We start from the raw sequence: 60540 nt of genomic DNA on the forward strand, positions 1-60540 counted from the left end.
TGTTCTCTCTGTCTCTCTGTCTCTGTCTCTGTCTCTGTCTCTCTCTCTCTCTCTCTCTGTCTGTCTCTCTCTCTCTCTGTGTCTTTGCTGTTGTAACTGAGAACTCCATACTGTAACTTTGCTGTTGTAACTGAGAACTCCATACTGTAACTCAGACGCAGTGCTGTGCGGGCTTACATTACTGCAACTGAGATAAATCAACCATTTAAAAAGGAAATGTTTATTTTGACTTAGGGGTTTGGAGATTCCAGTCCGTGGTTGGTTGCTGTATCATTTGGGGCTTTTGATGGCACAGCACATCATGGAAAGAGCACATGGTGGCACAAATAGCTGTCCTTGTGGCAGAAAAGTGAAAGTGAAAACACAGCCGGGGTCTTCCGAGCTATCTCCTTTAGGCATGGCTACTCATTTAGGATGGCGTGATCTGCTTCCTGTGCCTTTCTTTGGCAGACATTCCACGTTCCTGACATTTTTGACTTCCCGGGGCCTCCATTGCAGCAAGGTTTCGCTGTCAAAGCTTTGTGCATTATCCTTTCAAGGTTTTCTTGCAGGGACACTGACCTTACTACACAGTGCTTGGTTTCCCACACTTCCCTTTCCAGTCTAGGTGGAAACCATGAGGTCACCACAACTCTTGCTTTGTGCGTTCTCATAAAACCAGCATCACATGGGTGACGCCAGCTCAAGCCATAACTGCATCTTCTTGGATCATGGGTGTAGTGACCTGTGAGTATCTGAATGGCTGGACGAGAGAAAAGAATCATGGGACAACAACCTCCTAAGCATTTCTGAACCATCAGAGCGCCCCAGAGGCACTAGCCTCTAAAGGAAATTTACATGTTTACCCTTGAGCCTGGGATAGAAGGTGTTTTGCTGATTCTCAACGCATCCTTCTTACTGTCCCAGTACAAGGCACTTGTCTTCTTTCTAAAGAATTGTGTTACTCTCTTTAATATCCATATCTGCCTTGGCCTCAACTTTAAACACACTTTTCTAGAAAAAGCTGTGAGTTCTTCAAAACTTTCTGCTCTGCTTTTTGTTTCAGATACTCACAGCATATTTGCGAAAAGTGGCCAGTAAAACCCACGCGACAGCCTGTATGCTTCACTCTTTTAAAAATGCCCTCTACCAGGTTAATCAATTAGTGCATCACCTTCAGCAAGTCTCAGGGCATGGACAGATGGATACAAGCTCTTTCCCAGAATTCAGCATCTGTGCCTCTGCTTCAGTTCTCAGTAACGTCCTCTATTCTTTCTGAAACCTCAGGGCAGTCTTTACTGTCTCCACTCCTGTTAGCAGTGTGGTCTTCTGTGCTCACAACCCAGCCACTCTGTAAGCTCTGCCAATAGGACTCTAAGCTTTTGCTCGCTTACTTCTCTAGACTTTTCCAGTTTCTTCTGGAAACCAGTTCCAAAGGCTTCTGGTGGTCAGGCATGTTCATAGCAACAACTCAGTTCCTGGGACTGGTTTTCTATGTTAGTCGGGTTCCCTTCCTTCCTTCCTTCCTTCCTTCCTTCCTTCCTTCCTTCCTTCCTTCCTTCCTTCCTTCCTCCCTCTCTCCCTCTCTCCCTCCCTTCCTTCCTCCCTCTCTTCCCTTTCCTTTCCTTCCCTTCTCCTCCCTCCCTTGCTTCCTTCCCTCCCCCTCTCTTTCTTCTTTCTTTTCTGTGACAAACACCTGAGAAAAATGATTTAATAGCGAGGACTCATTTGGGGTCACTGCTTCAGTTTATGGTCAGGGGCTCCACCTTTTGGACTTGTTGTGAAGCAGACTATCATAGTGGCTGGAGCATAGCAGAGGAGGCTGTTTTTCTGGCAGTCATGAAGTAAGCAGATAGAGAAGGTTCCGGGGACAAGATCCGCCTTTACAAATATTGCATCAGGGATTTACCTGTCCATCTCCTAATAAGCCATTGAACTCATCAGTGGATTAGTACATTGATGACGTCAGCCCCATCATAATCCAGTCGTATCCCACTACCACAGAAACTGGGTACTAAGTCTGCAACATACGTACCTTTCAGGGGCACACTAGGCATTCCAACCATGATGCTTCTTTTTGGGGTCCCATGCATATTCTATCATATTTTATTCTTTTGTTTGTTTTGTTTTTTGAGACAGGGTTTCTTTGTAGCTTTGGAGCCTGTCCTGGAACTCATTCTTGTATACCAGGCTGGGCTGGAATTCACAGAGATTCGCCTGCCTCTGCCTCCCGAGTGCTGGGATTAAAGGTGTGCACCACCACTGCCCGGCCATATCCTAGTCTTAAAACTTGAAATATTTTATTTCATCCTTTGAATATTAATCAGTTGGGAATTGGGTTTTTTATGCAGAATGAAGAAAAGATACATTTTATTTTCTTTTAACACATGAAAAGTTATTTGTCCTGACAGCCCTTATTGGATAGTTTATAGTGTTCTGACTGAATTATCATAATATATATATATATATGTATGTATGAGTGTAACATATATGTATGTATGGGTTCTTTTCTGTTGCAATGATAAAATAGCATGACCAAGGCACCTTACTGAAAGAAAGGCTTATGGTTCCAGAACAACAGGAGTCTGTCATGGTGGGACTCTTGGCAGCAGGTAGGCCCTATCAGAGCTCCAGGAAGGCTGAACCTCCCCCATACTCTCTCCAACCAGCTCCACTAACTAGAGACCCATGGTTCAAATGTCTGAGCATCTATCTCAAGTATGTATCACATGTGTACTTCTGGAATCTTTTATGTCCCCCTTGTCTGTTTATCCAACACCACACTGTTTTCATTTGTCATATTTTCTGGCTTTGATGTCTGAAAGAGAAAATTCCCCTGGTTCCTCCTTCTTAAAATAGATGTTGGTTAATTAACCACCTCTAATTTATATTCAATTTTAGAAATGATTTGTAAAATTCTTAAAATTGTTTTCAGATTTTTACTAGAAAGATATAGAACTTACAAATTTAATGAGAATAATCATTGCTCATACTGAGTGCTCTCTAAGAACAAGACACATTTTTGGAATTAATTTGTCTTTAAAAAATTATTTCACGAACTGCTTAAGATTTTAATCAAGATATTCTACATACTCGTTATTTTTTTTAGTTACCTCTAGGTTGTCTTCTATTGTAAATGTCTATTTTAAAATATCTTCTAATATACTTTGTTGGCATATATAAACTATAGCCACATTACTATATTGATCTTGTTCTAGCAATCTCTCTTGTCAGGTTTATATCAAACATACAGATTCATTTTGTTCTTCTGTATGGATAGTCATGAAACTGTACTAACATTTCCATTCTTCCTCTCCAGGGTCTTTACTACTTCTCATTTGCTGCTATCCAATAGGATGCTAAATAAGAGTGAAAACAGTACACACACGTGTTCTAAAATTTCTTTCTCTGGATTATACCACCTTTGGACTTTGTTACGTCCAGTAATTAGGTTCCCAAACCCCTGCTGACTCAGACCTTCCCGGTCATGTTCAAAACCCATACCAACCTCATTCAGACAATTCCACTAATGAAGGTGTTTAACCTACAGGACTTTTATTTTGACAATCCACTGTTCTGTCTAGGGCAGTACAGTGTTATTCTTTCTGTGTGTGTGTGTGTAGCCTTTACAGATGACACTACTTACCCAGAACCAACAGGCAGACACCTATACTTCTTTCTTGGTATACATATTGATTGATCTTATCAGTTCTGCCTTCTATTATCTGCCAAAGTATTCTCTCACCTTCGTTTTAAAGAGCAAAGACTGGCTTAGGGCTTCAGTGTTTCCTTCAGTATTTCCCATCTTAACTACAACACCAGTTTCCTGATTGGTCTCCTTATTTTAGGTGGCAGCTCTCACCTGCCTACCCACTGTTGTTCTCCTTACTGCCAAGTTTCTCTTCCTAAAATACACCCCTGACCATGCCTCGCCCAACTTAAAACACTATGCTCATTGTCTATGATATAAAGCCATGATTCTTTAGCCACCCAAACAAGGCCTTTTATGCAATATGATTGGCTTTCTAACATGTTAGCCTAGCAAAACTGGAGTGCTCAGAGTTCAGCGTTGCTGTTTCCTCATGCCAAGAATTCTGTACATTCTGGTATCTCTGGTTGTGTGACTCCGGCAATGGTTTAGCTATTCAATCCCAGCTCAGATGTCACTTCCTCCAGGACCTGCCGAGAGAACCAAGCAAATATTTGCTAAGTACTCTCTTTCTGGCAGGTACTGTCCTACATCTAGCTTAGCTCTATAAAATGCAGAAGGCACAGTCTGTCTTCTAGTATTTGATTAACTACTTTTTATTTCCTTCCTTTAGCTCCAAGCATCTGGAATGTGATTTTACTCACCTGATTCTATTTTAAAATGTGGATTGGGTAATTTTTATTCTTGATAAATAAACTAAAAAATAAATGCTGCATTGTTTTCCGTATGGAGGTACATGCACAGTGTTCAGGAAACACACGGTATTCAGAATGATGTATGGACAAAGTTTCAAATAAAGATGATTATGAACGATGAGATCACGACTCAGAACTTGGTAGTTAGACCACGGCTCAGTCAACCCCCTCCCACTCATTATGTATCTACTAAAATCCTATGGAACAAACATGGAGAAGTGATTGCTTATATGAAAACTAAAGCAATCTGCTTACCAAGGTGGGGCAGAGGGATTTGGGAGGTAAGTGAGAACGGAGGAGAGCTCGTGTCCTTTAGAATAGGGTTGCAAATTCGCTGAGGACAATGCCAAACCCCCCAACCACACAAATTCCTCTGTACCACAGACATCTGACATGACCAGTGGTCATATGGAGGATCTCCGGAGAGGATGGAGTCTTCACCTTACACAACTGCCTCCTCCTGCTGCCATGATGCTCTCCACCCTGAAAGATCTAAGAGCTCCTACACATGCTTCACCATCTGCCTTTGGCCGCATACTTCCTGAATCTACTTCCTATTTTCTGGAAGAGAAGAGACTACAAGAAAAAACATTTAAAGTAAAGAGGCCCACCGAGGGGACCAGAGGGCTAACGCAGGAGTGTGTGTGTGTGTGTGTGAGTGTGTGTGTGTGTGTTGTTCTGACCTAAAATTAGATCCAGGGCAAGCATGCTTCTTTGGGTGAGGATGAGATGAAGGACCCTAGTAGCACCAATGAAAAAAATGCCCTTGAAAAGGAAGCAGGACAGGAACAGTGCTTATGAGAAGTGACTATATCCAGTCAGTGACAGGGTGGGAGCCGCCTGAACTTTAATGGCACTTCATAATCTATCCTAGAAGGGAGGAAAACAAAACCAACGAAAATCCCTGGCAAGAGAAGGTGTGTAAAATGCCTTGCTATCTATTTACATTGCCCAGAACATATGTAACTCTCTGCATTAACATCTTGTTTGGTTCCAGAAAGCCAGTGTGCCCTCCTCTCCTTTGCCTTAGTAGTGCCACATTCCCACGTCCCCTCTCCCTTCTACTTGTCATCACAAGGTCAAAGGTCTAAACTGTGGTCTTGGGCTGACTGAGATCTGGCATAGTTGCTGACCTACGAGGAAATGTGGGTGGGGAACCTATGAAGAAACACACCAACATTAACTGCGTCTATATCACACGAGAGGGATTTTTCTTTTTCCATTATACTTTTTCTGTTTTCCTATGAGCACCAATTAATTTTACAAGTGTGGAAAAATAAATTTATGGTCTCTGGTTTATGCTCTATGTTTTAGAATAACATACAAAACAAAACAAAAACCTGAGCAGACATTATGTGTAAACATCAGAAATTTCTCTCTCTCTCTCTCTCTCTCTCTCTCTCTCTCTCTCTCTCTCTCTCTCTCTCTCTCTCTCTCTCTCTCTCTCTCCCCCTCTTCCCTCCCTCCCTCCCTTTCCTCGTGTGTGTGTGTGTGTGTGTGTGTGTGTGTGTGTGTGTGTTGGGTGGTACACCAGGGGAAATACTCGGTAAGAGTTATATACACATAGTTCTAGAACTAGAGAGGAAGACTTGCAAGGGGTGAGAGTGACTTCAAATTTTGGGAAGCAGGTGGCAAGTTTCTCTGCGCGCAGGCAGGCCGAGTGGCTAGAGGCTACGTTTCCTGCGGAGGTGGATCACCTTGCAGGCAGCCTGCGACAGGTAGGCGGAGGCTTGCGGTCCCCAAGCCTGGGCGGAGCAGGAAATCGCGACCGCCCAGGGCTGGGGCGGAGCCCCGAGAGCCTCAGGTGCAAGTGGGCTGGGCGGTACCTGTGGGGACCCTAGGGTCCCGCTGCGCTGCAAGACCCGCGGGCTCTTTGGAGATGCGCGTCCCGGGCCCGTGACTGAAGAAGAAAGACGCGGCTCCCCGAGACCCTTGAGCCTCAGCGGCTAGAGAGGGACCAGCATGGGCCGTAGGCTGCACGCACCTTGCCTGCTCCTCTTCACCTGGCTCCCAGCAGGTGAGCCCTGAAAAAAAAAAAAAAGGGGTCCTTTTCTGGGCCGCGCGAGGCAGGAAGCCATTATTGCCTGGCTAGCAGAGCTGGTCACCCACAGGGCGGTGGAATCCTGGGGCCCCAGCTTTGGTAGCGCTTGGCATGGGCACCAGGAGGTGCAGGATCCGGATCGAGTATCTGCCCGGGGGAACCTGTTGTTTTCCTCCTTTAGTAGCCCAGGGCCGTCCGAGACAGATAATACAGAAAATAAACCTCCGTCTTTGGATTTCTCCTCCTACAGGTGTTAAACGCTTGAGGCTAAAACTGAATCGATTGAGGCAAAATCCTCATTCTTGAACTTCCTAACACCACATTCCCCCCATCCCCTCTATCCCCATTCCCAACCTCACGCTGAACCCTGACCACCGGCTCAGTGTCCTACTTACTTTAAGGGTGTAGATACGGGACAACCATATTGGCCTAGAGTGCGTTTATTTATTTATTTGTTTGTTTGTTTGTTTGTTTGTTTGTTTCTGGTCAAGTTAGATTGCTTCGCTAGTGTGTGAAGGGGTTTGGCATAATTTCGAGTTTCTTTCACAGACACCCACACACACTACGATCGCCTGTCATTTTTCTACTTTTTGTGTCCACCTTTCTCCTCACTCTCCCCTCCCTTCAGGTGCCCAGTCACCTGCTGTCCCAGCATCACCCTTTTGACTTCCACACTTGGGATTTGTGTGTTTTAAGGTATCTCTTGGAAACAGGACAGCAGTCCCGTGAGTGAAGCCACATTTGGAAAACAGGGTTAAGGGAAGGCTCTCCCGTCCCTGTTCACATTATCACACAGCTGTGACTCTGTAAACAAGAATTTTAATTTCCTTTGGACATCCCACCCAGTTTTATATCGACTTACTTTATCCCCTTGGGGAATAGCTGTCCCTTTCACGGGCTGTCTGTGGAAGGCCAGTTCACAGTTTAATCACAGACCAATTGGAAGCTTGTGTAACTTTTGAACGATCAGATGTATTATGAAGGCAGAGGCAGAGTTTCCTTTCTATGAGCTATTTAGAGAGTTGTTCAGATGTAACCAAATCTCACTCAAACTAGAGTCCATGAGAACTTAACCTTAATGCCAAGAATAAAAGGAGGGAGGGTGGCAAAGGGCAGGGAGCAGAGGGGGAAAGTAGCCACATTGTGGAGGCACGCTGGCCTGCAACATCTGCCAGGTGTAGGTTTATTTGTCTGACACCAGCAAGATGCCAGTGTGCACAGTGCACAAGAATCATATGAAACTTCACCTGAATTTGGGTGCACCAAACGCCACCAGAACAGTTAACCAGCTTAGACCCTCAATGCAAATTTGTAAGAATCCTGGAGTCTTCTACAGTCTTTTTTCCTGTGTGACTATTTTCTTCTCCAAGCCTGTGGTAGCTGGAGACAAAATTCCTCTTTGAGCTGCCTTAGGAAAATTGAGGTCTGCTTTTATCAGCCTCTGAGCATCCTGTTTCCCAGACAGGGACTTTTGACCTAGCAGTCTTCTGGACGGAATAGGAACACTTGTGGATGAAGAATCCATCAGTGTATACACCCCGGTCCTTAACTCCTTAAACCACCAACATGCTGTTGTTTTAAACTGTTCATTTAAAAAAAAAAATTAATGCAGACAATAGACATTTTCAAATATGGTCACTATAGCCAAATGAATCTTAGAGTACATAGTTTGCTAACTGTATACAGCTTCAGAAAGTATGGCCCCAGCTCTCTGAGTCAGCCCCACAATGTTTGTTGCTAGGACCCTGAGACAGGACAATATTACAGGGTGTGGCGCTTGCCTTGGCCTTCCTTAAGTAGAAGTTGGCCTGTGTTTTTACGAGAGTATGGAAAGTGAAGTCTTCAGTGGTTGTCAGGACTCACTTTCATTTCATACAAGAGAAGCAGAGACCTCAGCACTCTGAGGGGAAATGGCTCCTGTGACAGATACCTGCTCCTACAAATGCAGAGGGCCATGGGCAATACCGCAACCACTGTCTCCAGTGGGTTTGTATAGGTGACATCTGTTGGGTTTGAATGGCTGATGTTTGTGTGACTGAGGTGTTTAAGGCCTGCAGTAAACAGGGATAATAATGTACATTTCATAAGGCTTTTTTGTATAATCAAAATGAAGGTTTTGAAGTACTTTATATACTGCTTGTACAAAATGAAGGAGGGCTTACTAAATACTGGCCATGGTGATAATGCTAGCTATGATTTGGACCCAAGCAGAACTGTTTAAAGTGAAGCTTAAAGACACTGACTCCTCCTCCCCCTCCGCCTAAGAAACTGAAGGTTACTGTAACAAAATAACTGAGGTAATCAAGTTGAAAAGAGGCTCATCTTGCCCACAGTCTTGGAGTTTTCGGTCCATGGTTGGTTGGCTTTGGTGCTTTTGGGTCTGTGCATTAAAGTGGAAGCATGAGGCGGAAGAAGCTGCCTGCCTCCAGGTGGCTGGGAATAGAGGCAGAGAACCTGCATAGGGCCAGGGTCTCAGTATTCCCCCTCCAGGGCACTTTTCCAATAACCTTCTGGTAGGCCCTGCCTATTAAAGATTCTGCCACCTCCAAATGGTGCCAAACTGGAATCAGGTTTTTACCCTTGGTCCTTTGGGTGACACTCTTAGACCAAACTAGAGCAGAGACTATGAGATTAGAATCCAGACTCCGCCTCTTAATAACTTTGGGTGAATTACTTCAGTTATTTTCATCTAGAAAACAGGCGAATTAAATCCTTCCCACTACTGCTGCCCACACACGCAGCCAGAGCATCTCTTTTGGGTGCTTTACATTCATGCACAGTGGCCCTAGTGTGGTATTCACTTCCCCAAGTCTTTACCTTTTCCTTATTTTTAAACCAAACATCACAAAGTGTCTCTTCAGATGCCATATTTTACAAAACAATGCTTATCAAAAACCCTCCCACAACTTGCGGTTTCAGGACGTACATACGTTACACAGGTAGCAACAGCACAGCAATGTGTGCACACATGCAAGGCTTATAACGTAGGGACCAAAGGTTTGCAAAATCTGTTACTGCATCAGATCAATGATAATTAGCATGAAGTGTTATTGCTATCAAAACTCAGGCACGACAATCCCCACATTCACACTAGGATTAGGAAACTCTGTTAAGTCTCTTTTCTGAAGACCATTCCAAATGGCGGTGCCTTTGTTGGAAAACCCTGTACTTGAGTGTGCTCCTTTGTGGTCTCTCAACTTGTTCCATTTTGGCTGTTTAGAAGAATCAGCCCAACTGCCTGGTTAGCATCTGACTTTCCACAGATGAGAAGGGTGGGCCAGTGATAGAATTGTGAAGTCCCAGAGGAAGGCGCTGAGGTCAGGGAGTCTTGAGAAGTTCCCATTGCTGTGCTCTGAGTCTGGTAAAGATCATTTGCCAGCTGTGGGTTGCTTTGCTATTCTTTAAAGTCTTTCGTGTGTGTGTGTGTGTGTGTGTGTGTGTGTGTGTGAGAGAGAGAGAGAGAGAGAGAGAGAGAGAGAGAGAGAAAGAGAGAGATTTTCATCATATAAATAATATCTGAATTCTTGTTCCTTGTTGCAAAATATTAAGTAAGGCTAAAATAAGCACTTTAGCATCTGGTATTATTGGCTCCTAGCTTTGCTAGCTTTTGCCCCCTTTCAGAGTTTATTTCTGGAGTGAAAGTAACTTCCTTCCGATTCTAAAGGGGGAGTGTCCTTTGTGCTTTTGTAAAAGTTGTTTCAAGATAGGGTCTCTCTATGCAGCCCTGACTGTCCTGAAACGCTACACAAACTGGTCTACCCTCAGGTTCACAGAGCTTCACCTGCCTCTGCCTCCAGAGTGCCGGGATTAAAGGCACGCTCCATCACTAGGCCCCGTCTGTAGAGGACTCATATTACTTTACAGAAGCCACCAGCTATCCAGCCATATTCTTATGCTCTGGAAAATCCGACGGCTGACGCATAAGGGACACAATCCTTAGACAAAGCAGCAATGATTTCCCCTCGGTGCTGGGGGTGGAGAGAGGGACATACTTAGAGCTAGTGAGATCTTAGAAACTCTCCAATATGGTGGATAGTGACATGGGGCCTCTCGGGGTGAGATGGTTGTGTGTGGTGGTTAACTGCCTGCTTGGAACCTCCCGGTCCCCTTGAGGACTCCTGAAACTCCTTCCAGAATTTCCAGGCCCTGTTGTACACAAGGAGAAACCATTTCACCCCGGTCTAACCTCACTCCTCCCCGCCATGCACCCCCCCCCACCCCCGCATTAGCACAGATGAGACTGCAGGCATGGGAACCGGCAGGACTACTCCTTCCCCCTTCCCCGTCCATGCGGTGAAGCAGGTTGGTTTGGTTTAGCTGAATGCTGAAACAGAACTGAGCACATGACTAGCCCTCGGTGTCCGAATAGATGCCAATCAAACATCTAGCCCCAAACGCCATGCGACGGGGTGGAATGTTGGGCGATCGGTGTCCTTTCTACCTGGATTCATTTTGGCGCCATACTTTGTTTTGTTTATGAAGTCCTTGGGAGAAATGAAATTGTGTCTTTTCAGAATTACGAAGATTCTCGCCTTTCTAGTTACTTATGGATTTTTTTTTTCAGTTTTCAAATGTTGGTGGGTAAGACAGCGTCGAAGGATGGTAGTTTTGCTATTTTATTCATTTCCCATTTTTAATCACCAGGTTCTGTTGCTTAGTTTCAGGCTTGTTTTTAATTCTACTCACACTAAGCCACTGTCAGCAGCATCTCCTTGCCTCTAGGCCTGCTATCTCCTTACCACCAGCCACCCTGCCCTCCCAGAATGACAGGCTAACCTGCCCACATTAACCCTCTTCACCTTCACTGTAACTCCACTCAAGAAGCTTCCTATAGCTCATCAACTATGTGGAACTCAAGACCCTCTAATGTCAGGGCTCACCAATTGGCAGCCTTGTCTCTCCGCTGATAAGGGTATGGCTTAGCATACCCTGTTACAGGCCATTCTTTTCTTTTGTATCAACTCTGACTTTATCTTATGAACTTTGTAGAAGTAAAATTTTAATTCTAAACTTAAAATTTATTCTGAGTAATTTAGCCTATATTGAGTTAGTTCTTTTTTTCTTTTTTCTTTTTTTTTTTTTTTAAACCAGTACATACTTAACACATCATTTTACACAGGGTTCCTATGCTGGCAAACAAAAGCAGCCATGGGCCTGGCCCCCAAGATTCTCGTGCTCTGAGGAGAATACACACGGCTGCAGAGACAGAATTGTGACTAAGGCTGTAAAGCCGGTTAAGGCACCAGGAGAGCACGTCACGGTTGGATTCTTTCCAACCAGGAGGCCCTCTCTAAAGACATGGGTGAACTGAGGAACGATTCTCTGAAACCAAGGGAATGGCATGTGCCAGATCGCCGGATAGGAGCTCCGGGGTATGAAGCAGGAAAAGAAAGTCAGTGAGGCTGAGTGGAGAGAGCTACAGGTGTGGCAAGGACAAAGAAGCGGGGAGAGTCTGATACTAATGCTGTGGGTTACGGTGGGAAGGTGTGTGTGTGTGTGTGTGTGTGTGTGTGTGTGTGTGTGTGTGTGCGTACATGTGTGTGTGTGTGCGTGCGTGTGTGAAGAGCAATGGAAAACTGTTGGAGGAACATAAGGAGCTTGAGTTGGGGGATGAACAGCACCGTGGAATCCATACACTTGGGAACCACAGAGGTTTACTGTAACAACCAAGCTAAGGCAGGCTGGAGGTGACGACAGTTTGTACCAAGAGGGTTGTGAAGAAGAATAGAGATCCCACGGGTATTTGAGAGCTAAGTAAACCCAATGTGGCCAGGTTGTATTGAATAACAAGGTAGAAAGAGACATTAAGGGTGGCTCCTGAGTTTTGGTCTTGCTCATAGGCTAAAATGGGAACATGAAAGAGGCCTAAGTTTGTACGGAAGGATGTTGATTTAGGAGTTGGGCTTGATTTAAAACTTGAAACACCAAAGAAGAGCCGAGCTGCTAGGAGCCTTTGGATACATGAATCTGCCAGTCCCTTGGTATACAGTGGTAGGGGCCTTCGGATACATGAATCTGCCAGTCCCTTGGTATACAGTGGTAGGGGTCTTTGGATACATGAATCTGCCAGTCCCTTGGTATACAGTGGTAGGGGTCTTTGGATATATGAATCTGCCAGTCCCTAGGTATGCAGTGGTAGGGCCCTTGGATACATGAATCTGCCAATCCCTTGGTATACAGTGGTAGGGCATGGCCTCAAAGTTCTCTGGTAGATTCTGAGAACCTTGCCAGACTTGTTCACAGCAGGTTATTTTATCTGTGTATTTTATTGCTTATTATTGAGTCTCCCCAAGAGGATGAATTCCAAGAGCACAGACCTTGTCTTCTGGAACAGTGTCTGGCTCAGAGTATGCATAACATAAATGCATGTGAGCATTCTGGTGGGGCCCACATTTGCATATGCTCTGAGATTAGCGTGTGGGGTCATGAATCACCAACCTGGGCAGATGACTTTGGGAAACCCCTGTTTGCCCCTCAAACAGGCCTTGTCCTTTCCCACTAGTAACCAAAGGAATGTGAAGTTCATGTTACCTGAGTGAGTACCTTTTTAAAAAAATTTTTTTCCACCTGGTAGTTTTTCATCAGTTTTTTTTTTTTTTTTTTTTTTTTAACATTTTGAGTTTCCTCTTTTGGACAGATTGTGGTAAAGTATAGTAATGTCATTTACTGTTTATGGGACTATAACTTTAATTTCTGAAATAGTTATTAAAACGTAAAAGGCTTATTCCCATTGACAGGGCTAACACTATGGAATAAAAATGTGTAGGTAAGGTAATCATTAAAATATCCATTTCAACAATTCACAACATCATTGTTTCTAACAGTGAAAAATCAAAAGCAACCCAAACTCCCAAATCAAAATTTTATTATATAAAAATTTGTAATCAATTATACTTCACAGAGTGAGTTTCATGCTGTCATTGGGAATAAATAGATCTGTATGTACTTATGTAGAATGTGTCAGTCATTGGAAGCTAAAACAAAGTTGCTAATCAGTGTACATATAATTCATCCAAGAAAGGAAGGGAAGGATGCAGAAGGATGAACACAAGACTCTCCACAGTGACAACTCCCCCGAGTGAAATTAATGACCAGCAGCAGAGAGGAACATTTTTGCTCTTACTCGTTGTATTGTTTGGAGCTCCTTGTTTATTTTATATTAATAACAAAAAAAGAAGTTTCTATGCACAATGAATAAATTTATAAACATCTTTTAAAATTCTAGAATTTTTTTTAAGTTTTAATTTTATTTGTGTGTCTGTATGTATATGCTCCCGTGTGTCTGGGTATACCAGTAGAGGCCAGAAGAGGATATCCGACCCCCCCCCCCGATCTAGAGGTACAGGTGTCATGAGTTACCCAAAGTGCATGCTGGGAACTAAACTCCGAGCCTCTGGGCAAGCTCTTTCCCTACTGAGCCACCTCTCTAGGCTGAGAGTATCACTTAAATGGTTAAATTTCAACCATTTTTGAAAACTTATCTGGAAAATGGGGTGGGGTAATAAGAACAGTGCAGAGTTTGGAATTTTAGGGGGTTTCATTGCTCAGCAGTTAAGAGCACTGCCTGCTCTTCCAAAAATGTCCTGTGTTCAATTCCCAGCAACCACATGGTGGCTCACAACCATCTGTAATGAGATCTGGAGCCCTCTTGAGGAAGAGACCTGTTTAGTCGTCCTTGTCAAGTTAGATCATGAAACCCTGATATGGGGAAGTTCAACAGAACCTTATACAGGCTGCCCATGTATGCTTCAGCATTACCAGGGCATAGATTTCATTTTCATTCATTTTAAATGTACCGCTATGGTTTACTAGCAGTATGCCAGTTTAGGTCATTCCTTGGAGGATTGTCTCCACTGAGAAACTTGAAAAACATTAAATAAAATAAAAGAACATCTATTTGTCTTATTTTTTCCTTCAAAGGTACAATGAGGTAATGTGTGATTAAACACCGTGTTTGACAATACAGGGGATTCTCTGTCTCATAGGGGGTCCTGTGCTTAGCTCTCCTCCCCCAGCCCAGCTCGCTATGCATGGGCATAATTCCGCCCCCACCCACTTTTTGCTCATCCACAGTTCTCTCCCAGTGTCCCCTGTTCCTTCTTTTCCATCGCTCATTGCTGGCCCCTTTCCTTTAACTTCTCTCATATTTGTTCTGTTATCTAAGGGAATGTAGCTACTGCTGATGGTAAATAGACTCGAGACGATAGCCTGTTCTGATACGACTGAACTTGTCTGCTTTTTGTTAACCTGCAGAGTCGAGCTGAAGTGTCTGGGTATTTGCAAACCCTCAACAGACCAAACTCCCATCACCAGGGCACCAGGCCCCTTACTCCTCAGCTGGTCTCTGTGTCTCTGTCTACCACCATGTGTGGGTCACCTTTGCTTTGCTGTAGCAAGAGAAACTCAGCTTGGGAAGGGAAAGGATTTGTCTTGACTCACAATCTTGGAGGTTTCAGTTGATGGTTGCTTTGGGCCTATGTTGAGTCTGTGGTGGAGCCGAATAACTGATCTCATGGCAATCGGGTGATTCAGAAGAGAAGAAGGCCAACTTCCCACTGCTGGTCCTCTTTGATAACATGGTACCGTAGTAGAAAACCTTACTTAGATCCCATTCTCAGAGGTTTCACCATCTTGGGACCCAGCCTTTAGCACATGGGCCCTTTGGGACATCCCAAGTAAAAACTATAGCTTAGGTCCTCTGCACAGAACTTTATATGTGACAGAAGGGGAAATACCATCTAGTTATCTCCCATACCAAAAAATAGTCTTGATTCAAATTAAAAACTGTCACCTACATCTCTATCCTGTAAGGATAGCATCGTCTAGAAACTGTAACCTCTTTTCCCAATTGACATTACACTAAAGTAAGAAATGTGCTAGGTTCTGCGTGCACTTGGGAATCTATGGCATTTGGCTGGTGAGAGACTGTGCCTTCATTGGTCTGCTTTCCTTCTACTTTACTCTAGGATGCCAGTCCCCTCTTGGCACAGCAAAATGATCTCGGAAAGTACCTGGTGGCGGGAAATGAAGAATCCCCTTCTCCTTCCCTCCTTCCCATGTGTTCTCGTAGCTCGTCTGAAGTTTCCACTCTACCCTTAAATGACAGGTCTCTCTGCTCCCTTCCTCTTTCACAGAAGAGGCAAACTCTGAATGGGTTTGGGAGCTAGAAAACCCACAGTCCCCTAACTACTTTTACAAAACAGAGGCTATCGTGATAGCTTACATTTGAACAATTTCAATTCTTTCGAGATAATTTTTTTGACATTCTGACCTTAGTTGATCTTACCCTCTTAATTTAGATGAAATACATGCAAAGGACACAGCTAATGGACAAGATTTGTTGAATGTCTACTATGTGCCGGGCTCCTTACTTATTGGGGATATTCCTTATTCTCCCTATTATGAGACAGATATTGCCATTGTCTGATTTCCCATAGCTTGGAAATCACTCAACAGGTCTTTAGGATGGGGAGAGGGTGTTAGGTTTAGAATGTAGGCCACCAGGCCCTAGACTTTAACGTTTTCAAGGGAAAATAATAGAGACAGCTTGGGCACTAGGCAATAGTCAGACTGGGCATAGGAAGGGTCACAAGATTAAAGGGAAGTCAAGAATTTGAAAACTTTTAGTGCTGAGTTTGAAAGAACAAACAGGTGCCCAGGTCATTCATAATCAAGGCATTTCGCATTTGAATGAACTTTTCTGCTCAGATTCTTCTGGCATTCAGGTCTCTTCCTAAAAACCTATGGACTGACTACCATGAATGTCCGGTGTGGTTTGTTGCACAGAGTAAAGGTAGAAGCTAAAGGGAAAAAAAAATGCATTTGAGATGGGCTAATTGCTACTTGCTTTTTCTCTCTCCCAATCTGAAAAATCCTGCTGCTTCTGAGAGTCCGGTGCCCGACGTCCACTTGTTTAGGGAGCATCACAGTTTTGAGTTTGATTGCATCGCTGACACTTAATAAATTAGATTTGTTCTGCTAGGTTCATGGGTCTTGGTTTACACCGATGAACTTTGGTCCACATGAAGGAGTAGAGCTTATTCCTATCATGGAGTAGGGTGTTAGGAGCATCACTTGGTGCATTGTAGGGTCTTAAGACCAGCAGCAAGCAGACAGAGGTCCAAAAGTGTTCGGGTACCTCCTCTCTCTGCACCTCACCACCAACCCTGGGCAGGTGTGGCAGAGCAGAGGTGATGGCGTGTGATCCATACAGGGTGCTGTGGGGTCGGTAGACCTCAGGAGGAAGCACAGATGAGAACTCAGAACCTCCAAAGAGTTGAAGATTCACATGAGGGATGAAATGACAGAGGCTGAGTCCCCAGACAGCAAAACCGGTACTGACGTTGGTAAAGGTGACTTGGTCACTCCAGCTATGACTTACTTATAATAGCGGCATTTATGTAAGAGGAGCTAGGTATGCATTTGGTAATCAAGGCCATCACCCCAGATCTCATTATCTCACCTCCGTTGGGTCAGAGTCAGCAGACTTCAAAGTTACAGAGCACCAAATTCCCTTTCCTGACCCTCAGCGATCACATTCCCCTCTCTCAAGGGCTCTATCTTTGCACAAAAGCCGACTGGGATTTCAGTAAGCTGCCCAGACCAAATCCCTCTTCAGTCAAACACAGAACACATGAGTTAGGGGTTGTCACGCCTCCTCCTCTAACTAAAGGCGAACCCGGAGGAATAGCAAGAACACAGCAGAGGGAGAGAATCGTGACCCTAAAACCATGAAGCACGTCTCCTCCCAAGATCTGGTTTATTGTTTTTTTTTTGTTTGTTTTTTTGTTGTTGTTGTTTTTTCGAGGCAGGGTTTCTCTGTAGCTTTGGTGGTTTATTGTTGAAAAGAGAATATCCGAAGGTGCCATGTGAAGCGAAGGTTTTGTTTAGAACAAAATGGTTTTTCTATATATCCCAGTCAGTGTGCGTGGTGGTTGGTATTCTGGGGTGTCTTTGAAGGTGCTGCCAGGAGGGTTTAACTGAGGAGGAAAGACCCACCCTGATCGTGGGTGGTGCCTTTTTGTGGGCTGCTGTTCCAGACAGAATACAAAGGTGAAAGTTAGGGAACACCAGCATTTACCTTTCTCTGCTTCCTGGTCTCACAGACATGTGAGGAGCACCACCCAGTGCTCCCAACCCCAGAAGCACTGTCCTCTGCCATGAGGGGACTGTGCACGCAAGCTGCGAGCTGAAATAAAGCCTTTCTTAAGCTGCATTTGTGGGGCACTTGGTCTCAGCGGTGAGAAAACACACATTGATTAACAGAAGAAGCCAGTGTTGGCCAGGGCGCTCACTGTCAACCTCTTCTCTCCTGGCCGTGTCCAAGCTGTGATAGGGAAAGCTGCAGGACAGTTTGGAGCTGTTCAGGGAGGGAAAGACAAAACAAGGAAATAAAAACTCATTACTTCTGTCCTTGCTGTGACTAAATATCTAGTAAGATATTTAGGGGGGAAATGGCTCACAGTTTAAGAATGATGGAGTGCGTCAGGATGGGCAGGCATGGAGAGGCATGTGAGGCAGCTGGCCACATTTTGTTCCCAGCCCAGAGTGGAGAGTAGGAAGGCGGTAAGGCTATACATACACCTTTAAGGCCCTCCTACTAGTAACCCACTTCCTCTAGCAAAGCTCCACCTAAGGGTTTCAGAGTCTTCCAGAACAGGACCATTCCCTGCAGACCAAGTGACGTAAACTCAGCCATGAGTACCATTGCTCTACACTGGCCCCTGCCTCCCCTGAAGAAGACCTCCTTCTTATGCAATCTAGACCTCATCCGAGCATCCCAAAATGCTGCCTGTGGATAGTTCTCTGACCATGCCACCATTTCGTCAGGTGCTTCTGTGTTGCCTAGCTCCTCATCAAAACATGGGGAGCTTGAAGTAGGCCTGATGGTTTCTGAGCTCTGAGAGGAATCATACAAAAGAAAAAAAGGGATAGCTCCTAATTCCATCAAGGCTTTCTTGGTATTTTCTGTGACCCTTGCTATCTCATTTGCTCTGTGTTGGTGCAGCTCGCTTGTGCAGCTCAATGTCCACTGCTTGTTATATCCTCAGTCATCTATCCAACTGTGGTCGTGTAACGGGCATAGTAGCCAGGGATTGTATTTGAAGAGTGGGGGGCAAATCCAGGCGTTTTCTCAGAGCCTCTATATCCAAGCAGGGAGGTGCTCTCTGCCCACAGGGCAGGGCACTTTGAGGAAGGCAGGAGAGAGACCTTCTCTCAGTCTTACTGCCTCTAAGACTTCCAAGGAGCTGCAGAATGGACAGTAGGCAACCCAAGGAAAACAGTGGAGTGGGAGCAGGTAACGTGGAGAGCAGTCCAGCCTGAGAGTGCCACAGCTCTGAAGATCTGGAGGCCGAGTAATTCCAGTTCTGAGGAATTCAGCGTGGCTGAGGCCTGTGTGAACTGGGACATGAAGTGAGAGGCAGCTGGGAAAGGCAGGTTGACCAACCTTGGGGCCAGAGGATGGAGTTTGAAATGAGAAACCATTTTTTTTCTCTCTTTTCTTTTTTCTCTCCTTCCTTCCTTCCTTCCTTCCTTCCTTCCTTCCTTCCTTCCTTCCTTCCTTCCTTCCTTCCTTTCTTTCTTCCTTTCTCTCTTCCTTCCTTCTTTCCTTTCTCCCTCCTTCCTTCCCTCCTTTCTTCCTTTTCTCCCTCTCTTCCTTTCTTCTTTTCCTAAGACAGGGTCTCACTCTTGAGACCAGGCTGGCCTCAACCTCACAAAGATCCACCTGCCTCTGCATCATGAGTGCTGGGATTTAAAGGCTGGGCTGCCTGAGCCTGGCCACTTTGAGAGGAGAAGGAAGGAACAGGGGAAAACTGGTTGTAGCAGGATCACTGCACTATAACTGCAGCCTTATTTCAATACAGTTCTTTTATTGTTGTGGGTGTGGGGTGGTTATTGCTGGACGGGTGTTGGTGTGTCAATAGACTGAATTTTGGGAGTTTTTGTCATTCTTTTCCCTTTTGCTTCCTCTGGGGTGAAGGTGGCAGGTAGAGAGGGGGGCCCTTTCCTTCTGTCCGCTGCTCAGCAGGAGCCTGTGTATTTGAGCTGCCAGGCAGAGGTGGGCAGGAGGGCAGGGGCTGTGCTTCTTTTGTTCATTTGCATGGCTTTTATTACTCAGGAACAGAAGTAGGTCACCTTTAGCATTGTCTCCGGCTCTTGCCTTCAGGGTGCCTGTCCTTGCTGGTCACAGTTCAGCACACAGAACGCTATGTCACCCTGTTTGCCTCCGTCACCCTCAAATGTGACTACACCACCTCTGCTCAGCTGCAGGACGTGGTAGTGACATGGCGCTTCAAGTCCTTCTGCAAGGACCCCATCTTCGACTACTTCTCCGCCTGTGAGTACCCCGATTCTTGTTCTGTCCGAGGTTCCCAGGCATCTGTAAGCTATCATCAGGGTTTAGGAATAGATCACAAATTGTCGGCATGAGAAGAAACTGCTACGACCTCGTCCATTTCTCAGGTAAACTGAGCCCAAGTTCCACAAGAAGTTGTTCAGGGCAAATGTTAGTTTGTTTGCCCCGCGTTGTTCTAAAAATAATTTAAATAGCTCAGACACAAAAGACCTAGCAAGTCCTTCCTTCTGAGCACTCATTCAAACCAGTCCTGAGCCCTGTGGCAGGCAGCTCAAGCCAGTGGCCATTGTTTGGAAGATCCCTGCCTTGCTGCCTCAGGTTGAGTAAGGTAGAGCTCCCTGCCTCCACACAGCCTATTCACCTCAGGCATATCTGATCACTGCGATATGCTGCGCCTTCACCTCAGCCAAGTCCTGCTTCTCAATGACAACTGGTCCATTCTTGCCACCTGCTGTGCCAGGAGCTCCTTCCCAGAGGCCCATTTGTAACTTCCCTCGAGCACCAGAGGAACCTGGAGCCCCACAGGCAGCCTGAGGTGATTAGAGCCTTAGGAAGTTTGAGAGTACCAGGGGAGACCCTGTGGGGGGAGGGGAGGAAGTGGAGATAAACAAAAGGAGGAAGGCATGGTTGCACACTTCCTGTAGCTCTGGGGCTAAGGCCTTACAGGAGGGCTGGACAGAGTCGCCAAAGCTCTCCTTGCCTCCCCATTTAGTCTGTATTGTCATCTTGTGGGTTCTTCTTAAACACTTGAGTTAAGTGACAAGGGAGAGACTAGGGTGGTAAGCAATGGTCCCCTGGAAGATTTAGCAGCTTTTGAGTTTTCTACTGTGAAGGTTGGTGACTGAACCCCCATTGGAACAGAAACCGGGGGCGGGGGGGGGGGCACGTTGTAAATGAACCAAGGAAAGTTGGAAGTTGGCAAGGAGACGACAGGCTTTGAAAATGATGACTTTCAAGGTTGTTTGGAGTCTTGTTGATGGGAGTGGAGCTCCTGTGAGTCGACTCCAGACCTGCAGAATCTGAAGGACTTGGTCCTCTCTTCTCAGCATACCAGGCCGCTTTATCCCTGGGCCAGGACCCTTCCAATGACTGTAGCGACAATCAGAGGGAAGTTCGCATCGTGGCCCAGCGGCGGGGGCAGAGTGAGCCGGTGCTGGGGGTGGATTACCGGCAGCGCAAGATCACCATCCAGAACCGTGAGTGGGGAATATGGGGGAGGAAGCAGGGGAACTAGCCCTTGAGGAGGCAGAGCCGGGCTTGGCAGGCTGAGTCAGCACGGGATTCCCCAAGATCTTCCGGGGCCTGATGACTGACTGACTTGGTCACTGGGCTGTTTGAAGCAAGTGCCAGATTCTTAGAATGTGTTCCACCATCTGAAGCTGCTTCCCTGGAACTTGGCCTGTGGACCAGAGGATGTTCCTCAGCCTTGGTTAAATAAAGGTCAGGGTGTCATTGATTCGTTTCCTGAGACTCAGACTAAGATTCACATCCGCTTCTTTGATGTTTTTTCCAAATCGTTCTCCGGGCTCACTCACACACCAGGTCCCTGAGGTCCCCTTGGCCACTCTCGATGCCTGTACCAAAAACATGAGCTTGAGGGCAAGTGGATCCTTTGAGACTGCTGTGGTCCCTGGACAGAGGAAGCAGCAGGGGCTTGGACACATGCCTGGGTAAGAGTCGCAGTGGTTCCCCTCACGAGGCTAGGTACAGGCAGCAGGTTGGCCATTTTCTCTGCCTCTTCCTTCTCATCGGAGAGAGAGCCACGCTATAGTAAATATCACATGCATTGTCTGGGAGCTGGGTCTAAAGCAGGCTCCTTCTTTGCACCCGGTACAAGAAGCAGCCCCCACAGCCCTGGGGCCACAACCAGACTCAGACATGGTGACTGCTCTGCTCTTGGAAATGAAATTGAGCAAACCCCTTCACGGTTTGGTTTGTTTTTTTGCTTCAGTTTCTATTAAGGGGGACTAACTGTAGAGTCCATATCATAGAGAATCATGACATAGTGTCTGAAATTCACCTATCCAACAGTTCCTAAGGGATGGACCGACGTCATCTAGTCAGGATGCTTTTATGTACAAAGAATTGGCTAGGGCCCCACGTTCCTAGCCTGTCATTTTGAATTACTGTGTAGTTAAAAAGACAGAACTCTGAGACTGTTTCAGTGAACTTTACATGCTGTATTTAAAAAAAAAAAAATTGGGGATGGAAAGAGAACTCAGCAGTTAAGAACACTAGCTCACAACTGTCTGTAACTCTACTTCCAGGGGATCTGATACCCTCTTCTGGCTTACTAGGTACTAGGCATGTATATGGTGCACAGACATATGTAGCAAAACACACCTATATGCATAAAAATATATTAATATACATGAAAATAAATAAACAAGCAAACATTTAAAATTTAAAAGGAAAAAGTATTTGTGGGGCTGGAGAGTTCGGTGCTTAACAGAACTTGTTGCTCTTCCAGAGAACCCAAATTTGGTTCCCAGAACTCGCTTCAAGCAGCTCACAGCCACCTTCAACTCCAGTCCCATGGGGTCCAATGCACTCTTCTGGCCTCTGTAGCACTGCACCGACATGCACAAAACCAGACACACGCATGAGCGCACACACACTCAAATAAAAATAATATAAGTAAATCTTTTTTTTAATTGCTGGCCATAAGGAATTTCTCCACTTAACCACATAAAATCAAACAGTGAGAGAATTGGTGACTGTTTTACGACCATTTAAAGGGCCAGTTTAACCTTGCTTCTAAGTTTGTAATCCTTAAATATGCAGGATCTTTTCACATGTCCTCTGATTTCCCCAAGGTAGCCTGTGACTCTTAGCCTAGGGACCACCTGCATTTGCCTTAGTCTCCATGTGTGTCCTTAGAGATTTGGCTGGCTCTCCTTTCTCAGAATTGGCTCTGCTCTGACCCCTGGTCTCACATATTTAATTAGCCGGTTTCCTTTAGCATTTCTGAAGGATGAGAAGTCCCCGTGGAGAGTCTGGAGGCTGACTCTGCTCTTCTGTGTGTGTCTAGTTCTGAGTAGTCCCTCTCACTACCTCTCCTCCCGACCACTTTCTGCTCATACGCCATCTTGATCTCACTCCTAAGGGAAAGCAGTGTTTCCCCAGGGTTTATTTCTGCCTCCAGGCTCTTCCTGACTTCGCAGAATCCTTGTTTTCTGACACTTTCTCATTTGAGTTTCCATCAGTCGAGAGGACCCTGACAGACAAGGTCATGGATTGGGTAACATATTTTTGACATATCTGAATAGCCTCTCCGTGCTGGCATTCCTCGGAAACACTTTAGGAAAGTCGGGTCAGATGAGAACTTTCATCATTCCCCCCGGTCTGGGGGTGGAGGGAAAGAGGTAGGTTTAGAAAATCATGAGGGAAAAAAGCTTCACAAGGATTGACGTAAAAGAGAAGGAAACAGAAGTCAGGGCTCGCTCCGGTCTTGCATGACCTCACGTTTTTGTTTCAGTTCCTCAGGAGGTATTTCTTGACAAACAGACAATGAAGAATTGCAGATATTATCATTGCTTGGGCAAGTCGGTTATGCTGAGGCCTGATCTCTGCAGTTTCTGAGATAAGCCGGCAGGCCATCACTTTGGGGTGCTGCTTTGGGGCTCTGATTGACTTTTAAACCTGCCAGGACAGAGGGGCTGGCTCCTCTTAAATGTTCCTACAGGTTGTAACTTAATAATTTGAGCCACAGGGTTTCAGTGAAAATTGTCATATTTGCTTAATTTTTCAGAGTATGTTAACCATTGGTTGCTCTTAATCAGGTCACTGTGGAGCATCAGGTACTCAAAGGAACACAGATTCTTTTTTGGGGGTAATACTCTGAAAATGCTGGGCATAATTTCTGTGCTCATTCAAGGTCATTGCACAAGCTGTCCCTTCAAGCACCTACTTGTTCCTCTTGGAGTGGGGAAGGGTCTAGGCTGTGAAGTTTTACAGCCATTTTGGAGAAAATATCAGGGCTCAGTGTTTCAAAGCTCCAGTCTGAGGCAGAGTTGTGGGCATGAACCTATGCCAAGCACTATCTCTGTGTGTTTGCCACTCCCTTAACCCCTCTCTACCTTCAGTTTCTTTATCTGAAATATAGCTAAGTAATCATACCCACTTCTCAGCTGGTGTTACATTTGATTGCAAATAAGTAGAAAACAGATATTAGTACTGTAAGCAAAAGGAAGCTTGTTTTGATCTCATGTATAAAATCAGAAACACACAGCCCAGACCTAGGGTGGTGGCTGCATTCCATTAAATTTTGGAGGGGCCCAAGTTCATTTGTACTGACCCAGATTGTCATCTTCTTTCTAGACGTATTGGTCCATTATTTGTTTCTAAAATGAAAGGCCCGTGCCTGGGTAATTTGCAAAGAAAAGAGGTTTATTTAGCTCATCACTCCGGGTGTTGAAAGTCCAAGAGTAGATGGTGCCACTGATTTGGCCTTGTGAAGGGGTGTGACAGGGTTACCATGCAAACAGTATTATTATAAAAGTGCTTACAAGAAGGAGAGCCCCCAGGGGGCTACAGGAGACCAGTGAGCAGAAAGGACCATTCTTGTTCTTCTGTAACAACCCGTTCTGTTGTGAACCTACTGGGGAGATGTAAGAATGACTTTAACCTTCTCTCAGAACAGCTCATCCAAGTGTCCTAATGACTGTTCTGATCTCCATCCCTTAAAGATTCCACTGCCTTCCAACAAGGCCATGCTGAGGCTAAGCTTCCTGTACATGAAGCTTTGGGACACACATTCAAACCATACCCGATCTGTAGCACCCAGGGAGCAACATAGAAGAGAGGAAAAAGAAAGGGAAGACTGTTCACATGCTATCTTAAAGAAGTTCCTGCAATTCTCCTGCATGCATTCCGTTAATCAGAATTGCATCACTTAGAAGAGGGGATGGGAAATCCTGACTTTATTCTAGGTGATCCCTGACTTAGTCTATTTTATGCTCCTATACAATGCTCTATTCTATTCTGCTCTTAGTCTATTTTATACACTATTATAAAAGAGGACATAAGACTGGGTAATTATAATCAGCGGAAATTCATTGGCTTATGTTTATAGAGGCCCAGAAGTCTGGTAAGGGTCTTATTGCTATACCATTATACAGCAATAGAAGACAGGGTTTTGTTATGTAGCTCTGGCTATCCTAGAACTTGCTATTCAGACCAGTAGATCAGGCTCATGTAGAACTCATAGAGATACACATGGCTGTGCTTCTCAAATCCTGGGATTAAAGGTGTGTGCCACCGCACCCAGTCAAGTTCACCCTTTTTAATGGCTCCAGCCTACCTACCCACCCACCCATGAGGATAGAGCCCTCATGGCTCATTCTGCTTTTCAAAAGCCCCCCCCAAAGTGTTTGATTAAACTTCCACACAGTCTACCCAGGTCCTAATCTCTTAGTACTAATAGAATCACAGTTTTAGTTGAGCAGTTTTAAAGGGAGCAAAGATACTTTTCCTTAAACTACAGCAGCCGTAGGCATACCCATCAATTCCACGATCCTGCAAGAAGGGAACAAATCAGTGGGGGGCAACTGGGAATTTCTCCCTCCCCCACATACAAGCATATGTAGTAGAAATTAAATGAGGTGATGTATCCGGATCCTTATAAACTCCTTGTGGGGTTTGATGGCGAGTTTTTCCATCATCCTCATCTTCGGGAACAAAGGAAGGCCTGAGGAAGGGTCTGGGACCTCTTTCTCATCAACCACTGGCCTTCTTAGGAATGACAGTTCTGAGGTCCCACAGCTACCATGCCCCAATAACTAGCGCTTTTCCTTTCCTTCCTACATAGGAGCGGACCTTGTGATTAATGAAGTGATGTGGTGGGATCATGGAGTATACTATTGCACCATTGAGGCTCCAGGAGACACCTCAGGAGACCCGGATAAGGAGGTGAAGCTCATTGTCCTGCGTAAGTGCTGCTGGCGTCCTCTCGGGCCACCCATCAGTGTACACCCCCGCACACCCGTGCAAAAGCACCTACCAATAGCAACAAAGCCAGAAACAAACAGGGCTGTGTTACTTTCGTTGGACTGGGAACCTCTAACCGTCTCTTACTAGAGCTAAACCTTTTTTACCGGTGTTATCACTGGAACTTAACCTCTAGGTCAGTGGCTGTATTTACTAAGGTCTAGAACATTGGTTCTCAACCTGTGGGTCACTAACCCTCTGGGGTCGAAAGGCCCTGTCATGGGGGTATCAGAAAACACCAAGAGTTACATTAGGACTCATAACAGTAGCAAAAAATTACAGTTATGAAGTAGCAACTTTATGATTAAGGGTCACCACACAGGAGGTATTAAAGGGCTGCAGCCTTGGGAAGGCTGAGAAGCACTGGTCTAGAACGTTGGAGTAGAGGCATCCCTTTGAAGATTTAGTTCAGCCCCCTTTCGGCTTCTCTCCACTGTAGATTGGCTGACAGTGATCTTCATCATCCTTGGAGCCCTCCTTCTCCTGCTGCTGATTGGTGTGTGCTGGTGCCAGTGCTGTCCTCAGTATTGCTGCTGCTACATCCGCTGCCCCTGCTGTCCTACCGTCTGTTGCTGCCCCGAGGAAGGTGAGAGAACACGTGGAGCAGTGGGTTGGGCATGACGAGACGCGTGCCCGAGGCCCCAAGCAGACAGGTTGACCTTTTTCAGGTCAAAGTTCCTGGTCGTTCCAGGATCTCCTTCATGCCTTCCTCCTTCATAGGTTCAGAAGACATGAGCATCAGCCCTGAGAATGATGCTCAGGAATGCTCTAAAGCCACAGGGACGGTGACTGATAACAGGATTTCTACCTGTGAAATTATTTTCTTAGTATGCAGATGGAGTCAGACCAACGGATTTGAATGAAAGCTTGTGTGTGTGTGTGTGTGTGTGTGTGTGTGTGTGTGTGTGTCTGTATTTGATCAAGTCAACTATTCTCTCCCAGGTCAGAAGTGGAATAGAAAGTTTCAGCACTCTAGCCATGCCTTGGTCTTTTTGGCAACCTGTCTCCATCCCAAAACTCTCCAGGGATTCTGGCCACCAGCCGTCTAATTAACACATGGAAGCTACTCGTCCATCTGGAGAGCCCAGGCATTTTAAGAGTTATATTTCAGAAACCAGGGACAGAGACCGAATGTTTCTAATTCTATTACAATCTCACAACACTACTTAGAGATGAGATAAAAAGAATAGGGAGGGAAATAGAGAAAGGTATTGAGGCATTAGCTCTTTTTTTAAATTATTTTTTTTAAAAAAAAAATCTTATTTTACGTACCAATCCCAGTTCCCTCTCCCTCCCCTCCTGCTCCCTCCATCTTCTCCCCACACCACCTCACATCCACTCTGTCACAACCCTCGAGGCAGGACCAACGCTCTCCTGCCCCCGTATCATAGGGAATGGGCTCCAAGGAGCCAGTTCATGCACTAGGGATAAATATTGGTTCCACTGCTAGTGGCCCCACAAACTGACCAAGTCACACAACTGTCCCCCACATTCTGAGGGCCTTGTTTGGTCTTATGCAGGTTCCCCATCTGTCAGTCCAGAGCCAGTGAGCACTCACTTGCTTGGGTCAGCTGTTTCTGTGGGTATCCCCATCATGATCTTGGCCTCTTTGCTCATAATATTGTTCTTCCCTCGCCATGACTGGACTTCAGGAGTTCAGCCCAGTGCTTAGCTGTGAATCTTTGCGTCTGCTTCCAGCAGTTACTGGATAAAGGTTCTGTGGTGACAATTAATGAAGTTATCAGTCTGATTATAGGGGAAGGTCAATTCAGGCACCCTCTCCACTATTGCTTTGATTCTTAGCTGAGGTCATCCTTATAGATTCCTGGGAATTTTCCTAGTTCTTGGTTTCTTGCTAATCCTATAATGGCTCCCACTTTTGAGGTATCTCTTTCCTTGCTCTCCTTCTCTGTCCTTCACCCCTCATGTTCTCCTCCCCACTCCTCTTCTCCCCTCTCCACTCCCCAATCACCCTTCCCCTCCCTCCATCCTGCCAATTTACTAAGGAGATTTGTCTACTTTCTCTTCCCAAGGGGATCCATTTATGTCTCTCTCAGTTTCTCCTTGTTTCCTGTCTTCTCTGGGGTTGTGGACTGTAGGCTGGTTATCCTTTGTTTTATGTCTAATATCCACTTATGAGTAAGTAAATACTGTATTTGTCTTTCTGTGTCTTGGTTACCTCACTCAAGATGATTTTTCTAGTTCTACCCATTTGCCTGAAAATTTCAAGATGTCATATTTTTTTTTACCACTTAGTAGTATGCCATTATGTAAATGTACCACATTTTTTTTAATCTATTCTTCAATTGAGGGGCATTTAGGTTGTTTGTAGGTTTTGGCTATTATGAATAATGCTGCTACGAACATATCTGAGCAAATGTCCTTGTAGTATGAATATGTTTCCTTTGGTATATGCCCAAAACTGATATTGCTAGTTCTTTTTTTTTTAAATATTTATTTATTTATTATGTATACAATATTCTGTCTGTGTGTCCGCCTGCAGGTCAGGAGAGGGCACCAGACCTCATTACAGATGGTTGTGAGCCACCATGAGGTTGCTGGGAATTGAACTCAGGACCTTTGGAAGAGCAAGCAGTGCTCTTAACCTCTGAGCCATCTCTCCAGCCCCTTGCTAGTTCTTGAGGTAGATTGATTCCTAATTTTCTGAGAAACTGCCACACTGATTTCCAAAGTGGCTGTACAAGTTTGCACTCCCACCAGCAATGGAGGAGTGTTCCCTTTATTCCACATCCTATGTAGCATAAGCTTTTATTAATGTTTTTGATCTTAGCTATTCTGACAGGTATAAGATTGTAGTAGGAGGTTGCTTGTTTGTTCCTGACTGCTCAGCCCTGAAATAATCACACAGAAACTGTATTAATTAAATCACTGCTTGGCCTATTAGCTCTAGTTTCTTATTGGCTAGCTCTTACATCTTACTTTAACCCATTTCTATTAATCTGTGTATTGCCACATGGCTGTGACTTACCAACAAGGTTCCATCTGGCATCTATCTCTGGCAGGGCTACATGGCTTCTCTCTAACTCCACCTTCTTTCTCCCAGCATTCAGTTTAGTTTTTCCCGCTTAGCTCTGTTTTGCCCTGCTATAGGCCCAAAGCAGTTTCTTTATTAATCAATGGTAATCACAAAATACAGAGGGAAATCCCACAATACCTCCTCTTTTCTGTCTAAATGAAAAGGAAGGTTTTAATTTTAACATAGTAAAATTACATATAACAAAACAGGTATCAAGCAAGAATTACAGTTACAATATTTATATCTACATTATCGTCCATCTTTATAACATAGTATCTCAGAGTCATTTTGATTTGCATTTCCCTGATGCCTAAGGATATTGAACATCTCCTTAAGTGTCTTTTAGCCATTTGATATTCTTCTGTTGAGAATTCTCTGTTTAGATCTGTACCCCATTTTTAAATTGGATTATTGGTATTTTTGATGACCAATTTCTTGAGTTCTGAAATTGGTCCTCTGTTTGATGTGGGATTGGTGAAGATCTTTTCCCATTCAGTAAGCTGTCTTTTGTCTTATTGAAGCTTTACAGAAGCTTCTCAGTTTCAGGAGGCCCCATTTATTTATTGTTACTCTCAGTGTCTGTGCTACTGGTGTTATATTCAGGAAGTGGTTTCCTGTGCCAATACATTCAAAGCTACTTCCCACTTTCTCTTCTATGAGGTTCAGTGTGGTTGCTTCATATTGAGGTCTTTGATCCATTTGGACTTGAGTGTTGTACATGGGATAGATGTGGATATATTTACATTCTTCTACATGTCAACATCCAGTTATGCCAGAACCATTTATTGAATTCATTTCTTTTTTTTCCACTGTATAATTTCTTTGTCAAAAATCAGGTGTTCATATGTATTAATATCAGGTTCTTTGATTTGATTCCATTTGATTCCTGTCTGTTTTAGTGCCAAAACCAAGTTGTTTTCATTACTGTAGTTCTGTAGTAGAGTTTAAAGTCAGGGATGGTGAAGCCTCCAAAAGTTCCTTTATTGTGCATGTTTGTTTTGGTTATCCTGGGTTTTTCTGTTTTTTCATATGAAGTTGAGTATTGTTCTTTTAAGGTCTGTTAAAAATTGTGCTTGGATTTTGATGGGGATTGCATTGAATCTGTAGCTTGTTTTTGGTAAGATTGCCATTTTTACTATGTTGTTCCTACCACTCCAAGCATTTTCCATTTTCTGATATTATCTTCAATTTTTTTCTTTAAAGACTTAAAGTTCTTCTCATACAGGTTTTTCACTTGTTTGGTTAGAGTATTGCCAGAATATTTTATGTTGTTTGTAGCTATTGTGAAGGTTAATGTTTCTCTGATTTCTTTCTCAGCCTATTTATCATCTGTATATACGAGAACTACTGATGTTTTTTGAGTTAATCTTGTATCTGCCACATTACTAAAAGTGTTTATCAGCTGTAAGAGTTCCCTGGTGGATTTTTTGGAAGTCACTTCTGTAAACTATCATATCATTTGCAAATAGTGAAAATTTGACTTCTTCCTTTCCAGTTCGTATCCCCTTGATCTCCTTTTGTTGTCTTATTGCTCTAGCTAGAACTTTGAGTACTATATTAAGTAGATATGGAGAGAGTGGACATCTTTGTCTTGTTCCTGATTTTAGTGGGATCATTTTGAGTTTCTCTCCATTTAACTTGATGTTGGCTGTTGACTTGCTGTATATTGCCTTTTTTTATGTTTAGGTATGTTCCTTGTATCCCTAATTTCTCCAAGACCTATATTTTCGAAAGGGTGTTAAATTTTGTCAGAGATGATTTCCTCATGTAATGAGATGATCATGTGTGTTTTTTCTTTCAATTTGTTTACATGGTGGATTATAGTGATGAATTTTTGTATGTTGAACTACCCCTGCATCTCTGGGATGAAGACTACTTGATTACGGTGAATGATTTTTTTGTTTGTTTTGTTTTCTTGTATTTGGTTTGCCAGTATTTTACTGAGTATTTTTGCATCAATGTTTTTGAAGGATATTGGTCTGTAATTGTCTTTCTTAGTAATGTCTTTGTGTGATTTGGATATTGGGGTAACAGTCACCTTGCAAAAAGAGTTTAGCATTGTCCCTTCTGTTTCTATTATGTGGAACAATTTGAGAAGTATTGGCATTAGTTCTTCTTTGAAATTCTGGTAGAATTCTGTGCTGAAACAACCTGGCCCTGGGCTGTTTTTGGTTGGGAGACTTTTGATGACTGCCTCTATTTCTTTAGGAGTTGTAGGTCTATTAAAATTGTTTATCTGTTCTTGATTTAATTTTGGTATGTGGTACCTATCCAGAAAATTGTCCATTTCCTTATATTTTCCTATTTTGAGGAGTACAGATTTTTGAAGTATGACATGATAATTTTTTGGATTTCTTCTGTGTCTGTTGTTATGGTCCCCTTTTAATTTCTGATTTTGTTAATTTGCATTTTGGTTAGTTTGGATAAATATTTGTGTATCTTTTTGATTTTCTCAAAGAATCAAATCTTTCTCTCATTGATTTTTGTATTGCTTTCTTTGTTTTTACTTTATTGATTTCAGTCTTCAATTTGATTATTTTCTGGTGTCTACTCCTTTGGGGTGAGTTTGCTTCTTTTTGTTCTAGAGCTTTCAGGTGTGTTGCTAAATCACTAGTGTGAAATTTCTTGAGATTCTTTACGTAGGCACTTAGCACTATGAATTTTCCTCTTAGCACTTCTTTCAAAATGGCCCATAAGTTTGGGTATGTGTGTATTCATTTTCATTGAATTCTAGGACGTCTCTAATTTCTTTCTTTATTTTTTTCCTTTACCCTGGGGTGATTCAGTTGAGCATTATTCAGTTTCCATGAATTTGTGGGCTTTCTGAAATTAATGTTGTTGTTGAATTCTAACTTTAAGTCATGGTGATCCGATAAGATACAGGGGTTATTCCAATTTTTTTGTATTCATTGAGGTTTGCTTTGTTACTGAATATGTGGTCAATTTTTGAAAAGGTTTCATGAGGTACTGAAAAGAAGGTATATTCTTCTGTGTTTGGATGGAATGTTTATAGGTGTCCATTTGAGTCATAATTCTGTTAGTTCCTTTATTTCTTTGTTAAGTTCTGTCTGGCAGTCCTGTTCAGTGGTGAGAGTGGTGTGTTGAAGTCTCCCACTATTAGTGTGTGGGGTTTCATGTGTGATTTAAGCTTTAGTATTTTTTTTATTTTACAAATGTGGGTGGGCCTTTTGTTTGGGGCATAAATGTTCAGAATTGATACTTTATCTTGATAGATTTTTTTTGTGATGAATATGAAATGTCCTTCTTCATCTCTTTTGATTAATTTTAGTTTGAAGTCTATTTTGTTAGATATTAGGATAACTACACCAGGTTGTTTCTTAAGCCCATTTGATTGGAAAATCTTTTTCCCAAACCTTTACTTTGAGGTAATGTCTGTCTTTGTAGTTGAGGTGTGTTTCTTGTATGTAGCAGAAGGATGGATCCTGTTTTCATATCCATTCTTTTAACCTGTGTCTTTTTATAGGTGAATTGAGACTGTTGATATTAAGAGGTATTAATGACCAGTGATTATTAGTATCTGTTACTTTTGGTTTTGTTGTTGTTGTTGGTATTGTGTGTGTGTTTTCTTTCTTTGGGTCTTGCTGATATGGGATTATCTATTGCCTGTGTTTTTGTGTTTGTAGTTAGCTTCCTTGGGCTGGAATTTTCTTTCTAGTACTTTTTGTTGGGCTGGATTTGTAAATAGGTATTGTTTAAATCTGGTTTTGTCATGGAATATCTTGTTTTCTCCATCTATGGTGATTGAGAGCTTTGCTGTGTATAGTAGTCTGGGATGTCATCTGTGGTCTCTTAGTGTCTACAAAATGCTTATTCAGGACCCTTTGGCTTTCAGAGTTTTTGTTGAGAAGTCATGTGTAATTCTGATAGATCTATCTTTATATGTTACTTGACCTTTTTCCTTTGCAGCTCTTAATATTCTTTATTTATTCTATATCTTTAGTGTTTTGATTATTATGTGATGAGGGGACATTTTTTTGGTCCAGTCTATTTGGTCCAGTTCTGTAAACTTCTGTACTTTAATAGGTATATTCTTATTTAGGTTGAAAAGGTTTTCTTCTATGATTTTGTTGAATATATTTTTTGTGCCTTTGAGCTGGACTTCTCCTTCTCTTCCTATTATTCTTAGTTTTGATCTTTTCTTGGTGTCCCAGATTTCCTGGACATTTTGTGTTAAGAGTTTGTTGCATTTAACATTTCCTCTATCATATGTTCAACACCTGAGATTCTCTCTTTAAGCTCTTATATTCTGTTAGTTTGCTTGTAACTGTAGTTCCTGATTGTTTACTCAGATTTTCCATTTCCTGAATTCCCTTGGTTTGTAGGGTTTTTTTTTTATTGCCTCTAAATCAGTTTTCAAGTCTTGAACCATTTTGTTCACCTGTTTGTCTTTTCTTGGCTTTCTTTGCTTTCTTTAAGGGATTTGTTGTTTTCTTCTAATTTTTGCCTTTTCCTCCGCTTTTGTAAGGGATTTTTTTATTTCCTCTTTACCGACCTCTATCATCTTCATAAAGTTATTTTTAAGGTCATTTTCTTCTGCTTCATCTGCATTGGGATGTTCAGGTCTTGCTGTTGTAGAAGCACTATTTTCTGGTGGTGCATGTTGCTCTTTTTGTTGTTAAATGTGGTCTCACACTACCATCTGTCTGCCCATCTCTTCCTCCAGTGTGTGTAGGTGGGGCCTATGATTCAAGGGGTCCCTCTTCCTCTAATTGGTACATATGGGGCCTGTGGCTTGGGTGATCACTCTTCTTCCTAGTGCAGGCTGGCCATGCCTCTGGTGGATGTTGATGTGTTTCGGAAGCTCCTCCAGGTGTAGGCAGGACCAAGACTCTGGTGGTCGGAGATGACCTTGAGAGTGGTTGGAGGTGTAGAGAGGCTGCTCCCAGGTCACTGGGGCTTTGCTGAATGGGGGTTGGAATGGGATGTGCCTCTAGGAACCGTGACCTAGAGAGTCGAAGCATTAGTTCTTAAACTGAAGCTCACACTAAATCATATAGAGGTCTTGGTCAACATTAGTTGCTGTCCCTCCCTCCCAGACTTCCGACCCAATGGGTCTGGGGGAGTAGGGCCCTAGAATGTGTATTTCTCAGTCTTCCCCAGGTGATGTGAAGCTTGTGCTGGGGAAGGGGAGAAGGAACAGAAGGTTTTAGCATAAGCTTTCTTTGAATTGAAATTTCATCCTTTAAAAGAGAAATTTTAGACCAGCAAAATAGCTTAGTGGGTAAGGTGCTTGCCACCAAGCCTGATCCCCTGAGTCCCGTCCTCAAGACCCACATGGTGGAAAGAGAAAACTGATTTTTGGCTTCCACATACACCATGGCACATGCATGCCTGCACAACACACACACACACACACAAAGACTATAATAGCCCTAAAATTTAAGTTGCAGAATGGATGATAAAGGCAAAAGAACTTAAAGAATGTCCTATAAAGTTCCTTCCTTAGTAAAGAGATAGGAGTTGAATCAACTGTTTTAGCTGGAAGTGTTTCTTTTTTTATGTATTTGTTTCAAGTAACATTTGATTTGCCTGTGAAGTTCCACATGGTAGAAAATCTGAGAAATTTAAAAAAAAAGTCAACTAAGCCAAGTCCCCAGAGATAAGCACTCTTGTCATCATGGTCCATGGGGAAGAAGACAGTTTGAAAGGAAGACTTGATGAATTGCTCATGATGATAGACACCCAACTCAAACTGTGATGTCAGCTCAGTGGTATGCGTCTGGTTTCAGCGCTTGTGTTCAAGGTTGTGTGGTATCTTACAGGAAAAGAGAAATAGCTTTCATTGGATGTCTGCCTGATGTGTGCCCTTTGTATCTACTTCCTCATAGAATCCTCTCCACAGCCCGCCAAAGGCATATGTCCTCACCGTTTAACGGGCAAGGTCAGAGAAGTCTCATAGCTGGGAAGTAGCAGTCACCTGCACAGTGTTAAGCCTCTGATTTGTGTCTGTGTGGTGTTCCATGTAGGGATTGCCACAGCCTCTGTGGACTAGCTGAGGCTATATAAATTCTTTGAAGAGGAGGAAATAACAAAGGACTCAACATGAGTCTATGGAGCTTCCTACCTTTCAGCTTTTTGGACAGAAGCCATGGAGAAGTCACTGTCATGGGAGTGGTCACATGTGAGATGAGATAAGTCTTCACAGGATGGTGCCTTAGATCACAGGGCATTAAAAGGAGGCAGGACTGGGGCAAAACTGGCGTGGATGGTGTATGCATGTGGTCAGTGAGCTGAGAAACAAAGGTTTGGTTTCTCTTGGGTGGCTGGAGTTTGCTCATTTAAAAGAACCCATGAAATAAAGAACTGCAGGCCATCAGCTAAGATCCTTTGATTTGATCAGACAAGCTCATGGTCTTGCCTTTCCTGACAAGTTCAGCGATGAGATGAATGGCGGAAAGGGCAGGAATGGTTAAGGAAAGAAAGCTTTCTGAATAGGGGAAAGATTCTGTGTTGTTTTTATTTTTATACCCTGAAAGCCCTAAGGATGTTTATAAGCAGAGAACCAAATGGGAATCAATGGCAGCCCCACTTAAGAAGTGGGGTGATCCTGAGTGAGTGGTGTTACTTTGAAAGCAGAACTACGTCTACCACGAAAGGGCTATCCTTCAAAAGGAAAGAGACAAGAGTGTAGGCAGCCTGACCTCTAAGGAGAGAGGTCACTACATGTGGAGGATGGTCAGCATACGAGGGAGAAGAATTGAGGGAGCCCACAGCCTGTCACAGTTTCTGCAAGTCAAAGTCCAGTGCTAGAGACACAGCTTCGTGGCTTTCATGAGACCTCTGGGTTTGATCCCAACACTACAAGCAAACAAATGTGCTTGATGCAGAAGGAAACCTCTAGAAGGATGCTGGAAATTCTAGATCATCTCCCCTCCCATCACAGCCCATCTCCCCAGCCAGCTCCCACCTTCCTGGGTTGTAACATGGGGGCTAGACAGACCAATAAAAGTGGTCCTAAGATTTCGCAGATACAGATAATCCACCTAGTATTGGTAAACAACCCTCATAGGACTTAGAGATGAAAGTTTTTGAAACTGAGCCTGATTTATTTTTTCTACAAGAACTAGAGAAGCTTCTCATATCTCTGAGTTACTGGCCTCCCCTCCCCAGAGGTCTCTCTCTCTCTCTCTCTCTCTCTCTCTCTCTCTCTCTCTCTCTCTCTCTCTCTCTCCAGGAGAGAGTGAGGCATGGAGAGATTTCTCCAATTACATAAATACACCTTGTTGATCTAGACCCAGGCTGTTGGCTCCCTGTGAGGGCTAGTTTAGTTCCTGCCCTTAGCAAAGAAGATACAATCAGCTAGAAATTCATGGGGACCTGAGCAGTGGGGTGCGTAGGAGGAAAGACATGTGTGATGGAAAATCTTGCAATGGTTCCCGTCCTAAAGGGGACTCTTTGAGGCCCCATTGCTTGGCTGGGGCCAGGATGCCTCTGCTCGTGGTTCCCAGAGGCTAAAATGGGTCTGCTGTTCCCTGAAGCTGCTGAGGGCGTTAATGCGAGGACTGGCCAGTGAGAAAATACAAAGGCCTGGGTGGCCACGGGGTAGAAGGAAGGTAAGGAACAAGCGTGCTTCTGTGACAGCAGGAGAGGTGCTGGGAAGAATGATAAGCCTCCTGGGCAAGGGAAGTTGTAAGGTCTCCGTGGACATGGGGGTGGGGGAGGGGAGAAAGGGAGTAGTGGTTTCAGAGGGGGGTGAAGTGTTGTTACTTCTGTCCCTAGTAGATGCCTTACACATTATGCCCTGGCTCTTCCCTTGGAGGGAGTCAAAGATTAGTGCTGTTTAGATTCCACGTGTGTGTTTGTTTCTCCTAGAATGAGAGTTTCTATCTGCTGACTCACTTTTCAGGCATTCCGTATGTTTTGCCTCATTTAATGCTAGCAACTCTGCGCGAGACCTATTCTGTCTAGCCCGGAGACTCCGAAAGCTTCAAGTTGCACAGCTAGAATTGTCTGGCCCTCAAAACCTTTATTTAAAGAAGCTTACCCCCATGGTACCATTTCTCAGAATTTCCTTGAATCCTCAGCATCCAGCTCCAAGCTGACAGAAACCGTAACATACCCTCAGGTTTCTCAGACAACAGCACACCACAGGCCACTATGAAGCATTGGGTCGGAATGCGACTTCTGTCATCTCAACCTCCTCATTTATTTCCCGTGTTAAAAGACATCTCCAGACCAGGCATGGCGGCTCATACCTGTAATCTCAGTACTCTGGACGCAAGGCAGGAAGATCATGAAGTTTTAAGCCAGCCTAGACTATAGAGTGAGACCCTGTTTCAAAAAACCAGAGGCTGGGAGGTTGGGGGGGAGAGGCGGGGGCTGTGAGAAAGGTTTGTTTTTACATAAAATCCTTGGTGTGCTGGTAGTGGCCAGTAGAGGGGGCTGTTAAGCGCTTGCCCCTGTCCCCTCTGAGGCTAGAGCACTGTGGGTTGGTGTTAAGGTGTGGCAACTCTAGGAGCTGTTTCGCGTTTGCATTTGATTTCCTCTTGGCTGGGCTGTGACATACCAATATGGCTGGAGCTCTGGACATTTTGGGGGACTCTGTGGCAACTACTTCCTGCTGTGTTAGGAGATGGCCTCTCAAGGGCCTCAGCAGCTCTCCCTCCCTGTGTAGCTGGGTAGAAAATACCTGCTTTCTGCCCTGTTCTTCAGTGTTGGAGGGAGACCAAGGCAGAGCTGGGCTGGTTTACAGCTAACCCTGCAGTTGGTAAGACGACAGGGTGGGGGCCCCTCACCCTGCGTAGCAGCATGCTTCTGTTCCACGCATGGACAGACAGAGTCTTTGGGAGCCAAGTGGGACTTGCCCGCAGTTACCTCAAAATGGAAACAAAAACAAATAAGTGTTTGTATTTTTATTGCACTTGCTGCAGATTGCATGCTTCAGACCAGCCACACCTAGGGGACCGAAGGGACATTTCATAGACCCTTTGTGTTGCTTTTTTTACACAGTCTTTTCTTCAATAAGGGAATATTTCCCTTCCATTTGCCTGTCCCATCTCTAATTGGGGGAAGCCCCAGCAGCTAGTAAAGGAGAAGCCTAGAAAGGCTCCGCTACAGCTCACTTCAAGTTTATGTATCCCGGGCCTTCCCCCACAAGGTTTCCCTCACCCAGGGCTGGTGGAGCAGCTGGAAACACGCTTTAGCATCACCCCATAGCCTTGTTCTTCCCCCTCAGAACAGACGGCCCCAGCTTGCCCTGTAGGCTCACGAGCCCTGATTCGTAGCCTCCTCTAAGCCTCTGCTTGTGGGACTTTTCTGTGCAGCCTGAAGTTTGAATGACTGTTTATATGCGTGCACCTGCCTGTGTTCTTCAGGTGACCTGGAGAGCAAGCGACCGGATGATATGTTTTCAGGCTAAGGAGTTGAGTATTTAAAAATAGACCGTCCTAGGGTGTGAGGGATGTAGTCTTTAATATAGGAAATGCAATCCCTTGCTAAAGACCTAACAGGGTCGCCTGTTCCCTTAACTCTTGCTTCCGTGCAAATTAGCTAAGAATGGGTTCCAAGGCAAGAAGCTGGAAGCACAGACCGAGTGAAGTGGGATTTTGGGGGACTCTCGCTGGCTAAGGGTCTGTGTTTCTCCTTCTTCCCCTGCAGCCCTGGCCCGCCACCGCTACACGAAGCAGGTTCAGGCCCTAGGTCCTCAGATGATGGAAAAACCCCTGTACTGGGGGGCGGAAAGGAGCTCCCCAGTTTCATCTTATGCAATGAACCCGCTGCTGCAGCGAGGTAAATTTTGCCAGAAAGCCATGGGAGGAAGAGGGCAGAGGGTGAGGGCACAGAAGAGCTGCATGCCCAGTGGAGTGGGACGGAGTGGAATCTTGCTAAGGAACATGGCACTTTAACGCGCTGGTTCCTAGGAGGATGTCTTGGGACCGCAGTTCAGTGCACCTTATCTTTGCTTCCATTCAGATTTGTCTTTACGGTCCAGCCTTCCACAGATGCCAATGACCCAGACGGTTGCTCACCCTCCAGTGTCCAATGGTGTTCTGGAATATTTGGAGAAAGAATTACGGAACCTCAACCCGGGCCAGCCTCCCGATCTCAGAACCAAATCTGGCTACCCTTGCAGCATGCTGTCCTCCCTAGGCTCTGCAGAGGTTGTAGAACGCAGAGTCATCCACTTGCCCCCGCTGATCAGAGACCCACTGTCCTCCAGGACCAGCAGCTCCTCACACCAGCAGCGGCTCAACCCTGCTTCTAGACGCTGGGATCCGAGTGAGGGCAGAAGGCAGCGCTATCACTCGGATTTCCTCCAAGAGCTCCAGGATCGGGGGATCAGACCCTGGGTCCCAGGGAGAAGGGAGTTGGACCCCCATTGGAGTGGGAGGCACCACCGCTCTAGGCCCCATGAGTCCTCCATGCCCTGGTCAGACTGGGACAGCCTGAGCGAAGGCCCCTCGTCCAGTGAGGCCCCTTGGCCCCCCAGACGTCCAGAGCCCCGGGAAGGTGCCCAGAGGCATGGGAGACGCAGGCACCGCAGCTACTCGCCTCCCTTGCCCTCGGGCCCCAGTTCTTGGAGCTCTGAAGAGGAGAAAGAGTCACTGCCCAGGACTTGGGTTGCCCAACGCCACCACCGCCGCCATCGCCGCCGTTCACAATCCCCAAACTGGCCTGAGGAGAAGCCACCCAGCTACCGTTCACTGGATGTCACCCCAGGCAAGAACAACAGGAAAAAAGGGAATGTGGACAGGCGCTTGGTGAGCCTGGGGCATCCTATGGAGGGTCGGGCATAGCCAGTGGCCCCACAGCCAGCATCTTGTCCACAGCTGACACAGGCCCTGCAGAGTCCTTTTCTACATAACGGTCGGGGCAGGCTGGGGCACACTGTCTTTTCTTGGAAGGAAAGGGCCGAGTCAGTGCAGGGTGCAGAAGAGGCCCGGGGCTTGCACAGGGCCTTCTCTGCCTCAGTGCCCACTCAGCCACCCTCTTGTCCCTGGAGGCAGGTCAGGTGGGCTCTGCTGGTATGCAGGAGAGGGACTGAGGCTCAGGATCACTAAGCACCCCGTGGCGGGGAGCTATACCTCGGGTTCCAGATGCTGCCTTGCCCTTGACTTTGCAACCTTATTTCCACAACCCAGATTAGAAATGGGCAGGTCTGTGGGTGTTTAAGTGAGCAGCAACCGTCTGTGTGTGAGGATGACGTCTTCCCGGATACCCCTGGGAAGGCTCACCAGACTGTTGAAAACCATGCCTGGCATCCCATTTAGGAGAAAAACTTCTTTAGAACACTGAAGGTGCTGGTCACTGTGTGTAGTCTAAGGAGTAAACCCAGGAGAACACAGGACATAAGCGCCTCTGGCCTTTCAGGCATTTTTTTTAGAGGCATGATTTTTAAGTCAGGTGTGGTGGCACACACCTTTAGTCCCAGCCTGTAATCCCAGCACTCAGGAAGTTGAAGCAGAAAAACTGCCACAAGTTCAAGGCCAACCTGATCTACCGTCTGAAACCCCGCCTCTGAAGTACCATGACTTTAAGACATCATTTTACAATTACCCCACACAAGTGCCAGCTTATATTTTTATGAAAATGTTCCACCATTGCTCAAATGTAAATGAACTACTTACTCAGAGGCAATTATGGGCTACCAATGAATAGCTCTTCTCAGGCCAAAACCTTTTCATCGTTTTCTTCTGCTGAGACAGGCAGGTCTCAGGAAGCTCTGAGGGGAAGTCCCAGAGGAAGGGCATAATCGAAGAACAACAGTCTCTTAGGGGCTTTGAAGGACATACCTAACATCACACACACACAAACACACACACACACACTTTAAATCAAACGTGTGTGTGTGAAGGAGCAAGCTCCTCAGTGGAGGTGCAGGGTGTTTCTCTAGGGCCAGCAGAGGTGAAAGAGCCGTGTGAGGAAGGCAGTGAAGCCCAGCAGGTGCTTCCGAAATCACCAATGGCAGTTGTGTCAGCTCACAGGTGTCCTGTGGGCGCTAAGATCTGCAGTATTGAAAGCAGCTCCTGCCAGCTCTGGGCGCTGAACTGTGTACAGTTTGCATGTGTCATATACCCCATGCAGCCTTGTACTGTGAGGGCCTCTGAGTTAAAAGATTTGTGTGCCAGTGGCCCTCTGCCCTGGGCTGGTCTCTCATGCACCTCTTTGTCTTAGCTGAAGCTTAAGGAGTGACCTCATCCACACATGATATAATTGCTTCTCTGTGATAAGGTCAATAGAACGAATCCTGGAAGAAAGCGCAGAACCAGTTAAAGCTGGAATATCTAGAACCACCATCAGATATAGTAACTAAATATGCCTCTTCCTTTTAGTAGAAAAAAAAATGCGGTTTCCAAGTTTTGGTTCCAAGATCTGAGCTCTATTTTCTTCTAAGTTACTTTTTTAATTTTCTTTATTTCCCCCCAGTTAACTTACATAGCTCCTTCTAAGCCTTGGAATCTAAGAGGAAGGGTATAAGACATTATGTTCTAGACACTGAGGCAGCCCTGATTCATTTAGCCTCACACAGCTCAGAAAGGCTAGGTAACAAGGGCAAAACACATAGCAATAGAGAATGAAGTCCAAGTCTGAACATATCCCTCTGGTTCTTAAGCTTCTTCAATAGCCCATACTATTTCCTCAGATGAAAGGCAATTTTTGAGATCAATGATGCTTTCTAGTGATCAATTTTCTCCAAGTATCAGTATTTTTTTTAAAAAATTAAGAGGTGCATAAGAAGTAATTCTGCCATAATTTTTATTTATAAAATTATCCTTGAGAAGCAAAGATTTTGTCCAAATAATTTAAAAATCCCCCATTGTCTGAGTTTGTTTTTTAGACTTATCACTTAGTTGCATCCAACTTTCTACTTATATTCTGTCAGTGGCCAGAAGTCCAGGACCAAAGCTTGACTCTGCAGATTAGTTCATTTAAAAGGTGCATTTTGTGTCTCTGTAGCTTTATTGTGAAGGAGACTCTGCTGGTGCTCAATGCTTCCTCCATAGGTGTCTGAAGACACTGGAGCTCCCTGCTTTCAGTATTGTGCACCGTTAGGCCACTAGATGGTGACTTTTGATTGAGCAGCGCTCGAAGTTCCTCTATTCCTTGCATTAAAAATACATTATCACTGTTAAGTCAGGCTTCAATCAGTGACAGATTTACCATAACTTTAAATAAAATATTCATTAAACTATTTTAATAATTATTTAATATTTTTGAGAAATGTCCATTTAAATATTTTAATCAGAGAAACAGAAAATAGATATTTTAGGCTCATATGGCACCTTTTCTCTCAAGAGTAATGTTTAATAAATATACACAATCAAGAGATTCTGTGCACCTAACCTCCTGGCAATCTAAAGCAGACAAGAGGTGCTGTCTGCTCAGTGCCCAGAAAAACACAAACCTTCCGCTGTGGCAGTGCCCGCTCAGCTTGACTCCAGCTGAGCTCTCCCTAGCTGGTGGCCTTTTTACTCAGAGAAAGTGAAGCAGGAACTTCAAGCTTTCCACTCCGGTGGCTTCAGAATGAATGAGCCCTGTGTCCCTAGCCTCCTTCAGATTATCTATCTTTCCAATCTCACCCTAATAGAATGAGCTCCAAGACCCTCTGGTATTATCTTCACAGCCTGACCCACATACGTCTGTTCTAGTGAGAAGAAAGCCACGGTGTTTGTTTCTGGGCTAACCTAAAATGCTCTGTAGTGACTACCAGGAATTATATTTTTGTCTTAAGTTCTTTATTTTGTTTTTTGGTTTTTTTTTTTAAAAAAAAAGTTGTATTGGGATCTGCGATCTTCTACTTTGAGTGTCCCTAAACATGCCAAGGTCTTCCTGGACAAAGTCCCTTTAGTCCTTTTTGGTGTTGATTGTTCTCTGTGCCAGAGAACAGACCCTGGAGAATATTCAGATTAGAACCCTTGGCCTTGAAAACTCACTCAATAATGAGCAACAGATTTTGAAGCAATCTGATGCACATACCCACGTATGATGCACATACGTTCATCATAGAGCAGGTGTTTTCCCTTCTCAAATAAGACGAGGATGGTCTCATTGCTGAACTCCAGCTGTAGATTTGCAAAAATGCAATGAAATTATCGCCCTCCCTGAGAGGCATGAAGAGGTTTGAGTAGCATAAACCACAATTCTTGCCTTATCGAGTAGGAAAAACAAACACACAACAAACCCACAAATAACAACTTTCGAAGGAAAGTCATTGAGTTTGTTCAGGAAAAGTTTGAAAAATAACTTAAGAGGACTACTAGAGTCTGAAGCTGAATGAAAGGGTTGGGGAGGAATTGTTCAGAGTATAAACAGGGAGCAGAGCTGTCTTTGCGCTAAATCTTGAACTAACTAGTAAGTGAAAAGCAGGCCTTTTCTTCCATCTACTGAAGACTTGGAGATATTACAAAAACGACAGTGAGGAAAGAGTAAATAAGATTAGAAATTTTCAGAAATTGTCATCGCTTAAGGAAGGCCATCGAGAGGAGAAAGTGGCACCATGAAAGGTCAAGAAGTAGTCAGCCCCCACTTGGCGGGTTGGACCAGCTCACTTTGGGCGTTATAGGCTTGGGCTGTAGACTGGGCTGACTGTAGTTCTTGTGTTCTTATTCCTCAGGAGAGAGAGAGCTCCCATAGTGGACGGAGTGTGGTCATTTAGTCTCCAGGCACAGTGCTGTTTCTTGGATCCCACATGTCCTCAGCGTTACCAAGATTGCCAGCTGCGTTGGAAAGGCACAACACATCTGTGTCTTACAGTTTGGGAATAAGACTCAAATAGAAGAGCTTTCAAAACAGGACTTTATGGGATTAATAGCAAGCTCCCCCCTTGATCATGCCCTCTCTGTATTACACAATCTCTGACTTGTAAGGGACCCTAACTAGGATGTGATCCCCTGGGAACATAGTGGCCCATGTGTTCAAGTGGGTCATGATACTCAGGACCAAGGCAGTGTCATAATAACAACTCAGGAATCTTTAAGAAGAAATCAAACGTGTTTCAGGAACAGGAAACCTATGGAATATTATGGGTAAATTCCCATGGAAACTTCCTGTCCCTCTCTTGAACTTCTTGAGGGTTTTTCCACATTGTGGTCCTGAGCATTTCTGGGTTTCCAGTTCTACTGCCTGCAGGAGTTCTATAGCCCTGTCCCTTTCATGGGCTGTTTACTGTAACTCTGAACAATCACAGGGAAGCAGTTTTGCACCAACCATAGTCTTTTCTTTTTTTCTTGATCCTTTCACCTACACTTAATTTATTTTCTTATATTTTATAGTATAATAATGCTAAGGTCACTTTAAGTACCTCCAAGCACCACATAGCTATCAACAAGAAAAATAAATGTAATGGACCGAAGATTCCATCCCAAGTAAATATCTGCTTTTTTACCTTGGATCTTTACTTTTCTTCATTGATATAAGCCTCTACCCCAGTAAATCTCAGAGAAGAATCAGGCACTGTGCATAGTTCTGAAATGATCATTCTCCTGGGACTACTGACTGTTTCAGGGTTGCAATCTCCCAAGCATTAGCATGTAGGCAGGCTTTGCTGCTCAAGGATCCCAGAAAGAAAGAGCTGAGCCCTTCTTGTAATAGGGCTTATCACTGCTTTTTCCATTTTCCATACGGTTGGTTCACAGATATTTTTATGATTGACGTGTAGGCTTTCTTTTAGTAGACTGGAAGGAGGTGGTTCCAACAATATTGATACTGTAAAAAATCAGCAATACCCCTGTCTGTATGGTTGTGAGCTCAATTTAGAGCTAAGTGTATCAACCCATCCATTTTTCTCCAGACTCATAATTAGAAATATGGGGGTGGGGGCAGGGTGTGTTAAATTCCTATGTTTGTCAGAGGTTGCTTTCAAGATTTTTGGAATCTAAAATTAGGAAACAGGAAAAAATTAATAGCTAATGTACACATAAAATTCAGTAGTTTGCACTATCCTGGTACAGAAGAGTTGATATAGACCCACTTTTCAGCTTATTTCCTGGTGAAGTATAATTTTGTAAATCAAAATTATTGAAAATAGATTCTTATCTCATACAATACATCCTGACCACAGTTTCCCCTCCTTCCACTTCTCCTAGCTCTCTCCCAGATTCCTCCCAGCTCCCCTCTTCCCTGAATCCACTTCATCTCCATCCCATCAGAAAAGAGCAGGCCTACAAGAGAAAACAACCAATCAAGACAAAAACAAAATACAGTAAGGCAAGGCACGGTTCCTCACCTTGAAGCTGGACCAGGCAACATAAAAGGAGGAAAAGAGTCCCAAGAGCAGGCAAAAGAGTCAAAGACACATCTGCTCCCACAGTCAGGAGTTCCACAAAATCACCAAGCTAACAGCCAGAACATATAAGCTGAGGACCTAGTGCAGACCCATGCAGGCCCTGAGCTTGCTGCTTCAGCCTCTGTAAGTCCCTATGAACCCTGCTTAGTTGATTCAGTGGTTTATGTTTTTCTGGTGTCCTCCATTTCTTCTGACTCCTTGAGTCCTTCAGCCCTCTCTTCTGCAGGATGCCCCACGCTCCAAGGAGGGACCTGATGGAGACCTCCAATTTATACTTGATCTGTATGATGTCTGGCTGTGTCTTTGCATCTGCTCCCATCTGCTATAGGAGGAAGTCTCCCTGATGACGGCTGACAAGGCATTGATTTATGTGTAAGCAGAATATCATCAGGAATCACTTCATTATTGTTTGTTAAATATTTATTTTGGTTTTCTTTTTTTGAACAGTTGTATTTGTTTCCACCATTGGTCTCCAGGCTAACCAGACTCCGTTTCTGGCTATCAAAGCAGTGTAGGACATGGGCTGTCTTTCCTGGTGTGGGCCTCAAGTTAAAACGGACATTGGTTGGCCACTCCCACAAGTTCTGCACTACCATTGTCCCAGCACATCTTGTAGGCAGGACAGATTGTTGGCCAAAGGTTTTGTGGCTGGGTTGGTGTCCATGTTTCTCTCTCCATCTCCATAGCCTGTAGAGTACCTTTTGGTGCCAAAGAGATTAGAAGGCAGGGGTGAAGGATGCAGGCACCAGCTCGACCTCTCCACATTCAGTGAGCTGTGTAGATGGTTGTCCTTGGAAATGGGGTCCTGCTGTCAGTTTTTGGAGAGCAACCATCTGTCCTAGCATCATTCTGGGTTATTTGGGGATCTCCATGGGACCCCCTTGGTCAAAAAATTGGCTCCATACAACCTGTCCCAGCACTGGAAGTCTTGCCTGGCTACAAGAGATGGCCAGTTGAGGCTCTGTATCCCCATTGCTAGGAGTCTTTATTAGAGTCACCCTCATAGATTCCAGGAAGTTTCCACTGTACTAGGTTTCCACACCAACCCCAAAGGCCCCTCCAATTCCAGCTGTCTCTCCCAGTATTCTCTTATTCCATCCCTTGCTCCCCACCTGATTCTTCCTGCTTATATCCCCACCTACCACCAGTCTACCTATAAAACCTATTCTATTTCCCCTTCCTAGGGAGGTCCATACATCTTCCTTTATATAAACTCTTTAGGTTTATGGATTATAGCTTGGTTATCATTTACTTAACAGCAAATATCCACCTACAAGTGAAATCATACCATATTTGCTTTTCTGGGTTACCTTACCCAGGATGATTTTTTTTCTTGTTCTATAAATTTGCCTTTATCAAGCAGATTTCATCTCAGAAATGCAGAGATTGTTCAATATACAAAAATCAGTAAATGTAATCCACTTTATAATCAACTGAAAGAAAAAAACATGATTATCTCATCAGATACAGAAAAGACATTTACCAAAATCTAACACCCCTTCATGATAAACATCCTGGAGAGAGAATAGATACAAGAGACATACCTAAACATAATAAGGACAGTTTACAGAGCTTGAGGTTTTAGCTAGAGCAATAAGACAACTGATAGAGATCAAGGGGATACAAATTGGAAAGGAAGAAGTCAAAGTATTGTTATTTCTAGATGATATGATAGCATACATAAGTGACCCCAAGAATTCTACCAAGGAAATACTACAGCTGATAAACACTATCAGTAAAATGGTTGGATACAAGATGACTCAAAAAAAATAGGTAGCCCTCCTATATACAAATGGATTGAGAAAGCAATCAGGGAAACAACATGCCTCACCAAAGCTTCAAATAATATAAAATACCTTGAGTTAACTCTAACCAAGCAAATGAAAGTCTTGTATGGTAAAAACTTCAAGTCTTTGAAGAAAGAAATTGAAGAAGGTATCAGAAGATGGAAAGATCTCCCTTGCTCATGAAACAGTAGGATTAGCATAATACAAAATGGATATTCTACTAGAAGCAATCTACAGATTCAGGCAATCCCCATCAAAGTTCCAACACAATTCTTTACAACCTTGAAAGGACAAAACATACAGCTTCATACAGAAAAACAAGACACACAGGAGAGCTAAGACAATCCTGAACAATAAAAGACCTGCTGGAGGTCTCACCATCCCTGATTTTAAAATTTCGTAAATCTTAGAAATGCCATTAGACAACCTGAAACTCTGCAGGGTACTAGGATGGGAGGGGCATGTCTGAGAACATAGGGCTGGAAGACTATCCTAGCATCAGGACATCTTCATCCCCCAGTCAACAGAAAGTAGCCACAATCATTGATTCTTCATCCTGGCTCTGGTGGAATTTCTTTGACTACCTCAGACAAGAGGGCCCGTGGGGAGGAGCCCTGTTGAAGAAAAGCAACCAAGGGGGGGCCCTCTGTTCTCCACCCCCCTTTTCTGAGGAGAGACAATAGACAAGGTAAGTAAAATAAACAAACAAACAAACAAATAAATAAAGCTGGAGGCTCAGTCAGGAAGACCTCATTGCCTCTTGCCCTGCCCAGAGACACCAAGGTTGATGCATAGAACCAGGAAAACTGACCTTCAAGCTTGGTCTTAGAGGCCATTTTAAGGAACCAAAATTGTCTTCCCATTTACTGCCACAGACGAACCTGGGCAGCAGGGGACACCATCAAAAGAATTCCCTCACATTCCTCTCTCTTATGCAACATGTGGCAGAGAAAATCCTTCCAGTCCCCTGAGACAGCACCAGCAGAGTCCGGATGGAGACAAAGCAGCACAGATAGATCAGCTGACCAAAACAACTCTACCCGATCCTTGAAACGGCTGTTGCAAAGCAAGTAAAGACATGTATATGAAAGGGAGAAGGGTGACTCGGTAAAAGATGAGCCAGAGCCTCACACAAATATCCAAAATATAAACCAACCGCCAAGAAAGGGACAAATTGAACAAAAAGGGAAACCAGCTGATGTCAGCATGGAAGTGAACCAGATGTTGGAATTATCTGAAAGATTTTTAATCTTAAAGCAAATACCACCAAAATGTTTACAGAAATCAATTATGAATTCTTTAGAAACAAATGGAAAAGTATAAAACACTCAGAGTCTTATTTTATATTTGAGAAGGAAATTAGAGGGGTGAGAGAGATGTCGCAGAAGCTAGAGAATTTTTTTCCTCTTCCATGAGACCTCAGTTTGGTTCCTTGCACCCATGTCAAAGTCAAGTGACTCCTAACAGCCTGTAACTCCACTTTCCTCAGGTTTCTGCAGGCACTGATACACATGCGTAGTCCCCCCCGCCCCACACACACACGGGAGAGGGGGCTAATAAGATCATACCACATAATTCTAAATTTGACAGCTTAGAGGAAATGCACCAATGCATTAAGAACTACAACTCCCAAGGTGAAATATGTATAACCCAAATAGCCCCATAACCAGTAAGGAGACTAAAGTTTTATTGAAACCCTCCCCAAAATAAAATCTCCAGGCCCCAATGGTCTCACAGAAAAATTCTGCTAAATCTTTGAGAGGGAGTTGACAGCAGCCTGCTACGATCTCTTCCCAAACCAGAAGAGCAGGTAAAGCCCCACCTCAGCTAGCAGTCCAGAACAGAGTTGGAAAAACTCATGAGCTGCAGCATCTCTCCCAAGCATAGATGTAAATTCTTTTGTGAGTGAATTGATGATTGTTTGATTTCATGTTTGAGACAGGGTTTTGCTTTGTAGGCTAGCCTTGTATTGGGGATCCTTCTGCTTCCTCTTCCTGAACACTGGGATGACAGGCATGTGGTCACCAAGCCTAATCTCTTGCATTTGTTGTCTTCTTGGACTTTCCGGTTTGAGAACTTCTTGTTCATTTCCCCAGTCACTGACTGGACTCTTTGTTCTTTTATGTTTAACTTTTTGGGTTCTTTATATATTCTAGATATTAATCCTCTATCAAGAAATAGTTGGTTAACATTTTCTACCATTCCACAGGCTGGCTATTTTCAGTGTTATAACTTTTGTCTTTGCTGGGCAGAAGTTTTTAATTTCATGTGATCCCACTTGCCAATTCCTGCTAATATGTCTTTGGCTAATACTGTCATTTCGAGAACATCCTTGTCTATGTCTATAGCTTGCCTACACTTCTATCTGGCAGTTTCAAGTTCCATCTTACGTTAAGGTCTTTGTTCTGTTTTAAATTGATTTTCTGCAGTAAGCAAAGATTCTAGCTTTATTCTCCTATGTGTGGGATATTCAGAACACGAAACTGGGAGAGTTAAATGGGTGAGGGTCTCCAGAGAAGCTGGAGGCAGGAAATGAAATATTTGACCAAATTAAAAGACATTTATATATGAAGGGGGAAATGTTGCCTTTCCTTGAATATGTGTATTTGGCACTTTTGCTAAGAAGCAGTTGACTATAGCTGCGGTTATGTATTGGTGGTGTCCTATTTTATTCCATTGGGCCTAATTCTGGTTTTATGCCAATCCCATGGTGTTTTTGTTGCTATGACTCAGTAGTGAAATTTGTGATATTCCCAATATTGCTTCAGTCTTGAAGCAATCTTCAGGATTGTTTGATTTATTCAGAATCTTTTGTGCTTCCATGTGAATTTAATATTTTTTTCTATTTCTATGAAATACCATTAGTATTTTAGTGATTATCTTTGATCTGTCTACTGCTTTCAGTGATGAGACATTTTTAACTGTATTAATTTCCCTGACCCATGAATATGGAAAGTCTTTCCAGTTCTTAGTGTCTTCAGTTTAATAATTTTCATTGTTGAGGTCTTTCACCTTCTTGGCTATCTTAGTGTGTGTATGTGTGTGTGTGTTCATGTGTTGGTGTACTACAGTGTGTGCAGAGGCCAGAGGAGGATATCTGGCATCTAACGCTATCACTTTTTACCTTATTCCATTAATACAGGGTCCCTTGCTGATCTGGAGGCTCATAGTTTCAGGTGGGCTGCCCGATTAGTGGGCTACCGGGATCCTCCTGTGTCTATACCACAGTTCTAGGGTTACAGGCATGCATAACCATGTCTGGCTTTTTATGTCAGTGCTGAGGATTCAAACTCAGGTCCTCAGTTTTGTAGAGCAACAATCTTACCCACTGAGCCATCGTCTCAACCCTGTTCATTTTTATTTGTGTTTTTCTCCTGATTTCAGTAAAGTTAGATGAACATTGTAAGAAGTCTTTTCTCTGCACATGCAGGATGAGAATAATACGTAGCTCTTTAAGGTATATTTTTATTGATGGCTATTTAGTATTTTTGTTCTGTTGTAGTGTGTTATGTATGTGGTACATGCATGTTAACATGGGTGTGTATACACATATGCATATGGAGGCCAGAGGAGGGTACCTGTTGTCTTCCTCTATCACTCTCTTCCATATCACTTTGGGACAGAGCATCTCAGATCACCATTTTGGCAAGAGTGCCCTACAGCATACAAGGTTCACAAGCACACATGACCACTCCTGGATTTCTACATTGGTGCCAGGGATTTGAACTCAAGCTCCCCAACTTGCATAGAGACTGAACCTTGGTTCTCTTCAAAACCAGCAAGCGCTCCTGGGACTGGAGAGATGACTCAGTGGTTAAGAGCACGTGTTGTGCTTTAGGGCACCCAGACTTAGTTTCCAGCACCCACATGATCTCCCACATCATCTGAACTACAGTTTCTGGGATTCTAATTCTATATTCTGGCCTCTGTGAATACTTGGCATGCATGTGATGCACATATATATGCATGCAAAGTAAAAGTGAACAAATCTTTAAAAAGCAAAACCGCCAGTAAGTACTTTAATCTCTCCAACTTCTACTAAAAGTTTTATTTTTTCCACTCAGATACTATGTGTAACCCTCTTTTTTTTCCTGATACTAGAAGCTAAGCAGCACTGTAGGTTTATGAGCTGTATGGATGAAGCTGTATTTACCAGCTAATTCAGAGGCAGATTATGTTCCTAGAATATGAAACCTGACTATACCTGGTATTTCTCTGCTTACTTTGCTTCCATTCGCTGTGAACAAATTAAGGTTCTTTATGCTGTCAAACCGCCAGGAGATTTATCCTTCTTGTAAACCAATATGTTTGTCAAATGTTGTGAAATGTGCTTAAGATAATTAATTCATGTCTTGAGGTGCCTGAGCTTCAAGGGAGTTCTCCGAGCTTTGTCCTTTGTGAGATTCCACAAACCTGGTGCATGGTTTGGTTTTGTTTTCCTACGGAATTATATAAGACCAGATAGCTTTTGATTTTCAAGGTGATTGCCAGAATTTTTTGCTTCCTTTCTGCAGAAGTTAGAGACGAGTCTTGAATAAACACAAGCCTTTCAGGGTGCTCTAAAACAAACACACAGTGCTTTTTAACGACAGGACTGAGTTGGAAAGTGGGGAGCAGTGGCATTAGAGAGTTACAGAAGTGGGGCACCCCCAACTCAGAAGTCCATTCAAAGTCCCACACAGTGAGTCAAACTGCCCCCCTTTCTCCTTTGTCTTTTTCGGAAATACCTGGGTAGGTTCCTTTAAGAAACAAAATCTCTTGAAATGAAATTTGAAGTTTTCAAATTTCTGTTTTCTTTCCTTTTGTTAAACTTAAGCCAAAAGGTTTTTAAAAACTGATAAAGTAAGGTCTGGGGGAATGTCTATGTGTTATGGAATTTAACTAGCTTAATTCTGAGGAAGCTTTCAACTGGTTTCTAGGCTATAATGAAGACTGGACCTCTGATCACCTGTAGGCCACCCGCGGCCTCACATGGATTTGACGCCTGTATGCTGTTGTTGTTTATTAAGTTCAGTAGCTGCTCCTTGAGCAACTGCTGTCCTTCTTGGCAGTTCCAACTCTGCAACCTGCTAGCAGTGGTTCTGCTGCGTTGGCTGCAGCCAGGCAGGAATTCTGTTACCTTGGGCACTGGCTCTATCATGGCTGCTAGAGGGACCTTTATCTAGATCTCTTTCTCTCTAAAGAACTCAGGATTCAAGGGTTGAGGTGAAATTCTGCTTGTTCAGAGAGACTGAATAGCAAGTGGCTAGCCTCCTCTCCTAGCTCGTGTCTCCCTGCAAATAGGGCGCGCTCAGCCCCCATGTAAGAATCCTACCTATACCTGGCTCCTCCCTAGTCAACTAGTTGCTGACTCAGTCTCCTGACCCCAGGTTAATCTTATTTAATCAAACAAATGTAACCCGTCTTTGCATCATTGAATAAATATCCCACAGCATAAACGTATGTAACACGTCTTTAATATTCTTCAACAGTATACTAAGTCAAAGAGCCAGGAACACTGTTAGCGCCCCTTCATCATGAGCACACAGCATTTAGAATTGAGCGTGGACAGGCCTTGAAAGTAAATTGAATGAGCTGGTGGCTTTCGCTCCTTGTGTGACTACTCCCATTACGCTATCATCCTGCCCTCATCTAGATTTGAGCCAAATAGGTTTCCATAGTTTCATTTCTCTGCTTTGATAAAATACCATGACAAAAAGTAATTTAGAGGATAGGGACTTGATTCAGCTTTTAATTTCAGATCCACTGTCCATCATTGCACTATGTCAAGGTAGGGAATGCCTAGTAGATAAGTCATATCACATCCACAGTCTGCACAGAAAGAAATGAAGTAATGCATGCATGTTTTACTTGTCCTCAAAACCTCTCTACACGAATACGGTCCAACATCCCCTACCTAGGGAATGGTACTGCCTATAGTTGGCTATGGGCCATTAACAATTAAGATAATTCTCCATAAATATGTCCACAGGCCAACCTGATCTAAACAATTCCTCACTGAAACTCTTTCCAGTGGATTCGAGATTGTGTCAAGTTGACAATTAGAATTAACCATCACATAGCGTTATCTCTACGGCCTGTTGACCGCCCCCCCCCCCGCAAAAAACCCATGGGCCTGGTTTATAGTTTTGTATGAAAGCTGTAGATGAAGACTTGCATCTACAGTATCTCTGGCAGTGTGTTGAAGCAGGACATCTCACTGCCCATTTTGCCCTAAAGAAAGATGATCTGAGGAAGAATAAAAGCCCTTTGCTGAGTAAGGTGTATGAAGAAGTTAAAGACTTAACAGAACAATCAAGGAAAAGAGGAAGATATGGTGGCTGATAACAAATTGGGTGGAGATGTGTCTTTCTGGAGAAATGGGTTTGTGAAGGCATCTTTTAGACTATTTTCAAAGTACTTGTGCCCTATGACATATGTAAGTACGCAGCAAATGGCTTTAATTGTAGAGAAAGTGTGCTGTTGTTATTGTTATTCTTACTATTGTGTGGTGGCACTCGAGATAGAATACAGAGCCTCTCACATTCTAGGCAGGAGCTCTATGACCCAGCTCCACCTCCAGAGAGCTTTGCCCAGGGAAGCACCACAACCCTCGTATTTTGTCACTGGAGACTTTATGATCACTTGTGATTAGTTGGTGTTAGAATGATCAGCTGAATGTATCTCTGGAAATTCATGGCTATTCATTGTCTCTGCAACCCTGAGATGATATCATCCTTATTAAAATGATAGAAACTCATCAAATATCGGTGTTTTGCACACTCCCCTCTGGCATTCAGAAGACAGACACTATGGTACTTTTCAAATATGCCAGAATTGTTTTCCTGAATGCATTTTTCAACATTCTTATGGTGACAAGCTTGGCTGTTGGGCTTAGATGTAACACCCAGTAACTCCCTAAATTATCACCTCCCTAAATTTCTCTACTCCTATATCAACCAGACATTTATGGGATTTTAATTCAGCATAAGCCACCCATGAAGCCAAACAGAACACTGTCAGCTTTTCGAGTAATTCCGTGTTGTTTATGGAGCCTCTGATAAAGGCACCTACCGAGTAATTTCAGACAAACTTGCTTGCTTTCCCCCATCCCAGCGCAGAGTTCTTATAATTCCACATTTTGCTGAGCAAAACTTTGTGTAACTCCTTTGCCACACACACAGAACTTTTACTTCTAAGCGTGATTTTGTGACAGTTCAGGATCTGCATCTTTGTAGTGTATACCAAGGAGACAGATGAGAGTGGCCAAGGGAGTGAGGACAAGGGATAGAACTTACGTGGGCTTATTAGAAGGTCTGTAGCAAAAGCAGGATCACCATCAGACAGGATTAAAGAGTGGCTTCTGCTGCAAGCATAGCAGAGGCAGGTACAATTCTACAGCAGGGCTATCTAGGGTAACCATTCTAGTTCATGGATTCCACACTGTCATTTAACATTATTATTTCTATTTTATGTGTATGAGTGTTTTGCCTCTATATATGTATGTACACTGTGTTTGTGCCTGGCACTTGTAGAGGCCAGAAGAGAGTGTTGAATCCTTTGGAACTGAAGTTAGAGATGGTGGTGAGCCGCTATGTAGGTGTTGAGAACCTTGCAAGAGCAGCAAGCGCTCTTAAGCACTGAGTCGGCTTCAACCCCAGATGTTTTCTTAATTGGAGTATCACCTAGTTATCTCAACCTTCCCTAGAAAGTCTGTCCTCCAAATCTCTCTCTCTCTCTCTCTCTCTCTCTCTCTCTCTCTCTCTCTCTCTCTCTCTCCTCTCTCTCTCGCTCGCTCGCTCTCCCTCACACCTAAGCTTCCCCTTCCTTTTTTCCTTTTCCTCTTTCCTTATCCATTTGTTCATCTATGCTCTCTGTTGACCCCCTCACCTTTTTTTCTCACTTCAGTACAGGATCCTGACTTCATTACTGTGTAACTTTTGCTTCTACCAAAGTTACCATGGTACCAACACTTGCCCCACCCCAGAATGGTTTAATATCTCACAACAGATGACCAAATTCTATGTACTATTTCTTACTTCTAGATTGTCAGAAGACTGATTAGTCTGCTTGGGTTAGTGTCCACCTGTAGTTGAATTTCTAAGAAAGACAGGGCTCATGTACTAGCTAGAGATTCCCCTCTTCTGATTTGTGGATGGAGAGTTTTTTTTTTAATAAAAGAAATGTTTGAGTAAGGAGTATTTTATAAAGAATGCAGAAGATATGCAAGATGTGGTCTTTGTCATTAGGGAATTTAACATCCCAGGCTCAGAACCCTCCACGCCTCCATGCTACTTCTGACTCCTTTTGAGACTCTTGCACATGAACATCATGGCGATCATAGATAGCACTAGCCCAGAGCAGGCTTACAACAATGAAGTCCCAACTTACCAAGAACTGAACTTTCTTGTTTACCTATTAAATATGGTAGATTACAACATTTATGGAGCACTTGCACTATCTCCAATGGTATGGGAAGCCCTTCGGTATATGTGTTGCTTTTGTTGCTTAATGTACAAAGAAACTGCTTTCAGCCTGTAGCAGAACAGAGCTAGTTGGGGAAAACTAAACTGAATGCTAAAAGAAAGAAGGCAGAGTCAAAGAGACACCATGTAGCCCTGCCAGAGACAGACGCTGAACAGAACTTTACCTGGTAAGCCACAACCGCATGGTGATACACAGATTAATAGAAATGGGTTAACCAAAAATATAAGAGCTAGCTAGCAATACACTTAAGTTATTGGCCAAGAAGTGATTTAAATAATACAGTTTCTGTGTGATTACTTTGGGGCTGAGCAGCCAGAAAGAACAAGCGGATTCCATCTACAACACTCCAATGCTTGACACCTACTTTATTATCTTGCTAACCCTATTGAGAAGTTATTATCACTCTTTGACCCAAGGCTCAGAGAAATTAAGAATATTTCTACAGAGAGCCATAGCAGTAGATAGAATTGAAATCCAGAGTGGAGTCTATTACTCTAAAGTCTATGTTCTGGCCAGGAAGGGGACAAAGCCGCTTGTCTGGACAGAGTGAGAACAAATGTGCCTTTAGTTCAGATTAAAAACCTGCTGCTCTAGGATGGCATCTGAACAATGAAAATGGCAGCTATGTTAAAGGTGGGTGGGACTGACTGGCTTGTTTGCTTTGAGTTCAACCTAGGAACTGGCTACTTGCCCTTACTCAGGTGACACATTGCAACCAAAGTCTATGTATCTTTGCACAGACCTCATATTTTCTCAGGGACCACAGACAACCTGACAAACCTTTCCCTGTTGCCATATCTGTCACCCCCAAAGAGCATTCTACTGTAGTCTGTGGAAGAAATAAAGAGGTCATATGGTTGACTTTTTAGAAAATGTGTTGGGCTCTGTGAGTTCGAGACCAGCCTGGTCTACAAGAGCTAGTTCCAGGACAGGCTCCAAAACCACAGAGAAACCCTGTCTCGAAAAAACCAAAAAAAAAAAAAAAAAAAAAAAAAAAAAAGAAAATGTGTTAATGTGTTGGGGACTAAATAGAGGGGCTGGCTCTTCCAGTGTCAGATTGAATCACTTGAAAGATTCTGTGACGTGAATAGGTGTGAAGATAGTTCTCTCTTTCCACCAGCAAGAGACTCTGTATCAGTGTGTGTGTGGGAGGGGGGTGGCGCACACGCACACAGGTGTGATTTACTAGAGTAGTTTACAGGTTGCAATCCAGCTAGTACAACAATGGCTGTTTATCAATGGAAGGTCCAAGAATCCCCAGTATGCTGTTCAGTGCATAAAGCTGGGATGTTCCTGCTGGTTTTCAGTCTATGTCAGAATCCCAAACAAGTAGGCTCCAATGCCAGGGAAGGAATGGACTTGCCAACAAGAGCAAGAGCAAACAGACCAAAGAGAGCAAGCTTCCTTCTTCCGTGTCCTTTATAAAGGCTGCCACCTGAAGGTGTGGCTCAGATTAAAGGTGGATCTTTCCACCACAAAGATCCAAGTTTAACGTGAGTTTTCCCACTTCAAAGGATTTAATTAAGGAGAAAAATACCTCACAGGCGTACCCAGCTACTAGGGTTTTAGTTAATTCCAGATGCGGTCAAGTTGATAACCAAGATAGCCGTCATGTAGTGTCCAGGCCTTCCAGTGCTCCTTGGGGCTAACACAAAACAAAACAACCCTGGCCACAGTTCTACAAACAAAGGAAGAATTCTGGATAGGAAGAAGATGAAGGACTGTTTGGGCACTTGGAATTAGTGCATGAGTTTCCCTTTTGTCTCCTCTACATACCACACTGGGTGTTAGGCCTGCCCCTGGGGTCAGCAGCTTCCTCCACTTGTAGTCCTGTTTGCTTAGTATTTGTTTTTGAGCACAAAGAAGAAGCAGTTTCATCTTTTCAGAGTTTTCTTCAGTGACCTATCAGGTGGCTCTAGAGCAGTTCATCTATGTCTAATAAATCCCCATTACTCATTTACAAATATCCTCAATACGCTACCCCAGTACCCATAATTTTTCAATTTCCTAATCTATCTTGCAAGAAAATACAATGTCCTTTGCCTTGTGTTAGTCCTGGACTCAATTCCCTTGCATGCTTTCAAATAATTCTTTTGGTGTTTCTGGTGGTTTCTTCACAGGCGCACACCTAGTGTTCTCTGTGACACACACCTGAGAGTTCATGAAGATCTCCAGGAGTCTATGATGCTTTCTTCACACTGGTGCTATGGCCAAGGAATTCCAGCTGCTCTGTTATCGTTGAACTCCTTATTTCAGGGCAACCACTGGGATAAGTAGGATAATTAGGGTCTCCCTCCTTAAGTTTTTCAAGATAGTAAACTTGAGAAGTTGTATGGCTCTTTTCTGTTATTCTCCATTTCAGGGAGTACTTCTGGTTGCCTGGAACTCAGTGTCTTTAAACTCAGTTTCATGGATTCTGTCAGGTTGGTTTGTTTGAGGCAAGATGGTAAATTCTATTTCTGCTCTTCTATCTTGGCCAGAAGCCAAAGACTCTACTTATAGTTGGAAATGTATTCTGGAAGCTGACATGTCTATAATTAATGATCCTGAAATAGGAGTGTTGGTTATTAAAGCTTTTTCAAAATAAAACCTAGTGTAGACAGAAACCTAGGAAGAAACGCAAAAAAATATGTGAAAGGGGCTTGTGGATAATATCATGAAGCTTTATTGTAAGATATTAAAATACATGGAGAAATTTGCCATGCTTTCTGATTAAGATACTCACCATAACGATCTTGAAATGACCTACACTTCAATCTATGTCTATATCTAGTTGATGCATTTTTGACATTCTGGATGATATACATTTTTCTTCACATGTTAATATTTACTCTGTATGACCACCTGAGGTTTAAAAGTATTTCTATTTAGTCTTTGAAAATGTCCTTTATGTATACAAACAATGATTATATCTATGCTGCCACAAGTCCTCCAACTTCCTTAGAAGCCCAGCATGTATTTGATGTGGGATTCCCCTCTGTATGCTGTGATTACCATTAATGAATAAACTGCTTGGGGCCTATAGCAGGGCAGAACAGAGCTTGGTGGGGATAACTAAACTGAATGCTGAGAGAAAGAAGGCAGAGTCAGGGGATGCCATGTAGTCACCAGAGGAGAAAAATGCAAGCTACTAGCTAGAACCTTGCTGGTAGGCCATGCCCCTCATGGTAAAATATAAAATAGTAGAAATGGGTTAATTTAATATGTAAGAGCTTGCTAGGAATATGCTATAGTGATTGATCAAGCAGTGATTTAATTAATATGACAAACCGGGCGGTGGTGGCGCATGCCTTTAATCCCAGCACTCGGGAGGTAGAGGCAGGCGGATTTCTGTGAGTTCAAGGCCAGCCTGGTCTACAAGAGCTAGTTCCAGGACAGGAACCAAAAGCTACAGAGAAACCCTGTCTCGAAAATCCAAAAAAGAAAAAAAATAATATGGCTAATTAATATTTAATTGATATGATTATTTCAGAGCTGAGCAGCAGGGAACAAACAAGCGGCCTCCTACAACACATATTCCTCCCAACTTCATGTCCTGCTTGTTTGTTTATTATTAGCCCACCGAGTGCAATTCTGCTGCCTTTATGGACAGGGGTGTGAAGTTTGACTATGTATAGATTTCAGCTTTGAACTCTAGCACATTTAGGGTCAGATAGTTCTTTGCTGTGGGGAAAGGGGCCATCTATTTCATTCAGAATGCTAACAAGCATCCCAGATATCTACTCAGTAGACACCCAAAGCACCCCCAGTTTGATAAACAAAATGCCTTGGGCATTGAAGAATCATCGTGTTAAGACTGGTTGTGGCAGTCAACGTCCAGTGGCAGTCAGTGTCCAGTGTCCCTTTCCTATCACACACAGCAGTTCTGTGCTTCTCTAGTATGGTCAGCAGATGCCCTGTCTCAGTACCCTAGCAACCACGAATCTGTTCTTCATCCTTACAGTTCTGCCTTTTTCCAGCACTCATAGGAATAAACTAAACAGCATGTGGCCTTTGGGCATGGCTTCTTTGTCTTAGTGGAATGCAGCTTCCATTCACCTATTTGTTATGAGCACATGTCTCTTTATGGAAACCAGTTCCCTGTTTCTTTTTATTTGTTCTGTTATATGAGGAGGGCACAGTTCATCGTTTCAACTGATGCAGGACACTTGGTTTCTTACAGCTTGGGGTAAATGTAACAAAAGTTGTTATAAACATGTATGTGCAGGTTTTTCTTTGAACATGAGTTTCCTATCCCTTGAGAAAACAACTCGGCAACTTATGGGTTATATTAATATAGGCACATGAATGCTCTTACCTATAAACTTTAACTTTATAAGAAGACGCCATACTGTTGCTTTTTTAAATGGCTCCACTGTTCTGGGCTTCCACAGGAACACTCTAGTTGCTCTTTGTCCTCTCGGCAACTGACACTGAGTTCTTGGTTTTGTTTTTTAAATGTTTTAATACATGTGTAGGGGTGTCTCTGTGAGATCAAGCATCCATTTAGCTAATCTGGTCATTTTCCAGTTGTATGCACAGTTTATTCTGAACAGAGTAGCAAGCAAACCTCAGAGAGGTGTATTGAGTATTTAAATGTGATTGTATTAAAAATTAAAACCAAGCTGGGCAGTGGTGGTGCATGCCTTTAATCCCAGAACTCAGGAGACAGAGGAGGTGGATCTCTGTGAGTTCGAGGTCAGCCTGGTCTACATGAGCTAGTTCCAGGACAGTCCTCAGAGCTACAGAAAAACCCTGTCTCAAAAAAAAAAAAAAAAAAAAAAACCAAAACCCAAAAAACCAAAACCAAATAGTATATTGTTTTTTATACAAATACATGTTAAATAATACATGTTAAATATATACTCAACACAGGTTTATATACTCAACACAGCCTTTTTTTTTTTTGCTGTTTCTGTTTTCAGCCTTTGAAAATGTTATATAAATGGCATAATTATTGTATCCTCTGTGGGTTGGTACTGACCACGCTGAATAATTCTCTTGAGATGCATTCAGGTTGTTGTGGCTGACTACTTTTTTATCACTAGGTGTGGATATAACATAATTCACTTAACTGTTCATGTCCTGAAGAACATCTGGGTGTTTCTAGGGTTTGGAGTGGTAAACAAAGCTGTGAAGCTGCTAGGCAGCATTTCTGCACACATTTCCCTTGTTCTGTGCTGAATGCTCAAAGAGCAACTGTTAGCTCATGTATATTTATGGATCTGTGTGTGTGTGTGTGTGTTAGGAATCAAA

The 60540-nt window shown here is 43.7% G+C and overlaps 1 protein-coding gene across 1 annotated transcript; it reads left to right on the plus strand.

Annotated features, from left to right (window-relative positions):
* Window positions 1–6245: 6245 nt before the first annotated feature.
* Ildr1 (immunoglobulin like domain containing receptor 1) lies at window positions 6246–44075 on the plus strand. The gene is made up of 8 exons (XM_057765398.1): window positions 6246–6400; window positions 19593–19763; window positions 20828–20977; window positions 25591–25710; window positions 26209–26355; window positions 38425–38556; window positions 38740–39527; window positions 43382–44075. Exons 1-8 carry the CDS (start codon window positions 6346–6348, stop codon window positions 43421–43423), a joined length of 1605 nt encoding a protein of 534 aa, XP_057621381.1. The 5' UTR covers window positions 6246–6345; the 3' UTR covers window positions 43424–44075.
* The last annotated feature ends 16465 nt before the right edge of the window (window positions 44076–60540 follow it).

Source organism: Chionomys nivalis, chromosome 3, assembly GCF_950005125.1.
Source record: "Chionomys nivalis chromosome 3, mChiNiv1.1, whole genome shotgun sequence".
NCBI classification, from domain to species: domain Eukaryota; kingdom Metazoa; phylum Chordata; class Mammalia; order Rodentia; family Cricetidae; genus Chionomys; species Chionomys nivalis.

What these genes read in the sequence shown, in the direction of transcription:
- Ildr1 (XM_057765398.1), top strand. Translation starts at nt 6,346, where the DNA reads ATGGGCCGTAGGCTGCACGCACCTTGCCTGCTCCTCTTCACCTGGCTC. An exon ending in CTTCACCTGGCTCCCAGCAG is followed by an intron (nt 6,401 to 19,592) that starts GTGAGCCCTGAA and finishes TCTTGCCTTCAG; the next exon opens with GGTGCCTGTCCTTGCTGGTC. An exon ending in CTTCGACTACTTCTCCGCCT is followed by an intron (nt 19,764 to 20,827) that starts GTGAGTACCCCG and finishes CTCTCTTCTCAG; the next exon opens with CATACCAGGCCGCTTTATCC.